At 42.0% G+C, this 72,089-nt stretch overlaps 3 protein-coding genes across 3 annotated transcripts in view; 2 read left to right on the forward strand and 1 right to left on the reverse strand.

Moving 5' to 3' along the window:
- Nucleotides 1-3,723: 3,723 nt before the first annotated feature.
- lnpep (leucyl/cystinyl aminopeptidase) lies at nt 3,724-20,374 on the forward strand. Its single transcript, XM_076271161.1, has 18 exons — nt 3,724-4,186; nt 7,736-8,570; nt 8,750-8,888; nt 9,099-9,230; nt 9,802-9,922; nt 10,036-10,187; nt 10,650-10,763; nt 10,950-11,081; nt 11,334-11,465; nt 11,612-11,757; nt 11,982-12,073; nt 12,386-12,569; nt 12,776-12,932; nt 14,282-14,466; nt 16,059-16,220; nt 16,825-16,965; nt 17,109-17,190; nt 17,308-20,374. The coding sequence occupies exons 1-18, from the start codon at nt 4,168-4,170 to the stop codon at nt 17,437-17,439; spliced, it is 3,057 nt and encodes a 1,018-aa protein (XP_076127276.1). The 5' UTR covers nt 3,724-4,167; the 3' UTR covers nt 17,440-20,374.
- A 23,001-nt stretch (nt 20,375-43,375) lies between these two features.
- slc14a2 (solute carrier family 14 member 2) lies at nt 43,376-48,692 on the reverse strand. The gene is made up of 10 exons (XM_076270187.1): nt 48,603-48,692; nt 48,365-48,439; nt 47,858-48,047; nt 46,945-47,134; nt 46,709-46,837; nt 45,552-45,744; nt 44,555-44,702; nt 44,295-44,429; nt 44,097-44,146; nt 43,376-43,833 (listed from the first exon to the last, which is right to left on the reverse strand). The coding sequence occupies exons 1-10, from the start codon at nt 48,624-48,626 to the stop codon at nt 43,447-43,449; spliced, it is 1,521 nt and encodes a 506-aa protein (XP_076126302.1). The 5' UTR covers nt 48,627-48,692; the 3' UTR covers nt 43,376-43,446.
- Nucleotides 48,693-66,232: 17,540 nt separating this feature from the next.
- Nucleotides 66,233-72,089, forward strand: part of LOC143106851 (uncharacterized) — a 7,235-nt gene continuing 1,378 nt past the window's right edge. The window contains exons 1-11 of the mRNA XM_076271327.1: nt 66,233-66,469; nt 67,467-67,494; nt 67,586-67,671; nt 67,966-67,998; nt 68,123-68,212; nt 68,325-68,390; nt 68,488-68,576; nt 68,755-68,857; nt 69,093-69,207; nt 69,672-69,724; nt 70,922-71,000. Coding sequence (XP_076127442.1) covers nt 67,488-67,494; nt 67,586-67,671; nt 67,966-67,998; nt 68,123-68,212; nt 68,325-68,390; nt 68,488-68,576; nt 68,755-68,857; nt 69,093-69,207; nt 69,672-69,724; nt 70,922-71,000 — 721 coding nt within the window. The 5' untranslated portion in view covers nt 66,233-66,469; nt 67,467-67,487. The remainder of the gene's footprint in view (nt 66,470-67,466; nt 67,495-67,585; nt 67,672-67,965; nt 67,999-68,122; nt 68,213-68,324; nt 68,391-68,487; nt 68,577-68,754; nt 68,858-69,092; nt 69,208-69,671; nt 69,725-70,921; nt 71,001-72,089) is intronic.

The raw sequence follows: 72,089 nt of genomic DNA on the forward strand, positions 1-72,089 counted from the left end.
TCACAAACAAGTCGTTAGTTAGGTCAGTCAATTAGGGTATTCCAAACTTTTGATGGACATAGGCAGGGCATGGATGGATTATGAACCCCTGGGCACAGATGCCCCCCCTTCAGATAGAGGGGTCCTGAGGCATTCTGCCACGGAAGATTTTTTTATTTTTTTTAAAAATGACCCACCAGATGACTTCTGGTGAGTTTTGTGAAAAGAGAAGGGTGGAGAAGAAGCAACTTCACACAGAGGCTTGGGCTTCAGGGCCCCCTGAGCTCTTGGGCCCAGTAAGCCCATTCAGTAATCCATCCCTGGACCAGTGAATTTGTTTTCAAAATGTATACTTTAAAAGAAATTACAAACTAGAGTATCTTATGATAACCTCTATATTACACAGAATGTGGTTCTTTGACTTATTACTTACACCTGAAGATTAAACTAAGGCTTAGACTCATAGGTTTGGCCTAATAAGATTTTGTCTTTTAATTTCGATTTTTTTTATGCTGGCGGCTAATCACACAATTTTAACATAGTTTGAAAGGGACAGGATTCAGGAATAGGCTACTAAGACAGGCCCCTCTTCTGTCTGACTCACTTCATGTTACCCCTGTATGCATTATAGACTGGCTTCTGACAGAAATGACGTTTTGTGCCAACATGTAGAAACACTAGGCCTACTACAGCCTTTAATTGGTGAATGGTGGTGCAAATTCCTTTATTTGGTTATTGTCCGCGATTCACATTAACTGTAGGCTATCATCACATTGTAAACGTTTTTTCCAACTTGTGTGCTGTCGCCACATTTGATCACGTTTTGCCTGCATGGATGCACGATTGAGTGCGCATCTAAATAATATGCAAGATGCAACAATCATTTCTAAGAGGCCTATAAACGGTAATTTCTGGCATTACTACTAGCATATGAATGCATTATGTATGTTGAAAGACGTGAAAGAAATGACACAGGCTTGCACAAATTCATCATTTAAAATAAAATAAAATAAAATAAAATAAAATAAAATAATAGGCTACAATATGGAAAATGTTCCCTTTCAGTCTGATCGGCTCCAAACATGTATGGCCATAGGTCACTAATTTGTGTGTTAGTTACGTTTGATTACATTTCTGATGCGTGTTGGTTTCCTGTAGGCCTAGTGTAGCACTTTATTCGTGCTTTCTTTTTCTATGTCCGTATATTGGGGGGGACATTTTGGTCATATTTGAATATTTTGGGGGACACGTCCCCCTCAATGTCTATGGTGACTACGGCCCTGAATGTCTGCACTCTGCAGAAGGTTTCCAGAAATATCCCTGGGTCAGACATGTTTTCAGTCAGGTCATCAGCACAGGTCTATTTTAGAGTCGGTTCAGATGAGAAAACTCAATCCGATTAGCCATGACCGGCTAATGGCTAATATTCTTTCACTAGGATTTTCATATTTGCAAGGATTAAAGTTCTCCGTCATAGGACGGATTTCCGTCAATTTGATTTTAGAAATGTCATATTTGAGATCGATGCAGATCCGATGAGAAAAAAAATAGGAGGGGGGGGGGGGACTGTCACCTTTGCTTTTCCTTTTTTAAGGCAACTACAAATATTAGGTAAATGTTTAAAGACCTAATAGTGTTCTTGAGAACTTACTGTGTCTCAATCGGTGACCGCTCAAGAAGATACGTCCTATACGGCCTACGTCAGCCATGAGTTTCGCTTTGTATGTTGTAGCTACACACTTGTCTCGGGCGTTTGCTTAAAAAAAAGAACACGTATGGAGGACTATAACGGTCTAAAAGTTAGATTATAGTGACACAATCGAGACAGCTGATGAGGTTGGCCAATCCGTTTAACTTTTTTGGATATGATATTGTGAGCTCTATGTGCGAATTCGGAGGCTGTGTTCTTTCCGTGCATCAATGTAGACACTTACTATCGCGAACTCTTGTCAGGGGAGGTCATTCATTTTGGGTGTCACCTATGACTTACAGATAGCCTGCTATGCCACCCGATGTAGGCTACTATTATTGTTACCGTTTTTAATCAATGCAACTAACATTATGTGTAAAGCGACGCAATATAAACCGTAGCCTATGCAATTTATTATCCCGTCTGTTATGACATAAAACAATGTTTTTCACAATTTGCGACGGAAGGTTTTGCCTGAGCGTGTCGAGTAAGGGGGTCAGTCGTGTTTGTGACGCACAGACAGCCTTGTAGCCTATTTTGCTTAGGCCTCACTTTTAACGACAATAGGTTGTGAGTGTATGTTGACAAAAAATAACCATACAATTAAAATAGTCAACTTAAAACTTTGCTATAAAATATTAATTTATAGCACAAAACCATAACCAGTGGGCCTACCAGAACCTCGCATATTAGCGTCATGATTTGTGTGCGTCTATTTGGCAAGGCCACTAGCTGTCATGGATGCGTTGTTGCTAAAGGAAGGCAGGTGTCAAAAGTTAAAAAATAAATGCAGATGGGCAGCTGTTGGAAACGGGGGAGAACTAACAAGCCATGGTGTAAAGAAATTAAAGTGCCAGGAGTTTGCTTTTGCGCGGTTCGCTGCAAGAAAATTGTTTATGGATGCAATAGGAAAACGTTTTAGCACGCCACCAATCAGAAGACCGCCATAAGGTTAACGTTCGTGCACTTCAGGACATCTTCCCTACCTGGTGCAACTAGCCACCACGACAGAGGTAGGCTACGTTTATCTATGGCTGACCGTTTTTACGTTTAGAAAGTAGGCTACGCATGTTCTTTCATAGCGCAACACGACCTGTCCTTAACCATATCGCAACCTCTTGTCAGCCTTATACAATCTGTTGCTGAAGACAAAAGCGCCGTCTCCAGATTGTCGTTACAAATGCGCAGACCTCCTGCATGAGCACACACAGTATTGCTGCTCATTGGAAAACTGAGTTGTCTGTAAAACTCAAAATTACCATGTTATCATTAAATGCGGATGAGGCAACAAATGGAAATATGAACAATATCTAGAATGTTCTGATTTGTTACTTTGATGAGGAAATGGGAAGTCTTGCAAACTTGATTTTACTTGGTGTTGAATTGCATATTAACAAGAAAAAAATCTCCCCTTTAAACACTTTTGGCCTGAAGTAATTAAATAAGAGTGTGTTAAAGCCTTTCTACAATATTGCTGCAGTAGAAAAGAACAGCAATGGTTAATCAGCAATGGTCAGGGATGGTACTAAAATCTCAATCTCAATCAAGAACACTCTCAATTCGCCTTATTCACATGGCGGCCATTGGCGGCTAAAACGAGGCTACAGGGTACACAAACCATAGGATTGTTATGTTCTATGCATTCACCTGTAGGTGGCATTAATTATATAGTAAGTGTACCCTGTAGCCTCGTTTTGGTTTAAACAATGGCCGCTGTGTGAATAAGGCGAATACTCCCTTTACTTTGCTGTTTGCATCTTTTTGTACATTAAAAACCAATAGGTCGCGACCGCAAAAGGGGTGCTATCTCTATAGGTAGATATGAACAACGTATGACTTATGGCCTGAAAAAAGTTCAGTCAAACGATTTTTTTTCACTTTAATCCCTGTATTTGGATTGGGATGGCTTGTGAAAATCTCTATGGAATAGGTTACATTTGGTGTGTGACCTTGCTGACTTCCCCAGCATTTATAGGCTAATGAAAATCTGTGATGAGTCTGTGTGGTTTTCATTTGCCTACATGCATGCACGTTTTATATTATAACACGTTAACAGATGGCGGCACTAGTACAGTTGCACTGGAGTCCCATTGAAAACAGGGAAGTGAAAACACAGACGGAGTGAAAAACACTTGACACATGGTATCTTAAGTGAATCGGGGTAGCCCTAACTCCGTGAGTCAGGTTGCAGCGCTATCCACAACATTTAGAGTTGTTGAAATAAGAATCGTTGACCACGAACCAATCTCAGTTAAGATATAAGTATTTTGTGTCGTGTCAGTTTATTTTATTTTATTTTATTTAGCTCTAATGTGAAACCCAGTTCGAGGGATGTTCGTGACATGTAAGTTGCTTAGGTAGCTAGCACACTAGCTAACTTACTTGTTTGACAACCCCTGGCTGTCAGTGGTGGTGCATCAAGGGCTAAGTTAATATCACTGTGTTGTCGACTACCTTTCCGAAGACACGGCTAAAATCTCCAGATTTTCTCTTCCGTCATGGAACAATTTGATGAAGGTAAGACACTTGACGTCCTTATACGTTTAACCAAGAACTTGACTTTATCTTACCTGCTCTCCATCCTACTTCTCAAGTGCCTAACCAGACAGCTAGTTATGCTAGCTAGCTAGTTCGAAGGAGCTAGCTATGGAGACGCTCGATTTAATGTTAGCTAGTTTTAGTCGGGTTTTAGTCCTTGTTCACTGGATGGTCAGTTAGACGATGACTTGCATAGATGCTAGGTGAACGAGTTGGTACTGGTACTGCATGCATGTATGGGTTTTGCAAGTTCAGTTGTTAGCTATATTAGCCTAATTGTAGCCTTCCCCGAAGAGATAAGTTTGCTCTCTACTTAACTGCGAAGTTACAAGTTTAGACGAGGTCATGGGTTAGTTAAGGACAGAGTAACGTTTGTCTAAGCTAGTCATCACGTTTAAATATAATACCGTTAGCATCTATCCCCTTGTACGCTTGCAGTACTGGGAACTCTTTGTTTACTTCTGAGTTCATCTCACATGGTCTTGAAAGTGCATTTATTTGGATTGACAGCACCTAGCTACTAGCATAGTAGTCTCAATGTACATCCTAACTTTCAAACAAATTAGGCTAATGTCTCAATGAAAGGATACAACGTCATTCTAAGAACAACACAACAGCAAGATCTTTAAAGTACTGTGAGGGTTAATTTTCTAACTAATTTGTGTGTTTAACAAACTAACTTTCAAATATGGTTCTCACAGCTGACTTACAGTGAGTAGCTAACCACCTAGCTGTAGGCTATGTGATAAACAGTGCTAGGTTATTGTTGCCATGCCTGAGAGAGCACTGGGGGTATTTCAAGTACGTACTGTAGTTTAGTGACAAACCTGGGTAAGTTAACTCCGAGTAAGTGGTAAACCTCCTAATAGAAGAGCTGTATGGCTTCATTCTCCTAACAAAACAATGCAATAGGGCTCTTGTTGTAGGAGGTTTACCACTTACTCTGAGTTAACTTACCCAGGTTTGTCACTAAACCAAGTAAGCTTACTTGGAATACTCCCCTGGACCATCTGAAGTACTTTGTTTTCAGAAGTCTATCGTGTAGTGTAAAGCCTTCCTGCAAAAGGGGTCATTCACGTCAGCTGATTATTTATCAGTAACATTCAGTTCACTGCTCTAGCAAACAAACAAGCTATAATCAGAATGAGCCTTAACACCCACCATTCAGTCTGGACAGTGTGCATGAGCTTGATTGCTTTGATTTGGAGATACTGATTGCTTGTGCTAAGAAGTAATGGCCAAGGTAATGTAATATGCCAGGTCCAGCTTGTTCTAAAATATTTCTATATCTGGACATGTTTGGATGGTTAGTTCATTGTAATCTGCAGAAGTATTCTTGCTTTCAACAGTTGGTTTATTGCTTTCATACAAATTGTTATTTTTGGTGATGTACAAAGCCTGAAGTCTAATCTGCAAAAATGGGCCATGATAGTGCTCCATGTAAAACAAACAAGCATTTCATTTTGGCTAGATTTCATTGATCAAACATGGCAGCTTGAGTTCTGTTGACTTACGTTTTACGTTGAATTGTTTACAAGTCAGTACACACCTGCAGTCTATGCTTTACAGTTACAGCCTCACTTAAATCGAGGAGTTTGCACAGAGTTCATAAAATGCTTATTCATTAAGAGAAATGGCAGAGTTAGGTTATTTGTTTTGGGTGTTCGGAGAAATTATTGCAGGGTTTTATGGTTTGGAGATTTATACCAGGCTGCATTGTTTAGAGTATTGTTTTGAGTCATATTTAGCACAAAAAGTTAGCGAGGACACTACAGCTACAATGATTAATTATATTATTTATCTCATTTGAGTGTTGTGCGAAGAAAGTGCTTTACTGTAGAAGCGAGAAATTAGGAAGTGTACAAATGAGGAAGAAGTTTGTTGTTGTCTTATGATCAATCTGGGTCAGAGCTCTCAGTTACAGCCCCACATTTTAGGCCTGGGCCTTACTGCCCACGTGAAAGTTTTGATTTTAGAACTAGAAATTCTCGTCTATCAAGGTAAAAATGCCAGTGTCATTGAATCCATGCGCATCCATGCAGAACCGTAGTGACTTGATGATTGAAGGGACAGGCCAGCCCAGAGCCATATAAAGGTACCTTTATACGGCTCTGGGCCAGCCTATGGCCTTGTACCGTGATTAAAATGATGATAATCAATGGCAATGACTTATTCAGTGTCAAATCAGAGTTCAAATCAGGTCAAGTTCCAGAACTAAGGCCTTATTTTGGAGGCCATGTTTTAGCATCACCGTCTTAAAAAGTATTATTCCTAGTTTGCTATACCTTGGCCTGTGGCGATTTGGGTCAAATTTCCCACCCTTCATCTCCCTATATTCAACCCTGTGCACTCCACACTAAATGTCCATACACTGAGCTACATCCACACAGATTTTCATGTGCCTACTAGCTACCCCAAATATCATTTTAATCCTTTGAAAATGACTGACAATTGTAACCTTCCCTTGTTTTTAACCTTGTATCCCTTATCCCTTTTTCCCCAAATGATTGATCCCAATTGGGTATGAATACCCTCAATGTCATTTTCTGTTTTGTTTTAAATCTAAGACCTTAGTAAGAAAACCTACGAGTATGCCATACAAGCCATCATACTATGAATATGTTTTTCTTCTATCCTTCAACATTTTGGCTGGCTATGAATAATGTTTTTCAAAATATTAATGCCCAAATAGCCTATTGCTTCCCAGATAACACGGGGCAGCCTTGGCCTACTGGTTAGGGCTTCGGGCTTGTAACCGAAGGGTTGCCGGTTCGATCCCCGACCAGTAGGAAAAATGTGGGTGGGGGAAGTGGTTGAGCACTGCTCTCCCATGCCCACATTCACGGCTGAAGTGCCCTTGAGCAAGGCACCTAACCCCTCACTGCTCCCCGAGCGCCACTGTAGCAAGCAGCTCACTGCTCTGGGTTAGTGTGTGCTTCACCTCACTGTGTGCTGTTTGTGTTTCACTAATTCACGGATTGGGATAAATGCAGAGACCAAATTTCTCTCACGGGATCCTCAAAAGAGGATATATACTTATAACATGTTTTTCAGGCTGTTAAACCAAAGTAATAGCAAGGGCTGAAAGGGTTATGAAGACATAGGATTTGAACAGAAATATTTTAAAGCCCTTAGTTTTGGGACCCGTTTATGGTGTTTGAACAAAATCTGAGATGGTGCAGTAACAACCTTTTTTGATTTGACACGGAAGTTGTATTGATAGGTCCATGGTCTTCTTTTTCTGGTATAGGAGTGTAGCGAGTAGCCTATTTGTTGTGGATGCCAGGCAAATTGTAAAATTATAGCCTGGACTAAATGCAATGGTCTGGACAGAAGAGGTGTTTGTTTGGGAAATATTTGCACAAAAATGTGCTGTCATAAGTGTATTGCATTTGTGGAGACAGCTTGCTCTGTCGTGACTTAAGCTTTTGCACTTCACTAAGCACTTGTCTAGTGACTTATTCAGACATGCCGCATTCTAAGCAGTAATGTTCTGTGTTTGGCCCTATCTCCAAATCGACCATGCAGAGCGAGCTCCACTGCCGAGGAACATGATCGAGAACAGCCTGTTCGAGGAGGAGCCGGACGTGGTGGACCTGGCCAAGGAGACGCCCTCGTCCTCCTACCCACTGGACCCGGACGACGTGGTCTACGAGCCCCGCACCTCGCGCCTGCTTGTCCGTGGCCTGGGCGAGAACGATGGCGATGAGGACGAAGAGGACTACGAGTCTTCCGCTCGGCTGCTGGGCATGTCCTTCATGAACCGCAGTTCCAGCCAACGGGCTGCTGCTGCCTCGGTGTACACACGGCAGAACCCCTCCGGCGGCTTCTGCTCCGTGCCCTCAGCCAAGACCCTGGTGGCCGGGGTCTTCATCCTGGTACTGATCGCCTCCATGGTCATGGTCATCTACTTCTTGCCCGGTTGCACGTTTACCAAAGATGGATGCAAGAAGCCCAACGCCACACAGGAAGTCGTCTACCCGATCTCCACCGATGGGAAGCCGTTCCCCTGGGCTGACCTGAGATTGCCCACCACGGTGGTCCCCGTGCATTACGACATCCTGCTGCAACCCAACCTGACCACCATGACCTTCCAGGGGTCAGTCTCCATCACCATGACGCCTCAGCAGGACACCGACAAGCTTGTCCTGCACAGCTCTGACCTAAAAATCAGCCGTGCAACTTTGCAGGGTGTCGAGGTGAAGCCTACAGAATACAAGCCCTATCAACAGATTGCGATTAAAGATGTACAACTCAAGAAGGGACAGCAGTGTGTGCTCAAGCTGAACTATACAGCAAATTTTTCAAACAGCTACGACGGATTCTACAACAGCTCCTACCTAGACACAACTGGCACCAGACGGTAAAGGATGTGTTCACAGGCTTCCTATTGTTGAAAATTGGCATCATGGTTGTTGTTAAATATAGGCACTCTGCAGTAATATTCAGTTTGGTGTGTTTGAGCTTATAGAAATGTAATTGAGTGATAATCTCTGTTTTTTCTCTGGACATTAATTCAATTTGTGTTTTTCCTCCTTGCAGAGTTCTGGCTGCAACCCAATTTGAGCCTTTAGCTGCCCGTAAGGCTTTCCCCTGCTTCGACGAGCCAGCCTTTAAAGCTACGTTTTCTGTGAAGATAAAGAGAGAAGCCGGATACATAAGCTTATCTAACATGCCCAAGGTAGCACAACATCATTAACAGCTTCTTCGTGGAAAAAAAAAAATCACAAGCACAGTTCCATTAATGGCACTCAAAGAGCCCAAATGTTAGGAATCTGATAGCTTTGCTGGACCAAACTGCAAATGATAGCATACATCTCTATCTTTTTTATACAACCTGGTTATGTAGGCTTAATTTGATTGAACACAGCCTTGATTTTTTGTGCTGCAGACCAAGACTACGCCACAGAAGGATGGGCTCCTGCTGGATGAGTTTGAAAAGAGTGTGACCATGAGCACTTACTTAGTGGCCTTCATCGTGGCCAACCTGAGCAGTGTGAGCCGCAACGTTAGTGGAACCGAGGTAGGCTGCTTTTATCAAGCTGTCAATGAAAACAACCTGGAAGAAAAGCTCTAAAAAAACAGGATATCATTGCATGCCATGACAAAAAATGGTTTATACTAAGAGATATGGTACTGATTTAAAAAAAAGAAAAGGATTTCCCCGTATGATGGACTATGGCCACGGAAAGCTGTTTCAGCAGCACATTTATTTCCAGTGGAGCGTTAGCAACGGTCTTCTGTTATATTCTGCTCCTTTCGTGTTCACTCAGACACTAAACATCTTGTTTATGTCCAACAGTGCAACTCTTTATTCAAATTCGACATACGCATAAATCCTTCAGCATTTTAACATGCTCATTCACTAGGTGTAACACCCAACCGGATCCGTGTAAACAGGTGCGCTAAAACAATGCAGTTGATGTCCAATCGGAAATGTTTGTGCTGGCTGAAAAGCCTTCCAGGAAGTGCGTGGCAAATTGTATATTATTTGTCCACTGAGGTTTACTGTGTAGTTATAACTTGTTTATATTATGTGAAGAAAAGTCTTCCTTGTCTGAACAGTATGTGGATATGTGGATGCTTACATTCAGGTCTCAGTCTATGCTGTACCAGACAAGAAGGATCAAGTCAACTATGCTCTGGACAGTGCTGCAAAGCTGCTTGAATTCTACAATGAATTCTTTGACATCCACTACCCCCTAAACAAATTAGGTGGGTCCATCCACACACAATTGTTGTGTGTTTTAGTAGGAGGGACCACTACAATGGTCATTATCTGCGTGTCATTGCAGTCTTTGTCATCATGTGACCTGGTTTTTATTCAGATATGGTGGCTATCCCTGACTTCCTGGCGGGGGCCATGGAGAACTGGGGACTAATCACATTTCGGGAAACAACACTGCTGGTGGGGAATCACTCCTCGCCCCTGGACAGGCAGCTGGTGACCTCTGTTATTGCACATGAAATCGCCCACCAGGTACAGCACTTGTAACCATCCCATCCCCATCCATCTATCCATCACTCGTGATGTTTTGTAGCAGCGTCACCAGCCCACCAGCGATTTCATTTAGTATTGTCATTTAGTTTGGCACCACCAGGTTAGCAACCATATACACACTACAGAGGATCAGTTGGATCAGTTTTCAATCAGTTAGAAAATTGTTGGATTTGTTTTGAGTTCACTGCTGTGTGACCGAAATGTATTATTTTGCATTTCCTCCTTAATATAAATAGCACTACTACAAATTGATATTGACCAAATGTAGTGTATATGTCTAGATGATTGTTTTTGCTGTATATTTTTGTAATTGTATGTACTTTTTGATTATTTATTTATCCCAGCAGCTATTCCACTGGCCAATGTGTGTTGATAGCTGCTTGCATAAGTATGTATGTCATAATCATATTGCTCAGTCTAGGTGCATTTGATTTCTTTCAGTGGTTTGGGAACCTTGTGACCATGAAGTGGTGGAATGACCTGTGGCTTAATGAAGGCTTTGCCTCTTATATGCAGTACATGTCCATTGAGAAATTGTTCCCTGAACTTGATATTGTAAGTTACCTTTGCATGTGTGTATTATAATGCTAATACTTTTGAAAGCATATTGAATTATCTAGTAATGTATACTTGATTTTGAATATTTGTCTAAATAATTAAGTCAATTCAGTTGTTTTGTGGGCTGTTACATTTGATTGCAAAGTTTCTTATTTGCCTTGCTTTGTTTAAAATTGCTTTTAGGACAATGAGTTCCTCAACGTTCGTTTTAGAGCTTTGGCAAAAGACTCTCTGAACTCCTCCCACCCTATCTCTGCCGTGGTGAAAACTCCAGAGCAAGTGGAGGAAATGTTTGACTCCGTGTCCTATGAGAAGGTGCGCTTTTCTGAACCTAGACCAAGTCCAAAAAGAACTGTGATATTTCTGAACGGTGTATGACCTCTAACGTCACTCAAACAATTTTAAAGTTGTTGACCTCATGAAGATGTTTTTAAGTCCGAGCATACTTGTGTGTGTGTGTGTGTGTGTGTGTGTGTGTGTGGGGCTTACAGGGCCACTGTTGGTTTTGTTTGTCATTCCAAATAGTAAGTCTGTGTTTTTAGAATGTGTGCTATTTTATTTTTTCAGGGTGCCTCAATATTGCTCATGGTCAATTCCACACTGAATGATGGAGAATTCCAGAAAGGAGTGATTGATTATCTTAAGAAGTTCAAAAGTCGTAATACAGTCAATGAAGACCTGTGGAACAGCCTTTCCTCGGTAACTTCACCTAAAAACTAGATATTGCAACATTGTCACCTGAGGGGAACAGATGTGCATTTTTGTGCTAGTTTTGTACTATGCGCGGCTACTTCACAGCACAGCCCCCATGTGATTAGTCTTGTCTTCCCATGTACCTTACACAGGTGAGCAAAACATTCAATGTGACGGAGATGATGAACACGTGGACTCTCCAGAAGGGCTTTCCTCTGGTCACTGTGAGCAGAAAGGGCTCTGAGGTCAAACTTACGCAGGAGCACTTCCTCCTTGATGCTGGGAACTTCACTTCCAAGTACTGTTCTGAACACATTTCTAAACTGAAACATACAAACAGCTGAAACAAATTGAAATGGTTTTGCGGGTGGGAATTCTTGACATTTGGATTTAGAAAAGGCCCACCTCTTAGTCAGAGAAAATTCAAATGACCCTAATGTATGGAATTGCCTATTCAGTGATACAATTGTGATTTCATGTTTGTTTGTCCTCTGCTGTTTCTCTTCCATGTGTCTCGTGAAGGAACGTGTGGCACATTCCACTGACATATGTCAATGACAGCTGTAGCAATGCCAGTGGCTGCAAGCAGGTGTTTGTCCTCAAGGAAAAATCAGGTGTGCTTGTCACCTTCAACCTTTTTGCTGTAAAAGACATTATAGCGGTTGCTGTGATTTATCGTTAAACTAAAGTCTATGACTAAATATTGTTTTCTTAAATAATTTTTTATAATTTTGATACTATTCATTTGTTGAATCTATTGCTGTCAATGGGACTTTGCTCTCTGGTTGTACAGATTGACTACTACACTAAATATTTTGAATTACAAAGTTTTTTTTTTAAAGAAATGCTACAATGTATATTTATCATTGTACAGTTGATATGTTTTAGATTTTCAGTTTCTGTGTTTTTGTTTCACACGTTTTTAGCCAAACTAGACATCCCTTCTGATGTTAACTGGTTGAAATTCAACTTCAAAAACGAGGGCTTCTACATTGTGGACTATGGAGTGGAGGGCTGGAGAGCTCTCATAGAAGCCCTGCAGAATGACATGAACGTCCTCACTCATGAAGATCGAGCTGCTCTTGTTAACAACGTATTCATGCTTTCAAGGTACTGACTTAATATGAAAAGTGTCTTAGATTAGTTTGTAACAAGAAAAGGAGTGGCTATTCTACCCATGCACTTTTACGCTTAACATAATATGTTAATAAAGCATTTTTTTGTCACTTCACACATGTGAGACTTCCCAACAGCTATCTGATGAAACCTAATAAGACGTTTCATTTTATTTAATTTGGTGTTTAATTTTCCTTCAGACTGGGCAAGGTGTCCTTCAGGCAGGTGTTGAACATGATGAACTACATGACCAACGAGACGGAGACGGCTCCACTCACTGAAGCCCTGGGCCAGCTCATGCACATCCTCAGGATGTTGGAGAAGAGGCAGGACCTCAACCTAGTGGGCAGGATGAAGGTCGGTCACCTATGTAGACTTAATCTCAGTTATCTAACTAAACCCGCAGAGCAAGGTGAAAGTTAATCCTCCCTTATAGACTTTGGCCTTCTCGCTAAACCTTCAGAGCAAGTTGAAGGTTAGTCACTACTATTAGGGAATTCTAGTCTAGCAACCAGCGTTACAAGTCTAGGGAATATTTCTATGTTGCTAGGACCTTAAACCACATTATCTGGATGTGTGCAGAGGACATGTCAGTCAGTATGTTTGAGCTCAGCAGATGAATGAGAAACCAAGGGGCGGCCAGCTTACCTTCCCGACGGGCCACCTCACTCTTGCCTCTCCAAGGTGTCCAGCTCGCGCTTGGCAGATGTCCACCGTGCAGGGAAACCCCAGAGCAAGGGGAAACCCCACGATCAAGGAGGACTGAAACGAACGACCACACAAACGAACAAACAAACGAAAACGGGCCCAAATGAAACAAAACCACAACTAAACCAAACAGAATATTGACAAGGTGCACAGTTCATGTGTTGCACGGCAAAAGCAGCTGGGAGTTTCACTGCATCGACCCAGCAGCTGAGTTCCCCCAGTTCTCCGAGCCTCTCTCAATTGACTGCCATTCCGCAGGTCTTATAGTCAATCACCAATAAGACCGGAAGTAGCTGACGCCCCTTGTGGATGGAGGATATGCGTGTGGGTGACAGTGTGCTGTCTGCTCTCGTGCTGGTAAATATAAATTTGTCCACAGCCTATATTAGTCAACAAGGCTGATACTGGCCAATTCTGATGTTGGTCAATATATCGGTGCGTCCCTAATAAGACTGCGTCCCTAATCAGTCAGCTAGGTACATTTGATCTCAGCCCTCTTGCTAATCTCAAGGTGTGTTCAAATTAGCAAACAAAGGTGAATGTTTGCACATGTTTTCTATGTATCTTGAGTTTGTGGTAGCTTACAAACAGTTTGAGGAGGTAGTTGTGTGCCAACACACTAGGATGCTGGACAAAGGGTTGATGTTGAAATTAAATGTTCACACAAAGTTCAAAGGAAACATGTTCTCCGCAAATGTTTGCCTCTGTTCTCCAGTGGGCAGCATGAGGGTCAGTCATCTATGAGGATTTAATCTCAGTCCTCTTGCTTAACCTGCAGGGCAGGATGAAATTAGTCCTTTGTGTGTTTTCACCTAACCACTCTAGGTAAACATACTAAACCATATGCCTGTATGCCCTGGCATTTAAGTCTTTACTATTTGTACTATTTGTTACTAAAGACTATTTAGGTCTTTTACTATTTGTTCAGGGTATTTAAGCTATTATAACATGCACCCAGGTCTCCTTTTAGAGATGATTTTTTGTCCCTTTGTGTCCAGGCGTACATCATCAGTCATTTCCAGGATTTGATGGACAGCCAGTCCTGGGGAGTGGAGAACTCTGTGGCCAAGCAAACCCTGCGTTCCACTCTGCTGGAGATCTCCTGCAACTTCTACAAGGGAAACTGCACAGAACAAGCCATGGCTCTCTTCAAGAAATGGGTGGACTCCAATAACACAGACCAGTGAGTGTGGCGCAACAAAACGGTCCTTGTTGAATGATCCGACTTGTGATGGTGTGATTGTCATGAAGTAGCAGTGATGGGCAAGCTACTTACAAAATGTAGTGATCTAAACTACCAGTTACTCTATATCAGTGTTTCTCAAACTTTTTCAGACCAAGGACCACTTAACCAATACAAAAAAAACTCACAGACCACCTAGCTAAAAAAAAAGAGTAGACCTACTTCAACAGTATATTACACAATAGGCCTACTCAATGAACCACCTTGCTTATTGTCTTTGCACCTTGCATATTGTGTCAGAGGATTCATATGATTTAAACTGGCATAGCTTACATAGGCAGTGTTGCAGAACTGTTTGTATTTTCTGTTGGTTCAATATTGCAAAATCTATATTATATTTTATCATGTCTGCTCGTGGACCACTTGGGATAGCTTGCGGACCACCAGTGGTCCCCGGACCACACATTGAGAAACACTGCTCTATATTTAGGTAGGCTATAACTTCAAAAACACAGTTCAATTCAGTTCAAAAACAATAACCCTTGATTGTTACTCTGACAGCTCCACATGATCGCAAAAGGCAGGTAGTGAGAGAGTGTGAATAGATATGACATGGGTATACTCAATTTAGATTTGGCCATTTCTTAAGTTTGCAGGATAAACTGCAATGTAACTCAACTCCTTAACTATACTTAATTAATTCTCAATTATCTCAGTTTCATTCCACTTGGCTGAATTGTTGGTGCTATGTTTAAAATGTACAATTTCCCAGTCAGTTTATGTTTACCTTGTGCAAGTTAAAACCAATACAAACAATTTTGACAGCCTATTTTGTAGACATTGCACAATAAAACCATGCAGTGGTTAGAAACCAGACTCTACCACCAAGATGCTTGAAAGCACAATTTCGTTGCTTCAGCTCAGCCATGGAAAATTAGTTTGTCTAAGGTTTACCGGTATTTGTCTTATTAGTTTGTCTAGGTTTACTCCGATAAGGGCAGCCTAAGGCGAGGATCACATCAGCCAGCGGCAAGCGGCAGCGGCTAACGCAACGCTCAGACCATAATAAGTTTTATCTCATTCCTAAGCAAAACAAACGGTTTGTCAATTGAATACGCTCGCGTTGCGCTTTGAAAGTTGAATCAAGTTCAACGCTCAGCTTGTTCAACGCTAGCGTTACGCCAGCGTTGCCACCGTTCCGCTGCCGAACCATAGAGAACAATAGGAAACCTGCCGCTTGCCGCTGGCTAATGTGATCCCCGCCTAAATGTTTCCCAGACAAAGTAGTGCAATAAAAGACCAATGCCCGTCTCTTCTCAGCTTTCATTGGACAAATGCGTCATATTGGTCAGATTCATTGAATAGAACTGAACAGCCAGAAGGAAGCTCTCCTGTGAGCTCCACAAATGCTCATGATGGTGGGCTTTGGGAAATTCTAATCAATAGTTTTCATAATGTCTTTAAGTTACATCAAACAACTAATCAGTTGCTCAGTAAAATGATCGACAGATTAAATCAACCGTGGGAATAATAGTTGGTTCCAGCCGTGCTGTTTACAGGACCCCCTTCTCCACTTTCTGCTCTTCCGCCAGCATCCCGGGGGACCTGATGAGGGTGGTGTTCTCGGTGGCGGCACAGACGGACGACGGCTGGAACACGCTGCTGGAGGCCTACAGGCACTCCATCTACGACTCGGAGAAGCGCAAGATGCTGGAGGCTCTTGCCAGCACGCACAACGTGTCCCGGATCGCCTGGTGAGGAGATAGATTGTTAGAATGTTCCAAACGCCCCTGCTGAAGGGTTAAAAGCAGCGTTAGTGGTTGCGTTGTTTAAACCCTCCCTGTAGGTTTCCAGTAGTTAGTTGACCAGGTTGTGTAACCAGGCTGTGATCCTTGAAGGTCCTAGATATCATTTCTGGCTTGACATGAGATGGTTTCCCCAATGTTTGAAATTCTAAAAGGCCTGAAGACTGACGATTGATGCTGACATTTACTGTTTTTTTTAGATGGAATTAAATCAGATTGTCATCCAGGATGCATATTTAGTAATGTGCCATTTCTACAGTAAAAGGATATTGATTCATCAACCATTGTTTAACTGTTTACTGATGACATGCCATTTCGAAAAGGATAGTGACTGATAAAAAATATGATTGACCATGTCTGCATAACTGCATTGTACAGCACCTCCACAGCATTCCTTCTAAAATCAGTTGTGTTATTAAATGGATATGGCCACTGTTTATGACTCTTCTAATTTCGTTGTTTTGAACTGATATGCCCTGATACAAAACCCATCAACTCTTTTGTGGGATGTCCATGTGACGCTGACATACTTTATCACTATCATTTGGGGCAGGATACTCAAAGCTGGCCTTAGTGGAAATGACATTCAGAACCAGGAGCTCCCGCTGGTCATCAGCACCGTCTGCAGGAGCTTTGCCGGCTACCTCTACGCATGGAATTTTGTCAAGGAAAACTGGGAAAAGATCACTCAAAAGTGAGCACCTCATGTCCTTCAGATCATGTGGAATTTGACACATTGTTTATGGTCCATATCCAGATTGGAAGGCTACATTATTGTGTTTCTTTCTTTCTTTCTCTCTCTCTCTCTCTCTCTCTTACATGTTTTCTTTTTTTTAGGTTTCCTATTGGGTCTTTTGCCATTCAAAATATTATTGTGTCAACAACCTCCCAGTTTTCTACCAAGCTTCAACTTCAAGAGGTAAGGCAGAGGGGGTAATATTGACTATCAGGTTAACATGTATGTGTACATTTAAATTCATCCTAGCAAACCAGCAATGTCTTGAGTGCTAATCACCAAAGCCTTCCCCCAAAACAGCTTCAGAACTTCTTCAGCTCACTCAAAGACAAAGGCTCACAGATGAGAAGTGTGGAGGAGGCGGCCGAGACAATCAAGCTCAACATCCAGTGGATGGACAAAAACCTGGATACACTCCGAAACTGGCTGTAGAGGCTGCCCATGTACCCCCCCACCACACCTGCCATCTGCACCTCCTCCTCCCTCCACTCCTCTGAACCTCCAGGTGGCACTGCCCCTAACCCCACCCCCCACCACCACACACCACCACAGCAACGCCACCGTTTGCACTAGTAGGAGTTCCAAGCTTGCTCAGGGCTACCCGTTTTTGATTGTATGTCTTGAGACACATACAGGAAAGAAGTTGGGAGTTTTGTACAATTTTTTTTTCTCTCTAAGTGTTCTCTTATTTGGCTACTCGCCAAACATGCATCTTTTGAGTAGAAAAAACGTTTATGCCTTTCGGGAGCAACCGGACACAAAAACGAACCACACAACTGAGAAGCTAAACCGCTAATCTTACTGTGGATACTACTGCCAGTGACGGTCAGGAGTGTCCTCTTAAACACGCTCCCTATGTGGGAATGGGTCTGAATATAACACTTTGTTGTTGATGTCTCCAGGCCTCACTGCCTTTTTGACTCGGGCTTGTCGTATGCGAAAGAGTTTTATTTTTGAGCCATGAGCAGATTCCTTGCACACGTTTGAGGTCTTACAGCTCTTCTGCCGCTGTTACAATGTATATATACTTTTTGCCTTAGCAAGCTCTCCATCTGTTGCATGCTATGTATTTCCAAAGTTTGCATTATGAAAACGATGCTTTTCCCTCCCTCTCTTTTGTATATATGGTTTGAGACGCTGTGAGAGTATTGATGGCCAGTTGGTCAGGGACGATTCTCACACAGTGCTTTGAGTTTGTCATGGGACACAATAATGGCAAAACGGCAACAGGGAATGCACTTTGTTTTTATTTTGACCATTGCTGATGTGGGAGATTACGAGAAATTTATAAAATATATAAAACTTTTATATTTACTTTCATTTCCTGCATTGAACAGTTTTAGTCTTGCAAGTATGAATGCAGCCCACTGGTTCTTGTTGTCCTGAGTTATTTGTTGATTCCCAAATTTAGACGATGCCAATTGTGTCAACTAGACTGCCAGCCTATTCCTTCCTTTGTGAATCAGGTGGGTATTCCAAATACGTGATTTAGTGACAAATTTGGGTAAGTTAACTCAGAGTAAGGGGTAAACCTCCTAATAGAAGAGCTGTATGGCTTCATTCTCCTGACAAAACAATGCCATAGGGCTCTTGTTGTAGGAGGTTTACCAGTTACTCTGAGTTAACTTACCCAGATTTGTCACTAAACCATGTACTTGGAATACCCCCCTGGATTGGATATCCAAATGAGAAGGGCTCAGAGGCACACCTTCCGTGATCAGTGTTTTCACTGAGATGCATTCACTTGGCCCATCCTTTACATAACCAGATTCATCTGTTTCATGAAGTTGTTGTCCATATACAGTACAGTAGTTTATACAGTATACATGAGAAGATCTAAGTATTAATGACTGATCCTAAAATCATGAATTGTCACTGAAAGTATATTTGGCTTTGTCTATGGTGATTCACGATAATAGGATTTTACATAATTCTGCCATAAAAGTCAACACTGCTTATTCACTGTGCAATTTAGAGACATATTTTTATTAAATGCTTACCAAAAATATATATTTTTTAATAGTAAGGTTTGTTTCTGTCCATATGTGCACATTATGAATATAAACAACCTGACATACTTTCTCGTACATTCTAGGAAATGGTGTAGAGGATTAGCTTCAGCCAGTTAGCATCCCAATTAGTGAAAGTGAGGAAGTCCCCCCCATTCAAATCACCCAAAAATATCCTTTAAAAATGGTGCCTCAGTTCTGACCACACCTTCACAAAGTCAATAGGAGCCACATTATTGGTGGACACAGAAGTATGTTGTCTGTGTGGATTGGTGGATGAACTGCCAATTTCCTGCTAGGAGGATCAGCTAGTCCACATGGAGCGAAGTGAGCGCATGATGGACGCCATTTTTAAAGATCGCAGTCACCCACTGAGTGATTTAGACCATATGTCTGTATTTCCAGTTAAAGGAGAAGAGAAACTTCAAAAAAAAAGGCACTCCCTTTTTGCTTTTATATGCTTTACCATGTATAGACTTGTGTCAAACAGTACTTGAAGAACCAGGAGTTCAGAAGGTATCCTTTCTTGATTGTATGTGTTCGGTGGGGCTTGAACGGTGAAGTTCTCAGTTAAGCCAGGTCCGCCTAAGCAGGTAAACTCCGCCATAATGGACCAGTGCTGGAGAGAGGGACCCGAAGGAGACCTTGTAGACCTTGAGTATTTTAGCTGATCGAGGAGCAGCACGCTGGTCTCTACCGGAGGGGAGTGTTACCCTCTCCGGAAACATAGTGGGAGAGCATGTGGGTGATTTCTGAGGGAGTTTGTGAAGGCTGTCATTCCTGGTACTTTTCTGTAATAGGGTGTAAATCAAGTGGGTGTGGCAATGTTCAGCCAACGAATTGAGTAGACCTTGACCACACCCTCCCACCCTAGTGAGATTATTCTTGTTTTCTATTGTACATACAACATCATATGTTTTCATACAGAAGTGAATTTTTAAATTTGATTTAAAAGAAAATCATTTATGTATTTTGCGTGATTCAGTTATTTATCTGCTAAAAGCTTGATCTTTGATTTCTTGTTGTTGCCTGTGGGATATGTTAATTTTGTCATAAATGGCGCACTTGGAAGGTTACCGATTTATTAACTTAAAAAGTCAAGAACATTGTCTACTAATGATGGATGTGGATTATGCAATGCAGAATCTTGTCTGAATGTCAAGAACGAACAAAAGAATGGTAGCATTGGAGAATTGAGGCTCAAGTCTTGCTTTTTAAAAATGGCAAGTTCTACCACCAACAAATTGTACCACTACTTCTGTGCTTGCGATGTTGGCCATTTAATTTAAAGTGAAGTGAAACCTGTGCTGTCTCATTATGCTATAATATATAATTAAAGACATTTTCTAAACTCAGTATATCAATGAATTTGTCAGTCTCTGCCCCAATCATCACCAACACATGGAGCTTTGTGGAACCATGTGCCTCCAGCAGATGGCAATATTGCCCATTTTTATTTGCCCTGACCTTATTTATACCGTATGGTCCTGACTGACATGAAATGATAACGGCGTAGACTACAGCCTCATGTTAAATTGGCTTGACATACGTATTAACTTGTATTGGGTTTGAACTGAAAACCTCACCCCCTTATAACTGTAGTAACCAACAATGATGAGATAGCCATATGGAGAGAGCACAACAGCTTGTCACAATAGAGCTGATTGTTAACTACATACCCAGGGGGCAGAAGGGGTTTTATAGACATGTAATGTGGTAAAAGGTTGTGACCCAGACATGATATCTAGGACCTTCAAGGATCACAACCTGGCCAACTAACTACTGGAAACCTACAGGGAGGGTTTAAACAATGCAACCCCTAATGCTGCATTTAACCCATCAGCAGGGGAGTTTAGAACATTCTAACAGAATATTCGGTTACACCAAAGATCCTTTAGAACACTTCAACCGTCTCTGGTTACACTTTACTTGTCGGTATCTACATAAGAGTGACATGACACTGTCATGAATGTGTCATAAGCATTGTAAACAAGTCATTACAAACGTTTATGTTTGTAGTGTTGTGAAAAAAGGGTCACAGTTGAGATCTGTTAGCCTAATTTGTGTTAGTATGGATCTGGGTATATATTTTGTTTTCATATTTATTTAACTTAATACAATGTCTTAGTTGCACAAGTCATTTTCTGTTTTACAAAGTCACAAAGTAACAAGTTTACAAAAGTCATTTTCTGTTTAAGAATTAAAAAAATAGATGGCTCTTCCATTTTGTCAGGGGCGCAGTAGGTGCGGGAGATTCAAGGGATTAGTCCATTCTCTCTAGTTCATACAGTAGGCTAGCATAAATTGGAAAATATAGGTGGATGAGGAGTAGGCCTAAATTAGAACATGCAAGTGTGCAGGAGCACACACCAGAATGTATCATCACTTATTCTAAAACAGGCTACGACACACATAAATACACTACATCAATTAGGCTACATTATTTCTGACCATGGCCTATCTGCAGATAGTAATACAGTATTCCAACACATACAAAACAAGGTGGCAGTTTGGGCTACAAAGATCAAACTGTCAAAGCAGACAAACAAATCCTCCTATGTAGGACTATGAAAACTTGTGGTGTTGTTAGCTAATTGTTTTCTGTTACAGTTTTTCTCAGCTGCTTTGGTGCGTTACTCAAATCATCATTATCATAATGCAATTTGTTGACAGTTTGAGAGTCACATTGGGGGCAAAATTTGTTGTTCAATTTGTTCAGTTTGAGAGTCACATTTGGGGCAGTTACTCCACGGGGTGCACTGTATCTGTGAGCCTTTTTGCCCTGGCCATGAACATGCTGGTGGAATGCAGAGGCCCCCTGTCCAAGCCTGGTGTCTGACAACCACCAATCTGGGCATTTATGGATGATCTAACAGTAACCACATCATCAGTCCCAGGTTGCAGATGGCTGCTGAAAGGCCGGCCTGGAGAAACTCATCTCATGAGCACGGATGAGCTTTAACCAAGAAAATCCAGGTCCCTGGAGCCAAGGAAAGGAAAAGTGGCAAATCAGTTCCGCTTCTCATTAGATACCATCAGTCGCAGAGAGGCTGGTGAAGAGTCTAGGCAAGGTGTTCAGTATTCCCTGAGAGACACTGAATCCATCAAAGCAACAGGGCAAGAACTGGAGAAACAGCTGATGGCAGTGGACAAGTCTGGTCTGCCAAGGAAGTTGAAGTCCTGGATCTACCAGCACAGAATTCTTCCATGAATCCTGTGGCCTCTCTTAGTGTATGATGAACAGAACAGTAGTGTGAAGGAGGAGTTCATGTTCATCCCCACAACATCAGCTTTCTGAAAATGTACAATTTATATGGTCTGAATCGTCTGGGAGTTGTACAGTACGGGCATCATCATGTGCCAACCGTGTCATACGCCATAGACCTCAATGTTATGATATCATAACATTCAAGTTGTTGAGTTGAGAAGACAGAGTCTTGAGCACATAGCGACAGGTTCAAATTAGAAGATATATTTGGTGGACACCAAACACTGCACATCACCAAAAACATCACCACTGCACATCATCCACCATGCTGTGGGAATACTTCTCAACAGTTGACCCTGGAATGCTTGTTAAGGTAAAGGGTAAAAATGAATTCAGCAAAATATATGGAAATCCTGGAGGACAACCTTATTCAGTCTGCAAAAGAGCTACGACTTGGAAGAAGATTCCCTTTCGGTAACACTCCATAATAAGGTAATAAATAGCAAACTAGTAATTAACCCTTTGTTAATATTTGTTAATTGTTACTAACATATCTATTTGGCACAAGTTAATATCGTTTTTAAATCATTAATTAAATATTAGTTGTTTGCATAAAATATGTATGTTAATGTTTTAGCACATCTATTGTATTAATATGTGTTAATAGTTAACTAAATGTTTTTTTGGCACTAATTAACAGTTATTTCTGGCATCATTTAAATGTTAAATGTTTATTTGCAAACTATATGTTAATAGAAAAGTTAATGACTTATTATTATTTAACTAATTGTTATTAAACTGCTTCTGCCTATCCCAATATGAACCGCTCTCCATAGGACCCTTACAATAGATATATAGATAGATAGATACTTTATTGATCCACAAGGGGAAATTCAAGAAAAAAACACGGAGCTACCTTGACATGCTTAGTTTAGTTAATTAGACAAACCATTAAAATACATGTTGGTACAAATCATGCATTAAAACAGTGTCAAGGATAGCACAAAAAGTCATAGACTTATTTCCATTGTGGTCCCTGATCTTAACGTACATACAGTATACAACACATAGCACAACACAACACTTAAAACACATACCCAAACTCATAAAACTACATGACACATTACTCAAACTCAACAAACCCTCCCACTCCTACCTACCCACCCACCTGCCTACCTATTCTTAGATTTTAGCTAAAAGCCATTTCCTGACATTCTTTTTAAAACTGTATGGGCTTGTGTTCTGTTTGATAAATAAAGGCAGATCGTTCCACTCCAGTGCTCCTGTATAAGCAAATGAGCATTGCCCCATACTCAGGGCTGCCAACTTTTCAAAAAACCTTGGAGTGAGATTTGGTGGGGCCAACCAAAATTTTGCTGCGTAAATTTTTGTTTGGCTCATTCAGCATTATACCGTACAGTAAAAAAAACGCACATCAGTGGTTCTCAGGTGTAGGGACCAGGCATGGACGGATTATGAGCTTTCAGGCCCTTGGGCCCAGATGTATTAAGGGCTCCCCACTAATTGTCGTATATGTGGAAGGGGGGTTTGGGGGTACTCCCCCAGAATTTTTTTAATTAGTTTAATGTGATTTCCTGTATTCTGGTGCATTTTGGGGATGGGCAATACTAAATTCAATCAGATTCATAGCCTACATCCTGATGTGTTGATATTGAGGCAATGATTTCATGCAAAGGCTTGGGCTTCAGGGCCCCCTGACACCTTGGGCCCCTGGGTCTGGGCCCGGAAGGCCTGTGCAGTAATCCATCCCTGGGACCAGGGTCCCAGAGTTATATGAACATTGGTATCAAAGGGATCTAGCCTACTACTAGGACCACGGGCGTCGGAGGCATTGTGAAAGTGGGTGGGACATTTCAGCGGGGGGTATGGGGGTCCTCCCCCAGAAATTTTTTTTTGGACTAGATGCAATTTCCTGAATTCTGGTACATTTTAACAGGTTATTTAGATACTTCTATATAACAAAATAAAGCCAGCCTACGAAATTAATAAAAAGTAAATCATGCATAATTTAAAAATAACTCAATAGGCTACTTGGCTATGCAATAAGGTTTCCATTACAGCACCGCGGACGTTCAATGAACGTATGAAAGCGGATGGTTTGTTTGAAATCCCGACACATGGAACGTAATAGTGATCATCAAATACCTCCCCAGATTTCAGTGCCCATCAGTCCCAACATTTAACAATATAATCAAACAGTCCAAAAGTAAATTAAATATCAAACTAAACCGAAAATGTCATGCTTTAGAAGGCCTACCAGTATGCCGCTCCAAGAAACGCATGTCTCAAAATAAAACTCGCATAAGAAATAAAGGGCTGTCTCGAATACAATCCTGCCCCTAAAGGCCTGTACTTTGTCTTAAGACCCCGGCCATAATTTGAGGATTTACAGTATCTAAGTAGACAAACTGGCTTCAGATATCCAACAGAGTTAATAGAGATTGTGCAGTCTTAGCTGTGGTTAGTGACGTGATGCTGTTAATGGGGAGTTTTACATAGCCTAGCGTAAACCTATAGGTTGTTATTTATTTGGCATACCTATAAGGCTTTTTACCTTATCAAAAGTGAGGGGGACGACTGATCTCTTCAACACTGCGGGGGATTTGGCGCTTGTCAGTGTGTGTGTGACAGAAGCGGAATGGGAGAATGCGTGTAACAAAAAAAAATTATGTATGAGCGATTTACGCGAAAATGGGAGAATCCAATGAAAATGACAATGAAGCACTAAACAGATGCTGAAAACAGCACTGGTATTTCACACGGCAAAAGTGGGGGGGGGGTCCAAACTAACAATTTTAAAGAGTGGGTGGGTGTTTTGTAAGAATTTAAGAAATGTTTGTATATTTTGCATCAATCCGATGCACTTTCAAAATAAATTCAGAGGTCAGACTTGCTTATTTTTATGGAAATATTTGTGCTGTAGCCTAAGCTATTTTGCACTTCAGAATTATAACCATGCACACACAGGTGGAATAGTTATGGTGATATTGCAATAAGTTCACAACCACAAAAACATATGCTACATTTCACAGTTCAGAAATGTGTGTACATTTCAGCACTCCATGAAATTATGCAGAAGTGGTCATCTGTGTTATTCAGCTAGTTTATTTAAGATAATATATTGGTCATTGTAATGGCCATAGCCTATAGCTACATGCTATTCCTTTTTCAGGATGTACCCATATCTGCATGATGTGAATGTTTGCATATGGCTGATGTCAGGCTTTATATCAATATTTGTGTCTCGTTATTTGATTTTCTTCATATTTTTGCATTAATGTCACTAGGAAGCATGCCAATATAAATATATTCATTTATCTGTAATGGGATTGGCTGGAACCTGACAATATAAGAACCATGATAGTGGGATAATCTATGGCTGAGCAATTTTCAAAAATGTATGTAGGCCTACTGACAAATAGTTAACATTAGAATACATTATAATTTCGCCCCAATGAGGCTATGTAGAAATGTGTTGCAATTTCAAAACCGGATTACTCAGGAACCACTTATTGCACAGAGGCATGCTTTATATCCTCGTATTCGGTAGGTTTGCTGTTTATTGTGAAATAGGGTTTTCCACGTGTTGTGTGAAGGGTTAGTGAAATATTAAACCGAGAGTAATGGGTAAATGCAAATATGATTAGCCTAAATTGCACGTCGGTTCAATGTTAATTCTCTCGCGAACCATTTATCACAGCAACTTGGAGCTAATATCATTGGAAAGCTTAGATTCCGCACGTTCACATGATGTGTGATATCATATGTATAGGTTTAGTTTAGTTGAACCTCATCTGCCAGGTATTTGACCTACCAGGTTGACACTTCAGCGTGAAAAATACTCAATAATACTCAAAGCATACCTGAAGCCGGGGAAATGCGGGGGGGGGGGGGGATGCGCCTGGGATGGCTTCTGAAGTAGCATCGCAAATGAGAGAAAATTTAGAAAATTCCACAGACAGGGGGTGCTCTTGAACCCTCTCACCGTCTCTGAAAGCATAATCGTGGCTCAACAGGTAGATCTATAGATAGGCTAAACTCATTTTCAGGCATCTGACCAACCGGGTTGACACTTCAGCGTGAGAAATCGGGGGTGTGGCGTGTGAGCGTGTGTAACTAATCAAATGCGTGTGTCTCACGGCCAATGCGTGAGAGTTGGCACCTATGCCCATACTGGTTCTACACCACGGAGGGTGCAGGTTGGCTACGCTAGCCCTAGTCCTATGATTATGAGATTCCCCAGATCTGGAAAAATGGCTATTTAGGTACACTGGGGCCCTGTTGTTAATGACCTTGTGTACCATATTGAGCCTCAGCTGGGTCACTCTGATCTGAACTGGTAACCAGTTGAGCTCCTGGAAATGCCTCCTTCCAATGTGTTCTCGAGGGCCCAGCCCCATCACAACCCTCACTAACCTGGGAGACCTGCAATTTTCTTTTAAGTGAGGTTGACAGACCTGCTGCCCATGCTACGCTGCCGTAATCACAATGACACTGCACTAGGCAGTTGGCTAGAAGGCGTAGGCTTTCACTGTCCAGCAGATCGGCCTTTCTGGCAAGAAACTTTGTGCGGGCGTTGACTTTGCCCAGCACCTGTAGCGCCATTCCCTCCACTCCCTGCTGTAGTCGGCGCCGGAACCGCTTGCAATAAAGTTGGTTAAGTTTAATTAATATATTAGTAGTATATAGCTATAAGCGTGGGGCCCCTTATAATAAAGTTGGTTAAGCTTAATTAATATATTAGTAATATATAACTATCAGTATGGGGGACCCTTATAATAAAGTTGGTTAAGCTTTATTAATATATTAGTAATATATAACTAGTCAGACGGTGAAGGGACTGAGACCAAAACTGGCTTATCACATTTATTCCTTTAGGAAAAGTTAAAACAAAACAACAAGTAGTTGAATGGGCTATATTACATGCATCATTCCTATACCATCACTGTCAGCCCTACTAGCAAGGGAGACATGCGACATGGAATGTTCAGGTGCACAGAACGACAGTTTATTAACTGACTCACTAAACACTCACAGACGTAGACCATACGGAGGTAATGCATAAACATAATGCTAAACTGAATGTACATTCATTTCCTGCTAGACTGAATTGCACTTTCCATGCACACTAAGCTAAACTACACTGAATGCATGGAAAGTTGCTAGCGGAGTTTACAGCTAGTCACGTTAGACTCAGTGTGTATGAACTCGTGGTCATAATGAAAACATTATTATACAACAATTGGGTTCTATGGAACTATTTATTTGTTTCTGATTGGCCGAGAGACGTTCCATGAGTTGGAATATCCCTGGACATTTCAACTCAGACTTTGCACAGCTAATAATAAATCACTCCGCGATACAATGCGAAGATTTGACACAATGTTCTCATCCCAGCTCTCCACTATTTTAAGCAATGGGTTACTCCTTAACAAACCATAACGAAACAGTGCTTCACCACATCTGTGGATTAAGCCACACAGTCAACTCAATGTAAGTAAGATAAACGAGGATGCTAATTGTTCTCAGCATTGCCAGCATTGTGTATAATATGATTGTCACTTGGAGGAGACTTGTAGATAACTAACGTTAGCATAATTAGCTAACCGCTGCTAACGTGCTAGCATCGTCACATCAGGCTGTGCCATAGATATATATATCTATGAGGCTGTGCACAGTAGTGTAGGCTAACATTTATTCACCATAAATTAATAAAGTTGAGTGGTTCTGCAATGTAGACTATGTTTCCGTTTTTTTGCAGTACCATGTCCCTTACATGACATGGCCCAGTGTCCTTGTAATATGCATGCAGCAAACCTAGATATGAATGTGATTTCAGCCGAACTTTCAACATTTCTTTCAAGAAGACACGTAAACTACAAAGACCCGTAACGAGGGATCTGGAATGTTGGTTACCTAGCAACCAAGACACTGTCTATTGAAAAGGGAACTATTTTTTGATGCGTAAGAACAATGTTGAAATAACATGTAAACAATAATGGTGTGTTTTCAGATTATTTAGTTTGTGGTAGAATTGTTGTATAAAAGCAATATAGCACTCGTGATCGTGGGATTGGTCATGGATATTCCCACGGCTGTTGTTGCCTGCGCCACTCGGCCTACGGCTAAACAACACCCATGGGAATATCCATGACCAACCCCACTCTCACTCGTGCTATATTGCTTAACTAAACGTTCTCTTTTTGCACCCAAATCTTAACAATACATGTAAAGTAACATAATACAGGTGGTATATCAAAGTTTTCAACTTAAACAACATTTTACAGTTACAAAATTAAAACAAAGTGGGGAGAGCTTTATACAGTCAACCTACACAATGCAAAGCATACCGCTTCTGATCGGCTATGGCAACAATACAAGGACAAAACGCAGCAGAGCTGCAGTATAGCGTTTCTCCAAAGGGTGCTCCAAAACACCAATCTCAATAAAGCTGCTTAATTACGGCGAAAATCACATACAAACACTAAACTACATTTCTAACTCTGTTACACCCCCCTCCCCTAAATTTCACCAAATTCAAGCAGCAACCAAATAGTACTTCCAAAGGCAAAGAGTACACTACTTTCAAACACTAGACAGAGAGTCACCAATTACAGGACAGCCAACCACAGAGGTATCCAATAAGGATGAAGTGGAAGAAGAGGAGCGCAAACTCTAACACAACCAACCACTGGCAGTAGGGTGCCTTATACACCCCACAAGACCATAAAGCCATAAACCATAAATTCCATAAATTATCCACAAAGCTAATCAGAAAAGCTAGATAAATAATATGTAATTAACTTTTATATTAGCATATAGTTTGTAAATAAACATTTAACATTTAAATGATGTAAGAAATATATAGAAATATATTTAGTTAACTATTAACATATATTAATACAATATTAGTTAATAGATTTGTTAAAACATTAACATACAGATTTTATGCAAACAACTAATATTTAATTAATGATGAAAAAACTATTAACTTGTGCCAAATAGATATTTTAGTAACAATTAACAAATATTAACAAAGGGTTAGGTAATTAATTGTTTGCTATTTATTATGGCACCTTATTTTGGAGTGTTACCTTACTTTCCAGTAAGACAAGATAAAATATGATGTGCATTTTTTGAATGTGTGATGCAGTTGTTTTACAGTGCCCTCCAGAATTATTGCCACCTCTGCTAAAGTTGACTAAAAACCCGTATAAAAAATAATCTGTTGGTGATTTATTGTAATTTCAAAGAAATGAGGAAAAATCCAACCTTGAAGGGAAGCAAATTATTTTGAGAAAAAGGAAAATCTCATAAATAAATAAATATTTTTAACAAACACAGTCAGAGCTCACACAGCCCTGCTCTGATTGGACCAGAAGAACCGGGAGCTGTGGATTTTTGCAAAACAAATAACAGGATCTAGATGGAGGTAGAAGTGCGTTTTTTTTTTCTAAAACCGGCTGATTTATGTTGTTCTGTCGGGGCATAGTGTTGGTTTCAGTGAATATGATCAAAAAAATCTTGCTAACTGCAGCCTTAAGCGTTTCTTATGCATTATGGTTTGTATAGTATTGTTTATTTTCATTAGACTGTTGATTAATTTGACATTGTTGTTTATTATTGATATTCTCCTTAATGTAGTCTTACCATGCTATTGCTATTGTTATTATACTTTGGATTGACTGGACATTATTGTTTATGATTAGCCTGGGTGTTCCCATGCTGCCTTGCGCGCGATTTGATTCACGCTGCTAAGGCAGCCTGGAGACCATGGAGCAAATTTTCGCCTGAGATAGGGGACCAATCTAGCCTGGCTAGCGCCACCACTTCTCAATGAGACATGGTCTGGAAACCAAACGTTCATTTTGTCGTATTTGAAAAAAATGCCCAGATCCGTTTATTGGGTGCCACGGATGTCTATCAAATGCGTCTGTGCATAGCTCATCATCGTCTTGAGTTGAATTTTTTAAATTTGTTTGATGTGATTTCCTGTATTCTGGTGCATTTTGGGGATGGCCGATACTAAATTCAATCAGATTCATAGCCTACATCCTGATTTGTTAATAATGAGGCAATGATTCCATGCAAAGGCTTGGTCTTCAGGGCCCCCTGACCCCCCCTGGGCCTGGGCCCGGTAGGCCCGTGCAGTAATCCATCCCTGCTCTCATGCCCTTCCCCTACCACCGAGCACCCTCTCATCGAGTTTGTGCTCGTCAGTGTGCCCCAAACTGCACCAGACTGTGATTGACAGTAAGATCTCACACAGCCCTGCTCTGATTGGAACATTCAGCATTTTGGCTAAGTCCCCTCAATCTGTCAGACTTGCCAACTGCAGCTTTAATTATCACTTTAACTTGCATTGCTGCAACAATGCAATTTCATATGCATAAACATACATGCATGCATGTCCTTGGCTTAAACACACAAAAATGTTTAAGCCAAGGAAATGCATAGATGTAAGTTTCTTATACACACAACCAAGATTGGAATCTGAAGTAAAATAGCCTATACTTGCAAACAGCATTGTGTTTATATTTGAACCTCATTCTCACTTCACTCATTGTCAAATACATTCTGGTGAAAGCCAGAACAGTACAAGTGTAGTTGTATTACATAGTGATAATAAATAGCCTTTACATTCTCCACATCCTCACAGAGGCTTAACCCATCAATATAACATGGTCTACTTTAAAACCTGGTATGAAACAGTGTGCATTCCACCTTGCGCATTCCACCTCCATACCATGGCAAATAATGGTCTAAACTAAAGTGCTCATTTTTCATTCTATGTTGCTCTACTTTTGCACACAGCTTCACAAGACCTGGTGCTAGGGCTCAGTTGTGTTTCTAAGCCATATTAAGTGACCTAGAGGGCAGAAATGTGGTCAGTCCAGAGATGCTGAGGCAGATTATCTGGCAGAAATCCCTCTGTTGTTTTTTAAGAAACTGCAGGGTCTCAGCTTTCTAGGATGGTAGGTCAAAAGAGGTGGGAACACAGGGTAGTACCGCCCATCCAATACTATGCCTCTCATCTGCCTTTGCTGACCTATCTGTAGCCAACTAGCCAGGACGGTCCATGATCCCCGACAGAGGCCTCACAGTTTACTGTACATAGTTTTAACTCCCCAGCCCACTAATTCTTGAATCCTGGTTATGGCTCTGCCCTTATTGACAGTGTAGTGGCTATTCCTGTTGTCCTACTAATAAACATAATGGTGGCTGAGCTGATGTCTGACCCACACATCCAAGAGAGAATCATCTAGTTCTGCAGGTGTTTTGTCAAGATAAATCAGGGTTTACTGCAAATAAATAAAAATGCAAAGCTCAGAGGTTCTAACAGTTGATTAAAATAAAGAATACCCAAAGAGAAGGTGCTCCATTGATCCTCAGACAATCCCTAGTTTACAGTGCCTATAAAAGTATTCACCCCCCCCCCCCCTTGAATATTTCGACTTTTACTGCTTTTATAAATGGAATCTTGATCAATTTAATTTGGCCTTTTCTTTTACAATAATTTACAAAAATATCCTCTTTAATGTCAAAGTGAAAGCAGATTTCTACAAAGCAATGTTAATTAATTAAAAATGTATAATGCAAAATAAGCAATTGCATAAATATTCACCCCCTTCAAGTCAGCATTGAGTAAATGCACCTTTGGTCACAATTAAAGAATGGAGTCTGCGTGGATAGGTCTCAGCTAGGCTTGCACATCTGGATACTGCAATTTTACTAAAAATGTCTTTGCAAAACTGCTCAAGCTCTGCCAGTTTGGAAAGGGATTGGGTGTGAACAGGCCTTTTTAAGTCCAACTACAGATAGGATTGAGGTCTGGGTTTTGACTCTGCCACTCCAGACCTCATTGTCTTTAAGGGGGGTGAATATTTATGCATCGCTTATTTTGCATTATATATTTAATTAATTAACATTACTTTGTAGAAATTTGCTTTTACTTTGGTATTAAAGAGGGATTTATGGGTAATTATTGTAAAAATGGGCAAATTAAATTGACAAAGATTCCATTTATTAAAGCAATAAAAGGGGAAATATCCAAAGGGGTTGAATACTTTGTATAGGCACTGTAATGTTCGAAGACTAGCTTCTTCCTCCGGCCACACCTTAGGCCACACACAGGTAACATCATCACATTGACTGGTGGCCCAACCACTAGGCCTGGAGGGAGATTACTCAGACAACACAGGGACGACACAAGATGCTGAAATAAGTGATTTTGGCTCCTAAAGCTAGTATCTTTTACCAAGTTATATGTCATGTCAACACCCTATTGAAATATGCCGAACTTCAAGTATTCTCAGTACCAATCATCAGGTGTCGACACCACATTTTGTCCGTAGGGCACTTTTACTTTGTTCAGATTTACCGGTAATCATCTCTGAGTTTGTAGGGAAGTTTTGATGACAAGTTGATTTCATGAGGGTATCTCATTACTGTCATTACCATTACAGGAACGCTTCAAGAATATCGCAAAGACTTGCAATGCCTTTGACTCCTCAGCTTTAACGGCAGGCCATTCTAATGCCTTTTTCACTTAATAGGCAGAATTAATCTCTGAAGTGTTCTTGTAGTTTTTTCCCCTTCCATAGCCTCTATCTGGGTTCATGGAGACAACTCCTCACAAGGTCTCCTCCACATGGGAGAGGAAGATCACTTCATTTTGATGTTGGAGGATGTTCGTAAGCCCATCATGACTCAGACTGCCCTTTTGAAGTCATCAAAATTGAACAGAATCCTTTTCAGATGTGCTTATTTTAGATGGACCTCTCGTTCTAAAAGAATCGAAAAAAACTCAATGTCTGCACTGAAATGCCGTTTCTAATGCCTTCTCTCTTTCTAGGATGGACTCAAAGTGGACATCATCCTTGGAGCAAACGCTAGGGGTTTGCACCATGGAAAGGGCTTTCGTGGCTTCATCTAAAGAAAGAAACTCACTCTCTGTTTTCTCATCTTGAAAGCTGAATTTACTCAATGGAAATGGTAGGAAGTTAGTCATCTTAGTCATCATTAAAAAAGAAGCATGTTAAACTATCATTAGGCTGCAAATGTTTGAAATGTAAGTTTGAAAAGGCTCATTGGATAGTAGTTCCTTCACTCAGAATTTAAAATATGTCTTGTATCTTTGCCTTTTTTTGGATTTTCTGTTCGTTTTTTTACTCAAAATGATATGTTGTATGGTTATGAGTCACGTCGTAGCTGGTTAGCTTAAGACATGGTCTAAAACTCTTTACTGTATATACGGATTTTTCAAGACGTCGATTGGAGAAATTAATAGGAAACTTACTTCCGGAAACTAAGCTCTCTCGGAGGAGGGGCAGGACTGTTGAGGTCTATACATTTCTAAAATGAGTGTGGCAGAATAAGGTGAATAGACTAGTGGGGAGAACCAGGACGAATTAAACACTTTTTAATGAAACATTTACAAATACATCGTTCCACACTGAAAATGTGTGCATTTACTTAGAATACATGGGGTTTAGGCTACTGTCTTGTCATGTGGCCATGTGGCCTTCTTTCTGAAAAAGGCCCCTCCTCGCTGGACATCTAGGCCCCTCCTCACTGGACCTTGATAGCAAAAATGATGCTATCATATTTATCTGGAGACTCAGTCAGGACAATGTAAAATCAGGATACAGGCTTTATTCTTTTAATGATGGGCCAGAGCCCACCAAGGGAGGGACGCATGTCACCCTATGGATTTCATCAGCATCTCTGATTCTACAAAACAAGTCTTATGTTTAAGTAAGTTACAAACAAAGAAGGGAGTGACCTCTAGTTCCAACCCAGTATGAACATGCAATAGAAAGGGGTGGTGGGTGGATACGTGGCTTCTTGTTGTGGTGTCATCAGGTCCGGTAAAGCTTTATTATTCTTATCTCCCTTGAGGGATATTCTTTAAAGGCCTGGCCACATAATGTTTTATTACCCCAACTTGCTCATGGCCAAATGGTGACAATAGGAGGTCTGCTCCCCCCATCCTTGCCCCCCCCCCCCCCCCCCTCAGGTGTATACAACTAGAAACCAGGATAACAAAGGATGCTCTGAATACAGTCCAAGGACACACACACAAGAGATCCACCTGGGTAAATGACCATAAGAAATCATTTACAGAATGGATTCTGATTCACAACACTTTCATCCTCTAGGCCCCTCCTTGCTGGACCTCTAGGCCCCTCCTTGCTGGACCTCTAGGCCCCTCTTTGCTGGACCTCTAGGCCCCTCCTCACTTGACCTCTAGGCCCCTCCTTGCTGGACCATAGGCCCCTCCTTGCTGGACCTCTAGGCCCCTCCTCACTTGACCTCTAGGTCCCTCCTATGGTTCTAGCCTGGAGATTCCAGACCCATGTAATCTAGAAAGATTAAGGGTCTGGCCACAAATAATGAAAATGGCCCAACTCGAGGGGCGGCACCAAGCATGCCCGTCTATATCAGATACACTGATGTGATTGGTTTCTCATGATGCAAGGGGTAAAAGTAACATGCATCATTACTCATTGCCAGAGTGTCTCACAGAGACAATTCAAATTGTGCTCTCGCGAGAACTCTGCATTTCCAGGGTAAGGTGGTTCTGCAGTGAGCACCTTCTCAGTCAAATCCCCTAATCTCCTCCCACTCAGACTCAGAAGAAAGAAAATTGTCAACAGCTTATGATAAGCTTTATGTATGGACATATTGTACTTATGAAGATTTCCTTCACCTTCCTGCATACATTCCATAAATTTAATCATTTTTAGTTTATGCACCATTGAGATTAATATTAATGCAACATTGAGATCAATATGTTTTGTATGGAGTTACCACAGGTTACTCTATACAACCACAGGTGGCACTGTGGTAATATAAAACATATTGATCTCAATGGTGCATTTTGCCAATGTTCATGGTGGAAAATAAAAAAGAAAGATTTGCATAAGACAAGTTAAAGAAAAAAATATTTAAAAAATCTTTGTATATTCCCACAAGGTGTTTGGGTGCTTTGAAAATGAGAACCAAAATGATTTTTCAGACTTGTGAGGACTGCTGTTCAGACCCTAAAGGAATTTATTTTCTGTTCATTGCTTTTTGAGTGTTTCTACTTATCTCAATAAGGAACATAAATCAAGAGCCTATGTTGAGTACAAATATGTCTTCTGAAGGCCTAGAGCCCAGCCAAAAACTCCAAAAAATTCAACTTTGATCAACTTTGAGGGGCAGCTATGACCATGCAGGATCATCCAGACCAAACATGACGATTTTGCTATACTATTCCTATTTATGTACCAGCATGCAAAATTTGAGCCTCCTACATGGTTTAGTTCTTGCGCTATGGGCTTGTGAACTTTGACAAAAAAAAGAGGCCGAACAAAATCGACACCCCCCTCCCCCCGTAAAACTGGCTGTATCTTGGAAAGTATTGATCTTACATAAAAGTAATTTTACAGTGTGTCTCCTGGGTAACATAGGTACATCTGGTGAGACCTAAGTGCATGGGCCCTGGTTGAATTGACGTGGAATGACCCATAGCAGACTTCATACATTTTAAATAATTTTACAATATGATCCACTCCAATAGCAGATTTCTTATTCTTCGGAATATTGAACATTCTCTAACCATTGCTTTTTCGGTTGGTGCAGTTTACAACTAGGGCTGTCAAAATAACTGATTATTTTCGATTAATTAATTTGAGAAAAAATAACTGATTAAAAAAAATAACGCAGATTAATCGATTCCATATGACCTTTGACCCTGAGCCGTTGTAGTCAGTAACCAAGTAAAATGAAGGAGAGAGAAGAAAATGTGCTGACTAGATCATTGATTGGAACATTTACTTTTAAACAACGGCCTGATGGTGTTGATAAAAATAAAGTGTTGATTAAAATAAAGTCCTCTGCAATGTCTGCAGCAAGGAATTTGCATCATCAACTCTAAAGTCGCACATCAATGCAAAGAAATAGTGTTGACATTGAGGGAAGTGTTAATTTATTTTCATTGTGTCCCCTAGGTTATATCTGTGGCCTGAAATACCTTGTATGTGAAAAACAACTTCTTCCCGAAGCACTTTTGAATTTATTTCCTCAGCATATTAGGTCATATCATAGATTATTATGGCCATTATTAAAATAATAATAAAAGAGTTTTTGAACTTTAATGTCACTAATGCTGATTATTCAATGATTTATTTGAATTTAAATATATATCTTATATATATAAATACTTTCACAGCAAAAATGATATATGCGATTAATTTAGATTAATTCATCACAGAGTATGTAATTAATTAGATTATTTTTTTTAATCGATTGACAGCCCTATTTACAACACAACTCCTTTTCTTGGAGAGTGCTGCACTATGGTGTTCTAGTAAGTTTTCTGCCCCTTAGTTGTTTGTGCAGTTTTCGTGACAAGACTCAAATCTCAAGTCATTTAGACTCCTACTGTACAGCCTGTATTTATTTGCCTTGTTATGTCATGTTGAACTGTCAACACCCTCTTGAAATATGCCATACTTCAAGTATTGTCAGTATAAATGCCATCAGGTGTTTACGCCATGTTTTGCCCGTAGGACAAATAGTCTGTTGACAAATTAGTCTGTCTTTTTTGCAAATCTTGGCTTTTTAGGAAATTGAAGATAAGATCTAGATGAAGATATTGATGAAATATGGAGATTTCTTTCCAAGATGGGCTATTACAATGAGCAGATATATCACATTTCACCACCTCTTTTGAGTTTCATGTTGTTGTATTTTTTTTATTTCAAGAGATACTTGGTCCAACGCATCAATAGTTTTCTACTGATGAATACATTGGTTTTAGTTTAATGTAATGGGTGTCTCATGTGCTCATTGTTCATGCATTAACCTTGACCCAAAACATTATGCTATGTACTTATCATATCTTGTCCAGCAGTTTAGGAGAGACAGCAGTATAAGAGAGACATTAGTCAATTTGTCAGTGTTTGCAACACCAGACTGCAGGCCCTTGCCCCTTAGAAAGTGAAAAAATAAAAAATCCTGGATCTGGATCAACATGTAAGAGAACTGATATATGGTGACCTTTTGCCTTATCTGAAAATTTGAAATGGACCGGACAAAATTTCTATTATTTATAAGTTATGTGAGCACACACACACACACACACACACACAGAGAGAGAGAAACCCGATTTCAATATCCTCTGCCGACCTACCGAGTTCTCCTTTGCGCTGAAAGACATAGGCAAAGTGCAAAGTCAGGCAACAGGCGTTCTCTCCTGTGTGAACTAAAGCTATTGTGTGGTGTTTGGGAGGTTTTAAACATAGGGTCATTCTCATGAGATTAAATTAGTATACAGATTTTGCTTAGTTATTAAATCAGTTGTAGTTAGAACATGGCACTTTGCCCATCCGAACCCATAGTGTCATGGTCCCTCAACATCAGGGACAAGGACCTCGGGCACATGTAAAATTGAATCTGCTGTCAAAACTAGACAGACATCCTTCCTTCCTGGCAGAGAAAAGCATGTGGTTATACCTGTCAGAAGAAGAATTTGATTGTAAAACAGACATTACTGCCCTCCGTCAGTGACAAATAACTCTCTTGGCATGCAAGCTGAGAGTTCATACGTTGGACAATCTCTGTGTTGCTGTGTTGTGTCTGTATGCAACTGCCATTGTTCCTGAACGGCACATAAAGGTACACGAAAGAAGCCACCCTTTATGAATCATCAGTCCCATTATCCAGTCCTTGTGAATTCATTTTCCTCTCATATACTGATGCTAGTGTGCAGATCATGAGTGTCATCTTTGGAGATCATGGGCGTCATCTTTATGGGTTGGGGGTGGGGTGGGGGGTGGGGGGCAGGGGTGGTGGGGTGAGGTGTTAATGAAAGTGTAACCCAACTTGGCTTGATTCCTATTTTAGGGGCATGTTAGGGCCGCTAATCTAAAATCTTCAGTAGTCTGTACAAATCTCGTACGCATCTCATAACCTGCATGTTAGGTCATCGTAGTTACCACATTATTACCAAGGCTGTGGGGAATGAGAGAAAGGGTCTGTGATCGCTGAGTCTAGGGTGTGGTAGGGCACAGCAAAGTACTTATACAAACATATTATTATATTATATTGTGCCCTTTTTAAGATCACAGTAATTAGCCCGGCCTCAAAACATTACCGGTTGACTGGGAATTCTCCTAATTTTCGATTTACTGGGATCCAAACCACATGCAATGTATCGACAGCTCCTCTGTGCATCTGAAATATTGTGTCTGCTTTAGATATTAGCTTTGTGCGTTGAACGTCAGAGCAACAGTTAACAGTTCATTTTACACAGGCCTTTTCTATGAGTCACACTTTGAGAATGACATAAGTTAAGGCCAAAGCTTCAACTGTCTTATTTTCATATTTATCTTATAAATATTATTTCATCCTAATGAACAATTTCAGTTATCAAAGAGAATATTTCATAGGAGATGTCATTATCAGCCTTCCTCTAACAAACCAATGAAATATAACATGTTTATACTGATAGCAATAATTTTACGGTTAAAATTATTAATAATTTAATTTCTAGACTAGTTTCAGTTGGCCATGTGGCCCTTCTTGGTTTAAAACAAAGACACCCTCCCCTCCCCCAATGAAATGCTAATGTACTGGTTCTAAGGGCTATCAGGTCCACAAGACAAAGGATGTCAAAGTCAAAGTCAAAGTCAAAGTCAGCTTTATTGTCAATTTCTTCACATGTTCCAGACATACAAAGAGATCGAAATTACGTTTCTCACTATCCCACGGTGGAGACAAGACATATTTTAACAATTTTAAGTCCACAGACAAACATAACATTCAAGTAAACAAAAAAGTAAGTAAATAAGTAAATAAGAGGGCACATATAATGAAAAAATAAGAGCAGCAAAATTTGGTTGAAATTGTGCATAGACAGTCAATAAAATAAAATACTAGTGCAAAGTCAGGCCAATAAGAGGCTGAGGTAGTTCTGTTTGACCTAAGTAAGAAATAAAGTGGCATAGTGGTGCAAGTTATGTAAGAGCAGCAGAAGTGTTGTGTTTCCAGGACAACAACAACAAGTTGCAAAGTGTACAAGTGTGCAAGTGGAGTGGTGCAGGCGGCCATTTGTGGGTCCAATGTCCAGGATGTTATGTAGCTGAGGGTGGAGGGGGGAGAGGAGGGAGAGAGTTCAGCATCCTAACAGCTTGGTGTATGAAGCTGTTGGTGAGTCTGGTAGTGCGGGAGCGCAGGCTTCTGTACCTCTTCCCAGAGGGCAGTAGATCAAACAGATTGTGAGCGGGGTGACTTGCATCACTCACAATTTTGGTCGCCTTGCGGGTGAGGTGGGTGGTGTAAATGTCCTTCAGGGAGGGGAGTGAAGCACCAATAATCCTTCCAGCTGTGTTCACTATGCGCTGCAGGGCTTTCCTGTTGTATTCAGTGCAGCTTCCGCCCCACACAGCGATACAGCTGGAGAGGATGCTCTCAATGGTGCCTCGGTAGAATGTGGTCATGATGGCTGGTGGAGCACTTGCTCGCCTGAGTTTCCGCAGGAAGTACAGGCGGCGCTGAGCTCTCTTCGCCAGTGATGCTGTATTGGTGGTCCAGGAGAGGTCTTCACTGATGTGCACCCCCAGGAATTTGGTGCTGCTCGCTCTCTCCACCACAGCACCGTCGATGGTCAGTGGCAGGTGTTGGGTGTGACCTCTCCGGAAGTCAACAACAATCTCTTTGGTCTTGCTGACGTTCAGCAGGAGGTTGTTGTCCCTGCACCACGTGGTCAGATGGTCGACCTCCAACCTGTATTGAGTCTCGTCGCCCTTGGTGATGAGACCCACCAGAGTTGTGTCGTCAGCAAATTTCACTATGTGATTGTTGCTGTAGGTTGCAGTGCAGTCATGCGTCAGCAGGGTGAAGAGCAGCGGACTGAGCACGCAGCCTTGGGGGGCCCCTGTGCTCAGTGTGATGCTGCTTGAGGTATTGTTGCCAACACGTACTACTTGAGGCCTCTGACAGAGGAAGTCCAGTAGCCAGTTGCAGAGGTAGGTACTGAGTCCCAGTTTGTCAAGTTTGCAGATGAGTTGTTGTGGTATTATGGTGTTGAATGCAGAACTGAAGTCTATAAACAGCAATCTCACATATGAGTCTCTTTTTTCCAGGTGGGTGAGGGCTGGGTGGAGGGCAGAGCAGATTGCATCCTCTGTAGACCGTTTGGCTCGGTATGCAAACTGGAAGGGGTCCAGGGTGGGGGGGAGAATGGATTTGATATGTGACATGACAAGCCGCTCAAAGCACTTCATGATGATGGGTGTCAGTGCCACAGGGCGGTAGTCATTGAAGCAGGATGGAGCAGTTTTCTTCGGCACAGGTATGATGGTGGCAGCTTTGAAACAAGATGGGACGATGGCTTGCTTCAGGGAAGTGTTAAAGATGTCTGTGAAGACATCCTTAAGCTCCCCTGCGCAGTCCTTCAGCGCACGACCAGGGATGTTGTCTGGACCTGTTGCCTTACGGGTGTTGATAGCAGCAAGTGTCCTCTTCACGCTGTCGGCAGAGAGGCACAGGGGCTGCTCATGTAGAGGGGGATGGGTCTTCTGTGGGCAGATATACATGTTACCTTGATATAATGTATCCATGTGTCATGAAATGTAAATATATTCTTGTTTGGTATCATTGTAATAGTCTCAGTACAAGGATTGTAATGATTTGATTGTGAGAATGTTTGGAACATTCTATAAGTGATATTTCTGATATATAAGATATCTCTCCTCATGCTATTCAGATAGGTGTGAAGTAGGTGTGAGTAGGTGTGTCTGATGCCAAGTGGAGAACCAATCACGTGGGATTGTTTTGCCGCCATTTCTTCTTTGTTTAACCCATACAAAAGTGATTAACCTGCATTGTAAGACTAAGGTAGATTAGAACATGGAGAACTGAAGAAGAGAGAGGGTGATCCAACAGAGGCCATGGCCTTTGTGCCATGGCCTAGGCTACATAGACCATAGACCATTTTTTTTGTACCCTCTCTGCTTGTAACAGAATAAAGCCTGGATCCTGATCTTTCATCGTCCTGATTGAGTCTTAAGAGAAATATGGTAGTAAAATTATACTATCAATACACTGAGTATAAACTATAGTAAAACAGTGGTTTAATACACTGGGTATAAACTATAGTAAAACAGTGGTTAAATACACTGAGTATAAACTATAGTAAAACAGTGGTGAAATGTCAAAGCAATGCCTATTTGCTCACTTTACAAAAACATCCAGTTAAAAAAAGCAGTTAGGGGACTTCTGTCCCTGTGTGGCAGACAGACAGACAAACAGATATACAGATGGACTCAGTTGTATCGGAAATAAGAGTAATTAGTGAACTAGACAATGAACTTGTTTGTCTTATGTATTCCATTACATAATAATTTCATCATTTGATATTGCTGTTTATTATTGCTATTCTCCCTAATGTCTTACCAACATTTTATTTTGTTCACTGTTATATCTAACTATTATTGTTGTTATTTGTATGTAGCTTTGGACAAAAGTGTCTGCCAAATCCCATAACCATAACAAGTATCCTAGTGTTTGGAATTTGGCTTTGACATAGAGTTTTGGTTGTTGTCCATTATTGAATTAGAGAGTGTGGACTTGGAAAGGGTTTGTGTTTAATAGGTTTGTCAGCTTTCAACTGAGAAAGGATGCAGATGGACACCACATTTAATATATAGTATAAAAATATATATATATTTTAATAGTTGAAATATGACACGGACTGATTACAAAATGTATATAAAAACAAAGTGTACATTTCATATGTACTGTATGACAAAAAAAAGAAATCCACCATTTTAAGTGCATCAACAGGTGTAAAAACAAACACTTTCTGCAGCACTCTCGGATCTTACAACTTGGTATATAAATGTTGGTGTCGTTAAAAGTACTTAAAGCAACACCAAAGAGTTTTTTGTACCTTAAAATAATGTTTCCAAAATTGTTTCCGTGGTTCATCAACTCTTAACAGGGTGAACGGCACTTCTGCATTCGCTTCGCGGCCCTCTATCGGCTATAACCGCACTATGTAAGTTTGCCATATCGGGTAGCGGATCTGTAGTTCGATGGAATGAGACATAAGAAACTACACATTTGACTTGCATGATGTCGCAATACATCGTAATTTCATAAAATCATGCAACATATTCTACCTTGTCTATGGACATCGTTATTTGCAAAGCCGTTGCTGAATAAACAAATAGCGTGCGTGCGACAGAGGAAAAGTTCTTTGGTGTTGCTTTAATAGTAGATTATTGTTTTTATACTCATAACGTTACAAGTTAAATCAATGTTTCTTAGAAAATCCTCCATTTGATTAAAGTCATACCAATAAAGAACTCCCTTATCACTATAACATATCACAGATTGTATTAAGATCCTCTTTAAAGTTCAGTCTGCTCTTGAAGTTAGTCACGTCATTATCACCTAATTGTAAAACGTGCTTTCCATCAACCCACACTTCATACCACACCACACTTCACCCTTGCTGTAAAAAAAATGCCTGCCTCATTTAGTTCAACTTTTAAACTATTCCCTACATTTGTGAACAACTTCTGATCCTTTGGATTACATGACCTGCCCTTGTGTAGGTCATAGCCACTCGGCAGACCATTCGTCTCTGCTGGAAGGGCATTCAACATAGGGTCATTAATTATCCTGTTGTCGAGTCCATCATACCCACATTCAACGAGACACTGAACTCCTGTCAACCTCAGCGCTGTGTGTAATGGATGTATAAAGATGAAGACGAAAGCTACCCCATTTCCCCTCTCGCTTCACTCCATAAAGAAAGCTATACTGTACATATATGAAACAATTGTGATTACCGCAAAAATAAACAGATACCTGCAATGTATTATTGTTATTTTTATTATTATTATTAATAATAATAATAATAATAATAATAATAATAATGACCGTTAAACCTAAAAATAATTAAGCTGTTGTGGAGTGTAGTGAGAACTGTTACATGAATGTAATATTCATGAAAAAAATACTTAAAGGCCATTGTCCCACAAGAAAAAAGCCTAGTCTCAGACAAATGTTTTGATTGGAGAGCTTAAATTATACAAAATGTCCAGAGTAGACCTGCAATGCCTGCTGGAAAAAAAATAGGTCTTGATGTAGCCTTCAGATTTAGATAACCGGCTAATGCAGGTCCTGATGTAGCCTTCAGATTTAGATAACCTGCTGAAGCAAGTCTTCCATAGCGTCTGTATTGTCTGTATTATCATTAGTCACGCTTATTGGGTTATCTGTTGGAGCGTCTTCTACCTCTTCCATGGGCACTGTGCATGCGTCAGACATGACTGTCTCAGTTTTCACCATTTCGATTTTGAACGCTTCCTGTTTCTCAGACTTCTCCCCCTCTTCCTTTTCCTCCTGCTCCTTCTTCAGCTTCTCGGCTTTCTCGGCCTTCTTCATTTTCCAAAAGTGGTGCAGATTCTTCTCGGGGTACGTCACCTTGGCCAGCGGGAGCTTGAAAATTTTGTTTGTCTCCGTGGTGATCAGCAGAAAGGTCAGGGCGGACAGGCAGAAGGGCCATGTGCAGGCAGGAAGCCCAAACTGCACAGAAGCATAGATAAGGTTTATCAGTGACAATGCAGTGTACACTACAAACATACTGCATGGTGATTTTGATAGGCTGTTTTGCCTGTGTGCAAGGCCTAAATCACTGAGATAGTCCCTGAGACTATCTACGGGAATAGGGCTGGGATAGGAATGTTTAATGCAATGTTCAAAAAGTAGGTGAAATGTAAGTGAACATGTAATTTTAGGTCCTGATAGATACTGTTGTAGAAATGATTTACTGTTTGTAATTCACTCACATTTGACATGATGTTTGCGATGGCCGAGCCCAGATATGCACAGAAAAATGCTGAGGAAATGAGAATAGGAAGAGTCAGTCAGGACAGTGGAGTGTACAGTAATTAAAGTCATTTGTCTCTATCTGATAGAATAAATCCCACAAAACTGCCATCAGACGTTGGCTTATGAAGACTGATGTGAAAGGGAACAGGGCGTACCACATGTAATGGCCAGGAGATGAACCTGCCAGGTGAGTGCGTAAAACATTCCTCCGATGGCGATGCAAGCCAACACACAGTTGTAGCCCCACAGTCCAAAATAGATGTTCTCGAAGGGTGCGGCAAGAGCCAGACCTTATTTGGGCAGAGCAAAAATTAGGGAACAGTAATGACCAGCTTAATTAGCAATGGCTCTGAATGAATTGTATTGCAGAGATTTTTATACTGTGAAGGCCCGAGTATACTGTGTCAGGCCTTACCTGACACCATGCCAACAGCAGAGCCAATGGTTGCATGCGCACAAGTGATAGGTGAGGAGATGAACAAAGCAATGATGAAAATGCCTCCTGTCCACGGGTTGTCACATCCGTACACCTGTCCTACTCCCACAGGAATGGATTGGAAGAGCTGCACACAAAAACGAGTGGCATGACTAGAGATGACAATCGCAACTGGAGACATCCCCAGAGGCACGCATACAAACACGTGCAACGAGTGAAAGTGACATTAAACAGTGTGTCTACGGGTTCAGCTTGTCATTACAGCTGATTATAACCTGAAAGACAAAAGACAAAAATGGTCAGGTTTCACAAGGTTTACACAAAACCTCACCTCATTACTCATCTTTCTGATGCAGTCATCAAAGCTATGACCATATAGGCTATGATTAATGGTGGTGAGCAAATGCAAACTGCATGCTCTGCTGCATCTATTCTTGGATTCTTAGAATGCAAAAAGCAGGTGATAGTGTCAGATGCTGGGTCAGTTAACCAAAACAGAAGACACGGAAGTTCTTAGTTACACAACAGTATAATCCCCAAGGCTGATGTGCCATTATGTAACTGCTGTCTCATGAATTGTTGGTTGTTATGGTTGGCCAAGCCTAAATGCAAACATGTTTTCCATATGTAGCTTTTGCCTTGCATTCTCTTTTTAAAATGATTTTACCATGTATAGCTGACCAAGTACTGTTTAAGTTTTGATTATCAGTTAGGATAACGCCATAAACCACACAGTATAGAACAAACCTCCATCTTTTACTGATAACCCAAAAAAAGACAGGAATCTGGTGTGTATTCTGAAAATGTGGCTTTTCCTGCTAGATCAAATTCCATCCTGCATGAAACTACCAGCATCCTCTCTACTGTATTCCTCTCGACATGTGACTGACCCCTCTCTCTCTCTCACACACACACACACACACACACACACACACACACCCCTGCACACACCCCTGCTGAGCCTCTTTAAGCTCACCTTTGCCACATCCACCTCCGACCAGGTGATGTTGGGGAGGGAGGAGCGGGGTTGGATGAGCACCTGGGGGAAGTGGTGGTTGTAGTGACCGGTGGCCACCATGTGCAGGCAGACAAGAATGTTGAATGGTAGGGTGAAGACAGGCAGATCCCAGCGACTGTTGATTGAAGCCAGGGCACTCGACACTATGGGGCTGGTGAAGACATACATGTCGACAAAGGTTTAATAAAGATACACATACAACAGATAGTGGATAGTCTTTTTTTGTACAATAGTGGATTTTCTGTGCCATGGACCTTAAAATCATGGTGCCTTCAGCTTTCCATTCCCTTTACTGCCTTTGAAACGCTACTCTGATAATCATCAGGTGTATCACATGAAGTCTCTTTATAGAGAGGTGAACTATGAAAACGGATCTGTCACGGCTAATGGCACAACAAAACAACACTTTACAATTCAGGCTTTGCATGACGCTCCTGCCCTTGCATAAGGAAACATCCACAGTTAAACTAGAGCTGGATAGTAACCATAGTCAAAAACAGATCTACCATTGTCACTTCTGCATGTGTTTTGTGTTTCTGTCTGCTTGTTCTCTTTGTGTCTTGTGTTCTGTTAATTTCAGACGGTCCGGTGGGCAAACTACTCCTAATTGCCATGAACTGTGATTGGGTTTCTGCCCTTTAAAAGGGGGCCTCCTACGTCACAGGGGGGTGTTCTTGGATTCTGGGTTGGCGCTACTACGCCACGCTACACCACTCTGCTTCGCTCCGCTGCGCAAGCCACGCGCTCTGGTTTTTGGCCGTCACTGTCGCTCCTGCCTGTTCCCCGAGTGAGAGTTGAGGAAAAGGCTGGGGATTACCTGGGCCTACTTTTGAGGCCTTTCGTTTGGGCAGCCTTATTTTTCGTTGTGTTATAATTTTTTGTAAATAAATGTTTTTGAATTATACTTCCGTTTTTGGCCGTCTCCTATCATTTGCTCATGTCCCATAGAACCCCTAGACTGGGGCGTGACAACCATATCTAAGTTTGTAATCATGTTTCTGTCCCAAACATTAGTCCTATTCTATACCATTCAAAGGCTAAAAATAATTCAAACATTCACCAGAAGCATTCTTACTCTGTCTATTAGCCAAGACTCATGGAAAAGAAAGACTTACCATGCCATTGACATGAAGATGTTTGGAAGCAGTAGCCACCAGTACCAGTCTCCTGCATTTGAGAAAACCGCCATGAGAAGTCCAACCAGGATGCCATTGTATCCATACAGACCAGCTGCGATGGCGCCCCTGCAAGAAACAGCAGCATTCGTGAGGATTGCAGGAAATCATGGATGGGATCGACATTTACTGGACACTAAGGGGGCAGTGGGTGGGATGCTGTTTTGGAATGGTACCTGTTTTGTTGCAGAATGAGGGCAGAGATGGTGGCGAACAGAGTGCCCACAAAGCCGTTGAGTGCCCACCACCTGTTCTGGAGAATCAGCCCGGCGAAAATGATTAGGCCGCTCAAGGGGTTGTTGACGAACATGACCTGGGCAGCACCTCGAAGAACCCAGTCGAGGATCTGGAACAGGATGAACTGCCCTGAAAATTACAAGATTAGAAAAATCCATTTTTCACCTCAGTGAAATCAAATTACAAAATACACTGTGACTTATGGAAATGCAGAAATAAAATCATTGCATGTGTAGTCTAATAGATCCATTCCTTTCCCATTGCTAGTCCTGGTTAGACAAGTGTCTTATGTTATTAAGCAGGAGTTATACACCTGATTGCACAAATAATTGACTGAGTCATTGTTGCAGAACAATGGCAGGGAGGGGGGAGCTGCAATATTGTTCAGTGATTCTGAAATGTATAATTAGACAATTATGGAAAGCTACTAATTCACAGGCTATTGTTCATTTGCAAAATATTTTAAGACAATACACTACACACTACTGGAAACAGCAATACAATGTATGTTATATGTATGGCTTTCCAATGTGACCATTGTTTTTCAACAGTTTAAACACTGATTAATACACAATAACCTTCCTGTAACATTGACTCCCTTGGGAGAGAAATGTAATAGGTAGAGGGAAAGTGCAGGAATCATAGGAACAGCTGAATTAAACTCAGGACAATGCAATCAGGTCTTATCCGCTTTTAGTGGATGGTGCTTTCTTCAGCTGGGTGGGGGTGTGAGGAATTGTTTGGTGTTATGAGCTTAACCTAAATTCCAGAGTGCTTGAGTGTGTGGTTAATGCTTTAATTAAATGTGATGTTTTTCATCCACTTGTAGATCTACATTGGTTAGTACCTCACCTTTCATCCATTCTCCATAAACCCTCATGTCGCCGGCAAAGTAAGACACCCCTTTGAAGATCTTTGCCTTGATGCTTTGCAGACATGGTGCGCTCTCTGCCGGGTGCTGGTCATTCTTCTCGGTGGAAGGCTGCTTCTTCGGGTCTATTGTTGTTTCGGTTACAGGGTTGGCCATGAGCGGACTGAGCTCCTGTGGTAAGTTGACAGAGACAACAACAGGATTTGGCTGTGAGTACTTGTGCCGAGCTGTCACCCCAGTCCATAAACAAAGAGAAAACGTTCACCACACAACTAGGTGCTCCAAGAATAGTATACTCATTTTGCAGGAGACAGGTGCCCAAATACATGTTAAATATGTATGTGGGTATTTTTAACTTGATAGTGTGTTTGCTTTCTCTCATTTGCACATGCACACACACACACACACAAAGCAACTATGTCCTGTAGTAATCCTGCCACAAATCTTGCCAGTAGTTCCTCTACTTACTGAATGAAAGAAGCTTTTACCTTTGAATCAAAGACTGCTGAGGAATATTCACTTGATGAGATTCTGAAAAAATGTGTGATATTCTTTGGAATATCCTATGACAGAAAAGCCACAATAAAATAGATCATATTTTTTTCACATGACAAGAAAAAGATAAAACAACAATGACAACAAAAAAACAATTGATGTGCATGACTGTAAAATGACACTGATGGACTTCAGACTCACACAACATAGATTCAAGAAAAATTGACAAACCTCTGAAAGATATTTTCCTGGCATAAATGACACTAGCTGAAGATGCAGAAAGCTTTTGAAAGTCAGAAACTCAGAAGTTTCTCGACCAGACTCTTCTGTCACTTTTATACCCAAGTTCACATTGCCCCTCCTCTTAACACTGCTACTGTGTGATCCACAGTGATAAGAGTACATTCCGCATACTAAGTGTCAGGTTCCCAAGGCGGGTCGTTCTTCTCCCTCACTGCATTTCATTGGGAAAACCTGCTGTCAAAGATCACAGTACCCTGGAACCAAAGCTTAAAGATTGATATGGCTTCATTTGTGGGTATTTATTGAGGAATAAGTGGTGTGTGTGTGTGTGTGTGCGTGCATGTGCATGTGCATGTGCACATTCTCAGTCAACTAAAAGTTATTGCTTGGGTAACAGTTGCAATTACACACACAAGGTTAAGGCTAGCTGTCATTGTTTGCCCGTTGGCAAATGCCTTCAAGAGAACAACATAAATCTATCACATGCTCTCTCTCACTTTTTGAAACTAGTACAGAAAACATGAAAGAAAAATCAAAGTCTTGTGTAATACTTATCTACAAAACCATGAATTTATGCTTTTAAGAGAAACATTAACAAACACACTGAATCAGCAGAGGAATATACTGTAGCACAAAGTGCCATGTTTATTCCTGTTTATATGGGTGATTAGATGTGAGCCGTGTGGGAACATGTGGCATGTCACTTGCCGTGAAAGTGAAAAGCTAGTGGCGCCTTCATTATTGTCTGCTGGCCTTGAAGATTGCACACAAAAACAGATTAAGCGGGTGATCAGACAGGACATCGTTTTTGCAGTGAGGTGCGCCTTTTTTATTATGTGATTGTAGTGGGTTGAAAAAGCGCACCTGTGCCTTTAAAGGAGAGGGAGTAAAGTAATTTAGAGACGAGTGACCGTCGCAGGAAGTGCATCATAACAAAGGGACGCCAGACCCTCTTGTAACCAGCTTGTAACAGCTGTACTCGGTGATACTGTAGACTCGTAAAATTAATTAGAAAATAAGGCAGAAAAATGACAAGTTTCGTGCTACTTCCTTTCTTGCATGTGATTTCTGCAACAGTGATACTGAAACGTGTTGATAGCCTATACTTTTTTTGCTTTAGTGTAAAGCATGTCACACAGTAGCCTAGCCTACAAACCACTTAATTGATGTGATATAATGATGACTTGTTAAATGCATGCCTATAATGGTTAATTAAACATCATAGTAATTATAGTGGATGGAATCCACTATCTTGAAATCTCCTGGCTTCTTCTTCTTATTATAACCTTTTCTTTTTACCTTTTCAAGAATTAATGCGACTCTAACCGCTTAACGTACAGACATGTTGAAATAACCGTTCTGAAGGTCTGGAGTGGGGCAAGAGAGTTATTATTTCAGATTTTTTTGAAAAATAGGGGATTAAAAATGTTAAAAAGCAAATTTTTCCCCCATAGACTTCAATGGCTGTGATGTCATAATGGCCTAAAGGCAGCTGCGCTTGTTAAGCTCCCAGAGTAGTTCCCGGGCTAATCAGAACACTGGCACAGGTGTTTGTGTGTTTGTATGGACTCAAAGATGAAGTGAGTTGATGTTGGAGGTCAAAGGTCAAAGGTCAAGTCATGAATACTCTACGCAACAAGGTGTTCCTAGGTTTTTTAATCAGTCATATGGGTGTGTTTGGGGCGTAACATAATTTTAAACCAATGAGAATGACATCTGTCATTCCCTTTAACGGCGCAACGCGCGATATGTCAAATAAATGCATCGGTATTTTGGCATTCAACGGCGCATTTGAAGGGGGCTGCTTGCGAGACCGTATGGAATAGTCATTCTTAAACCATGCTTTACTAAAACCTAGCATAGCCTTCACGCATTTGCACTCGTCTATTATTTGAACTCATTGGCAAAGTGAAACTAACTTCACCAAGGAGTCAGTCAACGACAAGACAGTTATATGCAGTTACTTTCACTATTGACTGACAATGGATTACCACCGAAAACATGGAAAAAGCAACACTTACCCTAATATTGCTCAAATGACTGAATAAAACAACATTTATCCTGCAGAGGAGTTGCTTATATCTCGTGACAGTGCGTCTTTACCTGTGTCCATACGTGTCTCTCGCCTCTCCCCTAATCACTTTTAACCGTCATTACCAATTTGCAAATGATGGTGAATAACTACTCATCATGAGATGTACAGTATTTCGTAATATCTTTATTCTAATTATGTTTCCCATTGTAATCGTGCAATTTGTAATGCTTTGCATGGACGTGCGCTGGTGTGCGTTCATGAATGATAGAAGGATGGTGCGTGCACCTGCCAATATGACTGTTGACATGCGCTCTTAAAATAGCATATGAACAACTCGCCATTGACTACTGACCAGGTTTAGGTGGTGTATGATAGCGATTTTTAGACAACGCGCCAGGCCCCTCCCTAGGTTGTTAATTGCCATACCCCTGGTCGCAATGTTTAAAAAATATACGTGCAAAATACCGAATTAAGCTTTGCGCGGGTGAATAACGAGCTTTACGCCATGCGCTGGAGCCCAAAATACAGCCCTGAGTGTTATATCTCAAGAACGCCTTGACACACAAGGTTTTTTGGTACGAGGGTTTGTATGAACTCAAAGATTAAGTGATTCAATGTTTTTTTTTATCAGGAATCTCCCCACCAACATTAAGCCAGCAGCTTTCCATCCACTATTGTAATTCCTCTGGCATTACATTTCTAGTTTATTTTGTCAGTCATCATGTTCATGTTAATGAATAGGAAGGACATTTAAACCTGAAAGAATTGTGAATAAGCATTATAGTCTAGTTTATTTCTCCTGTCTTTGTCCTATGCAAGCATCCCTTGTTTATTCTTGAATGATTAGAATTCAGTAGGCACGGTCTAGGGACCTTTTGGCTTATCCTCAGGTGTGACTCTCCATTGTATAGACTAGAGCAAGGATGGGGGGGAGCAGACCTCCTATTGCCACCATTTGGCCATGAGCAAGTTGGGGTGTTAAAACAATATGTGGCCAGGCCTTTGAAGCTTAATTAAAAAAATTCAATGAAGTTGTCTAGATGCCTTTTGCCTATCACCAAGGTGTGAATGTTTGTAGAACAGCATGTGTCCAAGCCTCTGAAGGACTTCCCAGGAAAGGGGGTAGTTTTAATTAAAAGATAATAGAAGCTGACCAGACCTGATGAAGGCCTAATCCTCATCCTCCCTTTCTATTGCATATTCAAACTGGGTTGGACCTAGAGGTCACTCCCTCTCTTTGTGTGTAACTTTAAATATGGTCTCTGTTAGTCAGAGAAGTTAGAAGAGAAATACTGAGAACATCTGGTGGAAACCCATGATGGGGTGACCCAAACATGTACCTCTCTCCCTTGAGGGCCACTGGCCCTCATTCAAAAGAATAAAGCCTGGATCCTGATCTGCATCGTCCTGATTAAGTCTCAAGAGAAATATGGTAGTAAAAAATATACCATCAGTTATGGAGGTTCCACCGAGATACAAATTTTGGATTAACTTGGATAAGAGATCTTCAACATCGTGTTTTGACGGCACACTCTTAAGGTAAGGCAATTTATATTTTCTGGTGTTGAGATCTAGGGAGCTCCTAAACAGTTTTAGTCAGACTGGTCGGGCGTTAGAAACAGTCTTTGTTTCTGGAAATGGCTCTAGGTATTGAAATAAATACCATATAGGTTCCATGAATCTAAGCTTTCGGCGTTAGAAACAGTTGTGTTTCTGGAAATAGCCTATGCATTTAAGACTAAAATGCAGTCGGTCCTATGGACACTATTGAGAATTTTGGGGTCAAAATTCTGGGGTAGTTAGGAGAAATGACCAATCTTCTGTAAAAGTCTACCAAAAAGGGGGACTGCTCGCCTGAGGATCTCTCACCTGAAAATGAAATTGCATAAGAGTGTTGCTAGTCATAACAGATGTATGAAACCATCTTTATATTGTGTAACTAAGATCACAGTTTGAAGTAGCCTGTAAAGATGTTGAACTGAAAGCGTAATGTAATAGTTGGGGCGTCGAATGACGTTTTCCACCGTTTAAAGTAAAGACATTGGAGTAGATATGATACTGTGTTCTTCAGATTACAACTACTTTGAAATTGGATTGATAATACAACTTTAAAATTATGGAGACTTATGATGAAACCAGGATTCATGTCGTAGGCTAATAACCTTTTTCAAGTGTGCAAACAGCATAAGCTCAAACAGCATAAGCTCAAGAGAGCATGGGTAGGCCTCTTTTAAGTACGCCTGAGCTAACTAGCTGCCGCTAGAGGCGCCTCGATGTCTTTGTCTAGAGCTAATATGAGCTAACTGAAAAGGCTTGACTAAACTTCTTTGAAGAAACTATAAAAAGGGGGAGATAGATGGCATTGACTTGAAATACTTTCTTCCCTAAGTGTACTGGTTTTATTCCTTAAATTGTCATTTTTAAATGCTTAATGTTTTGTTTTACTGACCCTCACTTCTAATGCAAAATGGAGGTAAATAGCCCTGAAAACATTAGCATACTTTTGTTGACTTGTGACACTGCATTCACAGGACACTGCTTGACTCTGTAAGTTTCTGTTGCTTTAAAGCACCTAGGCTGTACAGATGCTGGTAGTAACTAATATCATTTCTATACTTTCTTTGATTTGATTCTCTTTGACTTTGAATTTTATTTTTGTTATTCTATTGCACCTTTTATTTCTTTATGCTACGGTTTATTTCATTTGATTTCCTTTTCAGTTTGTCCTGACTAGGAATACTTGTTGCTCAGATGATATGGTTACAGATTTCCCAATTCCATTATAGGTGCTAAGATAACAGGAGGATCATTTTATATAATCCTCATTTGAGCCTTTGCTGGCTGTGTTGCTATTTTATTTTAATTTTATCTTTTCCTTGTTCTCATTGGTTTAATTTCTGATGGTCTGTTTGCTTGCCTTAACTGCTGATATATTTTAATTTCATTAGAAAACATATGGGTTGAAGTTTCATTTTTATGTTGTTTGTTTGTTTGTTGTTTTGTAATGATTTATTTCATACATTTACAAGCTTTGCTCCTAGCCACCCATCACCGGATGATATTTGATGTCTACAAACAGACCCTTACCATGTTGATATTTTTTTTTAACAATGGTGATGGTGATGTGTGTAAATAGCCTGTTACATTACAGGTTGAGGACTTGGACTCCTCAAGAAACTTTACTTCTCAAGAACACTGTTTAATAGACGAGATTTGGACGAGATGTTTTGTTACCACTGTCATAAGAAATGTTTACATTATTACTAGAAATTCTGTTCTGAGGCATCACAAGCCTCAAAGTTCATGTACTGTATTGTTTGCGTGTTTGGATGTATAACTGAGAGGTCAAGACAGACCTGACTGCAGCTGACGTCATCTTTGAAAAATGTTGAACTCCACTGAATAATCATTTCCTTATTAGTACTGGAATGACAGCTAAAACCTTTTGCTCTAAAGCTACATGTATTTGCAAGATCTGTTTACAGACTCTGAAGTCACAGACCCAGAAACACCTAACGACGCATATCTCACTTCCCCCGCTGGCTTCAGAAGTGTGATGAGACACAACTTATCAAAAGGGGGACCGCAACCAACACCACCCCTGGAGACCCCAGCAGACATCACAGTGTCCTTGGGAGAGCCGCTATGCATTTGGAAGTCTGGTGTATCATCCCACAAAAGGACCTTGGTCAGAACATCACGAGAAAGCAATTTAGAATAGTGGACCTGCTGTGGGCAGAATAACCCCCAAAAACAGCAAGGATCCGAAGATCCAGGTAGTCGACCCTGACCTTCAGACTAGAGAATTTTTATTTTGTTGGTATACTTTAACTGGAGAAGGAAACATTGAAGAAAAAGAAGAGGAACACAGGGTGTGGGGGAACGCCCCCTATTAATAGAGCCAAGCGCCGCCCTAAGCACATTTTGCACACACATACACATACTAAACATTGTGCACCACATGAAGAATGGAAACTGGCTTTGGTTGCATTTTCTTAGCTGTTTCTATGATAGATGATGTCAGTCTTTCTACTGTTGTTATTTTTATCTGTAACCTCCTTCCACACCCTAAAAGTCCTCTGTTGTTAATAAGCTGATTCATAATTTATGTAAGCAAGTTTAGATGTTCAAGTCTTTAAGGACTTGAAAAGGGGGAATTGAAGGGATAATTTTGTATTCATATTTTATGTGAACAGTTTAATGATTCAAGTCTTTATGACTTGAATACTGTGTAGTTCTTATGGTCATTTGTGATTTTGTACCCATGTGTACCCTGTGTGTGTGTCTTTGGTCTGTATGCAAGCATCCATTGTCTAGCCTTGAATTCAATGAAGTTGTCTAGATGCCTTTTGCCTATCACCAAGGTGTGAATGTTTGTAGAACAGCATGTGTCCAAGCCTCTTGAAAAATATACAATCACTAGCCATTGTTGTGCTGTTACCCAGCTTGAGTGAATTGTACGTGTGACACCCGCCTGCTTAGTTGAACTATCCCTCTGGATTTAAGCCAACGCAGTCCCCTCGGAGGCGCTGGCCTGTCCATCTGCACTGATGCGTGTTCTAGCTAACTAGCTGTCATATGGCTAATGTTTGTTTACCTCACTAAGTTTCCCCTACCTGGATTTAAGCTAACGCTATCTCCCTGGAAGCGCCGGCCTGTCCATTCCCATTGGTGCGTGCCCTAGCCAGCTAGCTTGTATAGCTAATGTCTGCTTACCCCATTGAATTGCCTTACCTGGATTTAAGCTAACGCTATCTCCCTGGAAGCGCCGGCCTGTCCATTCCCATTGGTGCGTGCTCTAACCAGCTAGCTTGTATAGCTAATGTCTGCTTACCCCATTGAATTGCCTTACCTGGATTTAAGCTAACGCTATCTCCCTGGAAGCGCTGGCCTGTCCATTCCCATTGGTGTGTGCTCTAGCCAGCTAGCTTGTATAGCTAATATCTGCCTACCCCATTGAATTGCCCCTACCTGGATTTAAGCTATCGCTGTCCCCCTGGAAGCGTCGGCCTGTCCATCCTCGTTGGTGTCTGCTCTAGTCAGCTAGCTGTTCTACGACTAATATCTGCCTACCCCATTGAATCGCCCTACCGGATTTAAGCTAACGCTGTCCCCTTGGAAGTGCTGGCCTGTCCAATCCTATTGGGGTTTGCCCCAACCTGCTAACTGACTTGTGAAGAGTCTCTGCTTGCTTTATTGAACTGTCTCTACCAGGATTTAAGCCAACACTGTCCCCTTGGAGTGCTAGCCTGTCCTCCCTTATCACCACCGAACCCCAGGGTGCTGTTAGTCCCAGGCCCGCCACCTGGGAGACCGAAGTCCACAGCCTGCCGTAAACCAGACACGATTGAGAACCACAGTGTGCTGTGACGAACACAGAGTGACCCCCCTCCCCCTTCACATTTGCCGAGTGTGACCAGAGTGTGTGTGTGCAGTGACGTCCCACAACAGGGTGAATCCCCCCTACGGTTGCAGTGAGACAACCCCAGCTGCAACTCGAGGTAAACTGGCCTCAAATATTAAAAGACCGGCTGCCAAGTGGTTGACCCTGCCTGATTGTCCCTTTGCCTTCTCTTCCAGTCCGGGGCGGTGTGGTCGCTGAGTTGGGGAGTGTGGCCAGAGACTCCCAGGGCCGAGACAGTGCTTTTGGCCCTCACAAGGGTTCCGCACCAGCGAGTTTGCTTTTAAAAATAAAATTGTATACTTTCCTACTAAACGCTGGCCTCTGCTCGGGTTTTATTGGCGGGTGTGGTTGCTCCTTGGGGTAGATTATAACTGGGGCAAACAGTGCCCCCTAGCGGTCACACTTGTTTCTGTATAGTCAGAGTATACTGGTGAAACCCATGATAGGGTGACACAAAACATGCATCTCTCCCTTGAGGGGCACTGGCCCCTCATTGAAAAGCCTGGATCCTGATATTCCATCGTCCTGACTGAGTCTGAAGAGAAATATGGTAGTAAAAATATGCTATCAAACCATAGCCATAAACCAAGTAAATTCCGCGCAATATCTGCCGTGAGTCACAAGCTCCTCCCAGCTGACTCTGGCAGATAACGTGGACAGTCAGTCGCAATTGATTATTTAATAAATACATGTGAGTTACGAATAATAATAAAAAGCTTCTATCTAATGTGACTATTTTTTAATATAAACTGTAAAAGAAAATATGTTTTTTCCCCGCTGTATTCTCCATAAAGAGTAAAGTAAATGATTTACTTTTCCGGAATTGACGACACTTCCTGGACTCGTCTGAGGCTGGTCTGAGGTCTCTAAATGACTTAACCCCTACTGGTTTAAAGGTTGTATCAGCGATAGCCGGGGTACGTCACTTCTGTTGATGTTCAAACAAAACAGAGAGCTAGCTCGCTACTCCCTCCCCCTCCCTCCCGTGCAATGAAAACTCTCCTAAACCCGCATCTCGTCGGTTATTGGTTGAAACACTTTATTTTGCTTTTGAGTGGGTTGCCAACCCTTGTTGATAGCAATTGTTTTTGTGTACAGATCTCGGAGCCTAGGCTGCAGGGTTCTCGAGACACACGCAATTCAAAAATCTCACACGCCAAATCAAAAAATAAATAGCCACCAACATCCAATCAAAAAATAGTGTTCGTTGTATCCGGGTAAAATTCCAAAATAGGACATCCAACCACATTATGCTTGTGCGCTTATGTGGGGTTACACGTTTAAGATTTCAAAACTGCACCAAAATTATTTTTATTCAGAAATTCAACTGTCTGTCATTTGGTAAACCAGCCTACTTATGGCACTTTAACAGTGTGTGTAAATCAGGCCTTTCTGCGAACACTTGTAACACTATAGGCCTACTTTATGGCAAAAATATTTGTTATTTATAAACTAAACTAAACTGCCAGTCATTAAGAAAACATAATGATTGTGTCGTTGTAGCTTTGTGTAACCCAAACATCAGCAATGTTCATTTTATACGACCAATCACTCTCATGGCTGTGTAACGGATGCCAGCTAGCTTAGCTGTGCTTGTGGAACGTTGGTAAACCTCACTCCCCGACGCCTCAAGAGTGCTGCTGGCATGTGAGCCAGTAGCCTGGGCTATTGGCTCAATTGTTAGCGCGCTCGCCTCCCGATCCGAGGTGCTGCTGTTCGCGGGTTCGAGTCCGGGCGTGTGCAGGGCTGAATTGCGCAGGTTCAATACAACGCAGGTTACATTGGTGCCGTGACCCGGATCGGGAGTGAGGTTTAGGGGGGTGAGTGTAACGGATTCCAGCTAGCTTAGCTGTGCTTGTGGAACGTTGGTAAACCTCACTCCCCGACGCCTCAAGAGTGCTGCTGGCATGCGAGCCAGTAGCCTGGCCTATTGGCTCAATTGTTAGCGCTCTCGCCTCCCGATCCGAGGTGCTGCTGTTCGCGGGTTCGAGTCCGGGCGTGTGCAGGGCTGAATCGCGCAGGTTCAACACAACGCAGGTTACAGCTGCACTTTCCCTGTCGTCACGGCTGCAACTTTCTAACAAAAACAAGATATATAGATCTATTTCGACCTTTCTCTGACCGTCACCACGGTCTTACTACGAATGATGCCATTCAGCTACCTTGTCACGAGACCCTTATATCAAAATTGTAACATGTGACTGACTGGAGGCAGGTCCTGCTGCATAAAGCGGATGCCAGGACATGGCTCTTCCTCTTTTGCCTTCTCGCTTCGGTTTTCGTGAGACCCGGTAAGTTTGAAACTTGGGAGATCTCCAATCTGTCATGTTAAATCGTGCAGGCACTTTAAGCCCCTGAGGATTGTTTCAAGTTTTCCCATTAAAGTTTTTCACTATTTTTCCCTGGTTAACCAACCTTGTTTGTGTGTGCAGGAGAAAAGTACTGGTGAACGAGCGCGAAGCACGGTAAGACGAAACGTTTCTACCCTGTTTTGAATGCTTTGTATATTGATATCATAGACTCTGAAGTTAAACACTAAAAACACAAGGCTGAAGTAATAGGCTGACTCGGCTGCATAAACCCTTAGGGTGCTGGCTGCCCTCCCAGTGTCCAAGAGAGACTGGAGAACCATTTCCACTGGGCAGGTCTTTACTCTCTGAGGGGTGAGAGATGCCCTCATCGTGAGAGAGTTCAGGCAGAGTCCCAAAAAGGACGTTCTCTGCCTTTGATTCAGGTCGCTCTTTTTCAAGTTGACCTGGAAGCCGAGAGACTGAATGTGGGACAGTACTGACTCAGCAGTCGGGGTGCGCCATAAAAGCCCCCACACACGTCTTTGTGAATTGTGCTGGAATTTTGAATTGAATTCTTGAATAAAATTTCTTGAAAGTCTTGAATTTCCCCTTGGGGATCAATAAAGTATCTATCTATCTATCTATCTATCTATAACCCCCACCCACGTTCGCGTGAATTGTGCCGGGTTTGTGCGTGAGGTATTGAATTTGTTTATTAAGATAATTCCTATGTGCATGGCTGCCAGGTGCGGTCGTTAATTTCTGTTCCGCCTTGTGTAACCCCCACCCACGTTCGCGTGAATTGTGCCGGGTTTGTGAAAGTAGTTACTTGTTTATTAAGATAACTCCAATGGGAGTGGCTGCCGGGTGCAGTCAGTAATTTCTGTTCCACCCTAAAGAACCCCACCCACAGTCGCGTGAACTGGGCTGGGTCTGTCGGTGAAGTTATTACTTTGTTTATTATGGTAAAGCAGTAAGCCTTGTTATTAGTGTAGGTATACAATTTAGTTGGTTACGCAGAGCCTAGGTATTTTTCTATTAATTCTATTTTCTATTCTACTATAGCGAAAAAAAGTAAAATATAAATAAATAAATAAATAAATAAACGCAAACTTCAGTACATTGGCAACTGTACGCAGTAGGCCGGACAAAAAAAGAAAAAAGAAAGGGTATGATACGCTTACTGTACGCAGTAAAGCTACATTTACTGGTCCCTTGGCGGCTGTTCGCAGCAGGCTGGGCCATTGATCAGTGTGGTGTCTGTTCCACATAGCTCAGCAGCAACTGTCTTGATTCCGTTGGCTACTGTTCGCAGTGAGCAGGGTAAACAGTTGTTGGGGCTGCTATTGCTGTATACACTTACAGCATATTGAGGCGTGAGCGTCCTGATTGCTGAGATGGCGTCCCATATGTGCGTCTTTTGCGGACCCATGAGAACCCATGCCCCGCCGCACTTGACTTGCCTCTCGAGGAAAGGACTCGTAGGGCTGGCCTGCAGGCAGCACTTGTGTCACGGACGGACTCCTCTTCCACTCAAGGAGGGCAGTCCTATGAACCAGAGGGTAAGTCCTCAAAAAGGAGACACAAGTCGTCCCATAAGCCTCATAAGCACAAGAGGAGGAGAACCGCAGGCGCTGTCGACTCCTCCGCGCTCCCTCCAAGTTCTCCCGTGCAGGATTCTGTAGAGGAGGAGAGCATGTACACCCAGCTTCTGGCAGCTGTTCGTGGCTTGACAGACCAGGTGAACAGCTTCCAGGCCCACCCTCGGCAGGCCGAGGCCGTCGGCTCGGCAGAGACCTCACCTGGTCACCTGCCTTCTTTTCAGGAGCAAAGGCATCCTGATGTAATTTCGCTGTATGCTCAAGGCTCCCTCCTGGGGGCTGGGCAAGACCAGGGGAACCCTGAAGGCGGGCGCAGTGGTGCTCCCTCCTGCCCAGGGGATTCAACATCAGGAGGTGATGGCACAGATGACGCTGGGGCAATGGATCTGGTTGAGAAGGTTCTCTCTGCCGCTAAAATTGTGGGGCTCACAATTCCGGTACAGGGTGCTAGCCCAGCTAATGGGGTCTGGGCTGGTATCGTCCAGTCCCGGCCCACGGTGTCCCTCCCTGCGGCGGATGATTTCTGCCAGATGTTGAGAAAGGACTGGCATGTGCCGAGCAAACCTGGTCAGTAATGCAGGTTGCAGGAAGCTGGCTAGGGCGTCATACCCACCGGAGACCGGGTTGGGGGATATGCTGCCTGTAGAAAGGGAGATGGCTGCCCTGACTTCTCTTGGTCCACCAAAGTTGACTGCAGAGGGAGTGTGACAGGACTGACCGCCTTGTTTGTAAGGCCTATAATGCATCTGCCCGTGCTGCTCGGTCAGGGAATGCATTGGCGGTTCTTTTAGCCGCTGTCAGGAAGACTGTTGCCGCAGATGATCAGGACCTGATTGATTCGGCCCTGTCTGCCCTTGCCCAGATGACGCGTGACGTGGGCTCTGCCATGTCATCGGCAACGTTAGCTCGCAGGCAGGTCTGGCTGTCCCAGACTGCCCTCCCTGAGGGTGTCAGGAGAGAGCTCATAAATATGCCGCTACAGCCGGCCAAGGTGTTCCATCCCGACTCACAGTCCATGCTGGTGAAAGCTCAAGAGGCTGTGCGTGCTCGCGAGGGTGTAAAGAGGGCATTTCATCCACCCGCGGCTAGAGCGGCAAGTAGGCAGCATACACATACACATGTCTGGAGATGTCCGGAACCCTGGTCGGGTAACACACGCCAGGGTCTCAACAGGCAAGTTCCGGCCTGGTCTGGGCGCTATCAGGGGGAACGTCTACCCCAGTCAGTAGCAACTAGGACGGCCCAACGCGGGCGCCCCCTCCAGGGGTCCAAGGATGCGTGGGGGCCGTAAGTAGGATACGGGGGTCAGCTGCAGAGGTTGGCTCGCAGCTACGCCTGGATGCCTGGGAGAGGGAGACATCAGACCCTTGGGTCTTGGACACAATTTTAAGGGGTTACAGACTCCAGTTTCGGCGGCGACCTCCACCCTTTTCAGGGTTCCATCCGACCACAGTCAAGGACCCAGTCCAGGCAAACATTTTAGCAGACGAAGTGGCGACACTGCTGCAGAAAGACGCCATAACAAGGGTAAGCACCAGCGAACGGCAAGCTGGCTTTTATTCAATATATTTCCTGGTCCCCAAAAAGGACGGTGGGCTACGCCCCATTTTAGACCTGCGCCGCTTGAACGCGCACTTGAAAACCTGACCTTCAAAATGCTCCAAACAAGGCACATCCTAGAGTCAATAGAGCCGGGTGAGTGGTTCACTACGATCGATTTAAAAGATGCATACTTCCACGTTACAATTTATGCCCTACCTCGACGACTTGCTCGTATGTGCCCCATCCCGTCAGCAGGTGGTGGCGGATACAGAGTCAGTACTGTCCCACATTCAGTCTCTCGGCTTCCAGGTCAACTTGAAAAAGAGCGACCTGAATCAAAGGCAGAGAACGTCCTTTTTGGGACTCTGCCTGAACTCTCTCACGATGAGGGCATCTCTCACCCCTCAGAGAGTAAAGACCTGCCCAGTGGAAATGGTTCTCCAGTCTCTCTTGGACACTGGGAGGGCAGCCAGCACCCTAAGGGTTTATGCAGCCGCAATCTCTGCATTTCACGATTTGATAGGGGGCTTGTCTGTCGGGAAACACCGTGTGGTGTCACAATTTTTAAAAGGTGCAAATCGTCTACGTCCAGGCAGGTGTTTGAGGGCCCCATCTTGGGACCTTCCCTTGGTATTGAGGTCTTTGACCACAGCCCCATACAAGCCATTGGGGCAAGCTGATCTTAAATTTTTAACACAGAAGACGGTGTTTTTACTGGCCTTAAGCTCCACCAAGAGGGTGAGCGAGCTGCACACACTCTCTGTGAGTGCTGAGTGCATAAAGTGGAAGCCTGAAGATGTAGCGTGTCGCTTTGGCCGAATCCATTCTTCCTCCCCAAATTGCTAAATCCTCAGTCAATTAATATGACTATTGAACTGGAGGCATTTCACCCTGAGCCAGCCTGTCAGGCAGGAGTGGCTCTTAACACATTATGCCCAGTCAGGGCTTTGAGGGCCTATGTGGATCGTACACAGCAGCTAAGACGTGATCACACACAGCTTTTTGTATGCTATGGAGCTAAGCAGCTGGGTCACCCAGTCTCGAAACAGCGTGTGTCCCACTGGTTAGTGGACACTATTGCCCGAGCTTATGCCGGGAGGGGTTTCCCAGTTCCTGAGGGCCTGGTGGCTCACTCCACACGTAGCATGGCCACCTCGTGGGCAGCTTTGAAAGGGGTTGTTCTTGCTGACATTTGTGCGGCAGCATCCTGGAGTACTCCATGTACTTTCGCCAGGTTTTATAGAGTCAATGTGACATCCACCACGGTCGGTGCCACTGTTCTCATGACGGCTGCCAAGCAGACTAGTGAAGAGGGATCCTCGGTTCCTCGCAACATTGTCGGTACTAGTCATCCGTAGTAAGACTGTGGTGACGGTCAGAGAGAGGTCGAAATAGATCGTAAGTTATGACCATAACTATGGATCTATGAGACCGAACGATGACCGTCACCCTCCTTTGTCGCTCGGAACAAACCGAAGCGTCCAGGCAAGGAGGAAGAGCCATGTCCTGGCATCCGCTTTATGCAGCAGGACCTGCCTCCAGTCAGTCACATGTGACAATTTTGATATAAGGGTCTCGTGACAGGTAGCTGAATGGCATCATTCGTAGTAAGACCGTGGTGACGGTCACCGTTCGGTCTCATAGATCCATAGTTATGGTCATAACTTATGATACAATGACAAATTCAAGGTCTCAAAAGGTTAATGCTAGCCTAGAAATCTAGACGCACCCTAGCGGCAGCAAATTACATTTGATACATTAGAGTGCAACGGTTTGGCTTGAATACCCTGCTACTTGAAAACAAATAAGATGGATGTTGCTGTTGGCGAACAGTGTGACACGAGTTAAGCTTTTATTAAGTCGGCAAAAGTTTGAACTAGCCAACTAGCTCCGCTGGTGGGAAACGCATGGGACTCATAGCGCTGTCCTATTGCGTGCAGAGGGAATGTGAAAGACAACCAATTATCCCGCCCCTCGGACTGAGCACTGCGAACGGTAAGTGCCCAGACCCTACATTTTAATGTGGGTCTGGCTCGTCAGGCTAGGTTAATGCTTCTTTCAAAAAAACTCACCAGAAGTCGTTATTTAAGGGGTTATTTTTTAAACATTTCTTCTGGGGGAGCATGCCCCCAGGGGGGGCCATTTCACATCTGTACCTAGGGGCCCACTGGCTGATAATCGTCTGTCCATGTGTGCGCACCTTTTGCTACATAGTGCAGAAGTTTTACGCACTTATTTTAGTAAATGGTGCACTCATCTTAGTAAATAGTGCACTTACTTTATTCAATTCAACACTAATTGTACAACAATTAAAATGAGCACATGATTTTGCACACAAGCGAAACATTTTAGTGAGTGAGTGTCCCCCCCCCAGCCCCCCCTGCCAAAATCTCACTCCAAGCTGAGCTCAAAACTTGAGAACCCAACCCTGCTAGGCTGCCTACAGAGATGCGTTTTTTTGACGGCCTGCTTATGGGGCAGACAGCTAGCGGATCGTTAGGAAAGATTAGATGAATGTGATCATTTATGTTTGGGCCTGAAATCGCTGATACAACCTTTAAGGCCGTTCATGAGTAAATCAGTGGATTCAGCTGGTTGGTTTCTTTAAAAGTTGACTTGCACCATGGGACAGGTATGCAGCAGAGGTGAGGCTGGTTTGTTTGACTCTCAGCGCTCTCGGGAAGGCTGTTCCGGTCTGTGTGGTGATCTTCCGGGTGGCAGCCGGTTTTGGGATTCCCCTCCAAACACTTTGGAGCTACAGTGTGCCGTCTAACCTCCACTGTGGTTGTATGATGTTATCGCCAGCGTCGCCATCCTTTGCTTGCTGCTGTTTTGCCTCTGTTTGTCTTTCCTCATTGATTTACATGTCTGTTGTCATTGTATCTTACTGTTATTTCTTTCGCATGATTTTGGGAAGCTTTAAGTAGGCACATATGCAGGCATAGTTAGGCCTGCCCGCTGTGTAATTCCACAGCCTAGTCTACAGGCCTCCTATTGATGCTGGGCTTCTCAAAGCAGTTGTGCCTGTCTGTTGTTTATTTGAATTTGTCATTTGGATGGCAATCCACTCCCTTATTGTGTGAATGTCTTTGATTTAGTTTCTATTTGTATTCATTGTGGTAACGGGAAAGTCAGTCAGCTCTATAAGGGTCAGCCTGTGTCATCCGGGCCTACTGGTGTGATTACTGTTGTAAGAGCCAAATGCTGTGTTGTGTCTATTGTTTTTTGTTCCTTTGTCTAACACTGGGTGGCGTATGTCTTAGGTATAAAGGTAGCAAATACACATTTTGTTGGCAGGTGTCTGACCCGGAAGGGCAAAGGGTTTTTGACCGCTTGCGCGCGGCACGTTGTATTGCTACTGATGGAAACTATGGACTGTATTGGAATAAATGGACCACTTTGGATTATCAGCATCAACCGTTGTCTTCTGCGTTTGTTTAGCACAGGGCAATCAAGTGACCGTAGCACTCATAACACCTAGCGCGTCAGCCAGGCCTTCCCCGGGTTCAGGCACCTCAGTAGTTCGGTATGAGACCGAACTCCTTTAACAACTGTTGTTGTCTGTACTTTTTCGTTGTCTGTTGTGGTTTGTTTTGCAGGAGTAGAGGGTGCTGCAGGGGAAGCTGGTCACCTGGTGTTGGTGGGAGTCTTTAGCTTGTAGTGCATGTGTGGCTTCACTGTGTGTTTTCAGTACTGTTCACCTGTGTGGGTTGCGGTGGTTGCTGTCTCCTATATCCACGTGTGATCCTGACATCCCTCGCTTCAGGATAGCCTTCCTCCCTATGGTAAGCCCCCCTTCCTCCTGTCTAATTAATTGTCTTGTCTTATGTTTTGTTACATTCCCACACAATGGGGCACAAAGTTGTACATTTTTAATAATAAATTAATATTTTTTTAGTCTTGTGTTACAGCTCTTTCCTTCCAGTCTAGGTTTCTCTTAATTTGTTCCCCATCCTCTGTGCTTAAATAAAAACATTTCATTTTGTGAAACTCTGTCTCCGTCTCATGCCTGAACCTGTGAGCCTGTTGAGCCTGTTCCCTGATTTTGATACTAGGGTGGCGTAGTCAGCTACTAAATTAAACTTCTTGCCAGTTCTTGTTAACGCCACATTTTGTATTGGCAGTAAGCGTTTTGTGTGCTGCTTGTGCGCCTCACGTTTTACCGAGGCACCATGAGTGCCTCGAATTGAAAAAAAGTTCAATTCAAAGCGGACACACGCCCGACGTCATTCACGTTTTTATGAAAACATAGTGCACCTTGTGTTTTATAAGCAGCAAAGCACATCCTATCTAATGGGCCCCTAAAACATTCATTTGTCTTGTAAGCGGAACCAAAGTTTCTCAGGCACCGTTGTGGTACAACAAAGGACCTACAGTACAAACTTGTGCTTTTATTGGATAGTCGCGTCATGTTCAACTGATTAATTTGCATAAAGATGGCCATCGCCCAAGGGGGCAGGCGAATTCCCGGAAGATGAAACACCAATGGAGGCTGGAGGGTCCATCTCTTCGCTAACCCCCATAGAAGCCCATTCATTTAGGATCTTTTTGAAATCCCATAACTTGTAACATATATCCTGTGCCAACATTGTAGAACTGTATTATCTACATAAACAATACAAGGCAAAACAGACTCAACAACCTCGTACGTTAAGTTGGGTTCCCGTAAGAAGAATATTTAGCATGTCCGGTTGTAGGGAAACAAACTCTTTCTGTTGCACCGTAGGTAGATAACTGTGCACGATCTGATATCACCAAGTAACTAACAGTCCAGGATCAATAACGAAGTTATTTGCCCTGGATTAACATTACAACCAACCAATAAGTGGCAAGTTTGGATTGTGATGTGATTAAAAGTGCGACGTGAAGGTGAAAAAAACAGGCTCCCGCCAATTTCACATTTCAGAGCTACTAGCCGTGCATCGCAGACAAGTGGATTCTTCACTGTGTGATTCTTGATTCTTTACAATCGTGCCTTACAGGTAAGAGCCTATTTCCAAGAGTTTTAAGCACTCAAAACGATTATTTGCCTCTTGAACGTTTTCAAAACCATTATAGAGTTAATGTGTCTAAAAACAATCTAATAATGATATCTAGCATAACTAGGTAGTGTGTTAGCTGTTCTAAATTTGGAAAAGGTTGAGCTACCAAGTCTGATATTGATACGAAAAAAAATATTAGTGCCCAGTTATATCTCTTAACATGATGGAATGTCTGTCATTAGGCTGTAGGCTAAGCACTTTGATCCTATGAAAAACAGGCTACCTAGCATGACCAGCTAGTGCAATAGCAGACTTGTGGTGGTATGAACTAGCCTAAAGGTAGCTTACTACTAAAATGTTCAAGCTAATAGCCAGTGTGAGTCTGTAGACATGTTTGCATAAATAACATTACAGACAAAACTCCTTAGCAATGTGTGTTTTAATCAAACTTTATGGCATTAGCAACGCATGCACGCGATGCTACAATTAGCTGCAAGTCTCCCGCCTCACATGAAAGTGGTGGTGTTGGGGGGCAATTTATTTCTGACAGACAGAAATATCACACCTTCATTGATAGCAGTGGAGGTGATGAAAGTGAATTTGAATTGAAACGGATAAGCAATAAAAAATAAAAAGCGTTAGTCCAGGAGCATCACAGAATCACATTTATCTTGTGGTATCGCAAAATGTTAGCCCAGGACCATCACAGAGTGACATTGATCCTGGACTGTTGTTTATTGTTAGTCCTGGACAATCACAGCCACAGTTTTTCTATGCTGTCATTAAGTGTTGATCCAGGACCATCACAGAGTGACATTCATCCTGGACTGTTGTTTATTGTTAGTCCTGGACAATCACAACCACAGTTATTCTATGCTGTCATTAAGTGTTGATCCAGGACCACCAGCATTATGTTTAGCCTGGGCCCACATATGACAGTGACATTCATCCTTACTTTGTCCACACCTTATTTTAATCATTTGAATCTATGTTTCAGAAAACTGGGAAACCTTTCAGGATGCCTGGTAAGTGTGAAAGGCTGCGTGATAAAAAAGTGTCATCATTAGTTTATTTCAAATTATGTCAAATTAAAGATATCCTTTTCCTTTTTATTAGATAACCTTGTTGGAACGGTTGGACCTCACACTATCTATGTGTCTAGTCTGAAGAATCTTTTCGAGGACGCATATATTTCAGATGAGGTTCCAACTAATTTTCAGCCATGTGTCTATATGTTAATGTAGATGCATGGAAATTATGTCACATATGATTTTAAGTTTTAAAACCAGATAAATTGCTACTTTTACTATTTGAAAAAATATGTAAATACAACATTAAAAGCTGGAGGGGGGGGCATGGTAGAATTTGCCTATTAACCTACTAGTGCTGTTCAGCAAACAATGTACAGCAAATTTTGGGTTCAAAGAGTAATTTGAAAGAAAATCATTGGAATGCATGCAGGAATTTGAATTGATCTAACTATGTTTCTTCAACAGGTGATCGATTCTTTCCTTTTTCTGCTCTGCAAGGTATTATTATTAATACTGAGCATTTAATTATCAGTACTCATGAGGCAGATGCAGGATGTGATAATATACTTTGGCTAAGTTTTTAAATGTAATCTCACTATTTCTGTGTTTTTGTTTGACGCAGGACTCTCCAGGTACCATTAATGTACCAAGCCACATAATGACCAAAATCTCGGAGGGTTCTTCTAGAGCCAGAAACTCCTACTTTTTGAAGGTGTGTGTGTGTATTTTCTTAATGTGCAGTAGGTCAGCAGACTTGGGCTTACTATACCTATTGTGGTCATTTAAATTTTGACGTTTTTAACTTCTTCTTTCTCTCCTGTTAGATGAACATCTTCCAGAAGTATGTCGTGGGAGCCATGCTGGAGAACAGCAACCATTGGACTCTTTTTGTAAGTGCTCTGCTGCTTGCTCTTTTTCACATGCTTTCGGTGCTAAAAAACTGTTGAAATTTGGAATCTGTAAAACTCACAATGTTCTCTGCTCTAGTATGCAGGCATAGAACGGAGAATTGTAGTTTATATGAACTCCTTCGGAGAGTCCAAAGCCAAGGAACAGGATATCCTGAACAACTGGAGGTGATATCCGCAAACAGTGGCAACCTATTTTTTACCTGATTAACACTATACTGGGGTCCATTTCCCTAATGCATAGTTCCTAACTATGATGCACCTTCTGTGGTAGCCGAGTTACAGTTATAACTCCTTGAATCTATACAAAATAACTACCTCATTATCTTTTCTCCATTCTGACCAGCTCATTTGCTGCAGCGAGGGGCTGTGATGGGCCCTGGGAGATTGTTAATGTCCAGCATCCAATGCAGACAGATGGACACTCTTGTGGTGTCCATGTCATTCTGGTAATTTTTGTTGATATTGCATTGCATTGTTGCACTAAATCAGTGATTATTTTTGTCAACATAGCACTCACTATATTTCTTCAGTGCCCTCATCACATACTGTACATATTCAAACCTGGAAGCTACTTATAAGTACAGTTCAATCTTCCGGAACATTTAGCATGTCTGCTGGAGAAGGTTTTGGTCACAAGCTTATTTCTCTAATCTTTAGGCCACTTTGTTCTTCATTCCCCAGTATGCACAAGCGCTCTTACATGGTGGGGCAGTTGAGCAGGGCATTGTGAAGGACTTTGGATGGGAGATGTCCGAAATACGAGCACAGCTGTGCCATGATCTTTTCAGGTCATTAGGTAAAGTATTTCAGTTATCTAACATTATACATAGTATACATAGTAAATGGGATAGATTTGTTTATGCTTTTACTTAAAGTCCCACTGCGGCAAAAGTCGAGTTTGTAACTGTATTCCACATCTGTTCTGTTCTATGTAGCTCTGTCGAATATTTGGGCACTGACACCTGATATTCTTAATGTGCATAAAAAGATGATTCAAATGACACCAAATAAGTTTGCTATAGGCTATTTACTTCCACCTTTGACTTCCACCTTCGCTTTTAGGACTATAAAGGCCTAAAAATAACCTTTTTTTTTGTAATGCCCACTATGCTTTACCACCAACACATTCTGATGATGTGAGTACACACAGGATGAGGAAGAAACCCTGAATACAAATCATGTTAATTTATGGTATACATGAAATTGGTTAACCATCAGCATGGTTTCTATGTATTAACTTTAAATTAGTTTCATCTGTAGACAGGACACAAAAGTGCAGCGACTGCCGGCGGATAATGCGATCTGAAACAAAGGTGAAGTATACCATGTAACCATTTATGGGAATAATCTTTATTGGGGCAGTTTAAAAATCATGTTTGAGTGTAACTATCATTTGTTTGACCTATTCTCCGTTCTCACTTTGCTTCGAGTACCCTTATTTCGTCCCTACACCAGGGGTATTCAATTACTTAAGCCCTCCTCAAGCAATGGCCCGGAGCATCATAATATTTGAATGATTAACATGCCTGTATAGGCTATCTGTCTATCTATCTATCTATCTATCTATCTTTTTTATTTATCTATCTATATCAAAGTCCTTTTAGGCAAGTCCCTCCACTCGGCGGCGATATCTCAATGCTTTTTGGGGACTTATCGGGCATCTATTCGGCAGAAATGCGCATGGCTTCACAACACCAACTTTGCTCCAGCTGCGAGATCACAACACATGATTGGCACAATGTCTTCACAACACACCACATGATTGGCTCAATGTATTCACATGTCCACGTTTTGCTGCGGAAGGGGTGGGATATGTGTAGACAGACTAACCCAATGCATTTCTATAGAGGATTTTCTGAGTGCTGTGTCTCTTTATTAGAAAGTCTCGGTCTATATATCCGGCTATTGGGAGTAAAACAGAGTAGCCTGAGCTATTTTAAGATCTTAACGTGAACTTGAAATAAGATTTAAGCTGAGACAAGGAGGGATATTCCACAGCTGGTTCCTTGAACCCATCCATCAACAACTTTAAATGTTTTTTGTAAGGTATCACCAATATCAATTTAATGTTACAGATGTGTGGCTACATACTGTACATTCTTAAAATGGTTCTGGTCTAGAATATCTATTGAAAACTTCACAATGTGTTTTTAGAGCGTGATCTGCAGGGGACCTGATGGCTATTTTTAGAAGGTGCGCTGGGGGCGCCTCATAGCCGTTCTGCGGGCTACCTGGTGCCCGCGGGCACTGTGTTGGAGACCACTGTGTTATAGCCTACGAAACATTTAGCGCAGCTGTGAAAATCTGTAGTGAAAATCTCAATATGGTCCGGGTCCGGATAGGATCGATCACGTCAGGGTCCGGGTACGGACCCAGACCGCGGCCCGCCAATTGAAGACCCCTGATGTACACCATGTAGGAATGACAATTAACACACCTTCCTAAATTTAAAAACCTTAATCCTTAAAGTGTAACTTTATTAGTATTTGACAACTTTCTTTTCATTTAAGGTCAAGTGTGATGGCTGTGCTGCCTACAGGCATGCACGCTGTGCAACAAAAGTGTGTCCTATTTGCGCCTATTGTAAAGGTGAGTACATATTCTGTTCAACAATTTATCACTCTAATTTTACTTAGTATAAAACTTTTTTAACATTAACAGATGATTGATAACTGCATGTGAACTGATTGTGAACTTAGTTGTACTGAACTTGAATTCATGATTCTAAAATGCTACAGAGCACTTACATTCATCTTTATACTTCAGAGATCAGAAAAAATTTAGCAGACAAGGGACAGATTTTTGGGAGTATATGGGGAGAAGACATGGAAGAAGAAGGAAGGAAAGGAAGGAGGAAGGAAGATATGTTAGGAGATGAAGGGGGAGAAGATCAGGGAAAGGGAAACCTTGAGGGCAGTGACAGCAAGGACGAAGACCAGGGCAGGGTCCAGGAAATGGAGGAAGAAGAACAGGGACAGGTCCAGGAAAAGGAGGAAGAAGAACAGGGACAGGTCCAGGAAAAGGAGGAAGAAGAACAGGGACTGGCCCAGGAAAAGGAGGACGGCCAGAGACTGGCCCAGGAAAAGGAGGAGCAAGGCAGTATTGCAGTCCCTGGTCGCCTAGCGGTCACGGGGGCCAAAAAAAAAATGTACAAAATGACTCCGGCGGAAATACAGCGAAGAATTAAAGGTGAAAACATGTCGGCCAATGTCTTCAGGAGTCTTATTGGGGTAGGTTTTCATGAAATGTCTGTAGTGCCAATTTATATTCCTAATCACATTGAGGATAAGTAAGTATAAGTATATATACTCTTGTGATCCTGTGAGGGAAATTTGGTCTCTGCATTTATCCCAATCTGTGAATTAGTGAAACACTCTCCGCACACCGTGAACCACACACTAATCCCGGTGCAGTGAGCTGCCTGCAACAACAGTGGCTCGTGGAACAGTGAGGGGTTAGGTGCCTTGCTCAAGGGCACTTCAGCCGTGCCTACTGATCGGGGTTCGAACAGGCAACCCTCCGGTTCCAAGTCCGAAGCGCTAACCAGTAGGCCACGGCTGCCTCAACCCACTATACAGTTGCCAGTGAAATTATTCAACCCCCTCTTGATATTGTTTAACTATTTTTTTTTTTCAAGAAACAGTGTACCTGACCCAATTTAGACCGCACTATATAAAA

Source organism: Alosa pseudoharengus, unplaced genomic scaffold (genome assembly GCF_046254945.1).
Source record: "Alosa pseudoharengus isolate Yale_2024_CS ecotype anadromous, Long Island Sound unplaced genomic scaffold, YU_APseudo_1.1 YU_APseudo_1.1_scf_6, whole genome shotgun sequence".
Taxonomy (NCBI): domain Eukaryota; kingdom Metazoa; phylum Chordata; class Actinopteri; order Clupeiformes; family Clupeidae; genus Alosa; species Alosa pseudoharengus.

What these genes read in the sequence shown, in the direction of transcription:
- slc14a2 (XM_076270187.1), bottom strand. Translation starts at nt 48,626, where the DNA reads ATGCCAGGAAAATATCTTTCAGAG. An exon ending in TTATGGAGAATGGATGAAAG is followed by an intron (nt 47,135 to 47,857) that starts GTGAGGTACTAA and finishes TGTAATTTTCAG; the next exon opens with GGCAGTTCATCCTGTTCCAG. An exon ending in TCGCAAACATCATGTCAAAT is followed by an intron (nt 43,834 to 44,096) that starts GTGAGTGAATTA and finishes GCTTCTGTGCAG; the next exon opens with TTTGGGCTTCCTGCCTGCAC.
- lnpep (XM_076271161.1), top strand. An exon ending in ACTCCGTGTCCTATGAGAAG is followed by an intron (nt 11,082 to 11,333) that starts GTGCGCTTTTCT and finishes TTATTTTTTCAG; the next exon opens with GGTGCCTCAATATTGCTCAT. An exon ending in AACGTGTCCCGGATCGCCTG is followed by an intron (nt 16,221 to 16,824) that starts GTGAGGAGATAG and finishes CATTTGGGGCAG; the next exon opens with GATACTCAAAGCTGGCCTTA.